Below are 72,089 nucleotides of genomic sequence, written 5' to 3'. Positions count from 1 at the left end.
CAAAATTCGCCAAGTTCACAAGGCTATATATAGCCTTGTAGATTTTTTCAAGCAAAATTCGACAAGATTTTTATTGAGCAAAATTCGACGAGTTCACAAGGCTATATAGCCTTGTAGATTTTTTTCGAGCAAAATTCGACAAGATTTTTATTGAGCAAAATTCGACAAGTTCACAAGGCTATAAGCCTTGTAGATTTTTTCAAGCAAAATTCGACAAGATTTTTATCGAGCAAAATTCGACAAGTTCACAAGGCTTCATAGCCTTGTAGATTTTTTCAAGCAAAATTCGACAAGATTTTTATTGAGCAAAATTCGACAAGTTCACAAGGCTATATAGCCTTGTAGATTTTTTCAAGCAAAATTCGACAAGTTCACAAGGCTATATATATAGCCTTGTAGATTTTTATCGAGCAAAATTCGACAAGTTCCATGTACATTTTGAAGCAAAATTCGACAAGATTTTTATTGAGCAAAATTCGACAAGTTCACAAGGCTATAAGCTTTGTAGATTATTTTCGAGCAAAATTCGACAAGTTCACAAGGTCTTGTAGATTTGTAGATTGTAGATTTTTTCGGTACCTTTGCATGAATCTTTTTAGTGTAGATTTTTTCAAGCAAAATTCGACAAGATTTTTATTGAGCAAAATTTGACAAGTTCACAAGGCTTATAGCCTTGTAGATTTTTTCGAGCAAAATTCGACAAGTTCACAAGGCTTCCTTGTAACTTTTTTGTCAAAATTTGAAAAGGTCACATGGCGCCTTGTAACTTTTTCGGCAAAATTTGAAAAGTTCACAAGGCTATATAGCCTTGTGACTTTTTCGGCAAAATTTGAAAAGTTCACATCACAAGGCTTGTGACTTTTTCGGCAAAATTTGTTAAGTTATAAGGCTGCCTTGTAACTTTTTTTGTCAAAATTTGAAAAGGTCACATGGCGCCTTGTACTTTTTTCAGCAAAATTTGAAAAGTTCACAAGACCTTGGGACTTTTTCGTCAAAATTTGAAAAGTTAACAAGGCTTATAGCCTGCGAGGGGGTAATTCAAGCATTTATTGATATATTTGTGATTTTTTTCATTTTGGAGCTCAAATTGGATAAAAAATACTGGACTTACCCCTTCTGATTATTTCATTTTGGAGTGCAATTTGGACCAAAATGCTGGACTTACCCCTTGTGATTTAACAAATTTTGAACCAAAGAACACAAAACAAGGGGTAAGTCCAGCTTTTCTAGAAACAAATTCGAGCTTAAGAATAAAAAAATAAAATAAAAAAACACAAGGGTATGTATGAGCATGCCAATTTGAGCCAACAAATTAAAAATTCGCAGCAGTTTTTATCCAACTTGAGTCAAAAAAATAAAAACAAAATCACAGGAGTTTTAAATCTTATATCAATTAATGCTGGACTGGAATGACCCCCATCGCAGGGTATAAAAAGAGGTATAAAATTAAAGCAAATTTTTGCAAAGAGTTAGTCAGAGTGACGACCAGGCGTTCAGGGGACTCAAAGTCTGATCAAAACCAGCGTGGTGATCACCCATTAGAACCCTTAAGGGACTTGCCAGTCCCGGTCCCTCCTTTACTCTCCCACACGGAATATCTTCATCCACACCTAATTTGGGGATAGACATGACGGACCCCAATCCACTACTGGTGCAAGCAGTAAAAGTCATGTCCCTCTTGGTACGGGCGGGATTCGAACCGGTGTCCCAGCTCTGGATAGCACGCAATTGAACTATCCAGTACACCATGTCGCCACAGTGCCCGCTGGTGATTGGAGATGATTTTTATACTACTTATATCATTCACTCACTGCGTCCAAGCAAAAAGAAAAGAGACGTATGCGGGAATTGAACCCGGGTCACGTAGATCCCATTCCAACACATAGTTCGTGTAGCTACGGTGCCACATATGCTTCTACATGATTTTTTTAATAGTTAATGACAATTTAAGCAAACAATTGTAAACACTATAAACGGAATATAGGGTTTTTGTTTATACTTTTATGAAGTATGAAAACAGTGTTTTGTAAAGGCAATTTGAATTTAAAAATCGAGCAAATATATCTTGAGAAAACGAATGATATACGAAACAGATTAGTAGGACTTTCTCTCTGCTCTTCAGCAATTTGGTTAGGTTAAGGGTTAGGGAACCTGGGTCAGCTACTCAAGGGCTCTGTGACCTACCCAGTTGAGCAAACGGATTGGAATTTGGGATTAGGGTTCAGTTGGAGTTAGGATTTGAGTTAGGGTTAAAGGGTTAGGGTTGAACTAGAATTAGGGTTTAGGGTTTGGGTAAGGGTTAGGGGTTAGGTTTAAGAAACCTGGGTCAGCTCTGTGACCTAACCAGTTGAGCAAACAGGTACCCTGCTTAAAGGCAGTGGACACTATTGGTAATTGTCAAAGACTAGCCTTTACAGTTGGTATATCTCAACATATGCATAAAATAACAAACCTGTGAAAATTTGAGCTCAATCGGTCACCAAAGTTGCGAGATAATAATGAAAGAAGAAAACACCATTAACACACGAAGTTGTGTGCGTTTAGATGGTTGATTTCGAGACCTCAAGTTCTAAAGCAAAATTAGACAAGTTCACAAGGCTATATATATAGCCTTGTAGATTTTTATCGAGCAAAATTCGACAAGTTCCACGTACATTTTTTCGAGCACAATTCAACAAGTTGTAGATTTTTTCGAACAAAATTCGACAAGTTCACAAGGCTAATAGCATTGTAGATTTTTTCAAGCAAAATTCGACAAGATTTTTATTGAGCAAAATTCGACAAGTTCCATGTACATTTTTTCGAGCAAAATTCGACAAGTTCACAAGGCTATATAGCCTTGTAGATTTTTTCGAACAAAATTCGACAAGTTCACAAGGCTATATATATAGCCTTGTAGATTTTTATCGAGCAAATTTCGACAAGTTCCATGTACATTTTTTCAAGGAAAATTCGACAAGATTTTTTCAAGCAAAATTCGACAAGATTTTTATCGAGCAAAATTCGACAAGTTCACAAGGCTTATAGCCTTGTAGATTTTCTCAAGCAAAATTCGACAAGATTGTTATTGAGCAAAATTCGACAAGTTCACAAGGCTTATAGCCTTGTAGATTTTTTCAAGCAAAATTCGACAAGTTCACAAGGCTATATAGCCTTGTAGATTTTTTCAAGCAAAATTCGACAAGATTTTTATCGAGCAAAATTCGACAAGTTCACAAGGCTATATAGCCTTGTAAATTTTTTCAAGCAAAATTCGACAAGATTTTTATCGAGCAAAATTCGACAAGTTCACAAGGCTATATAGCCTTGTAAATTTTTTCAAGCAAAATTCGACAAGATTTTTATCGAGCAAAATTCGACAAGTTCACAAGGCTTATAGCCTTGTAGATTTTTTCAAGCAAAATTCGACAAGACTTTTATTGAGCAAAATTCGACAAGTTCACAAGGCTATAAGCCTTGTAGATTTTTTCAAGCAAAATTCGACAAGATTTTTATTGAGCAAAATTCGACACTATAGCCTTGTAGATTTTTTCAAGGAAAATTCGACAAGATTTTTTCAAGCAAAATTCGACAAGTTCCCAAGGCTTATAGCCTTGTAGATTTTTTCAAGCAAAATTCGACAAGATTTTTATCGAGCAAAATTCGACAAGTTCACAAGGCTTATAGCCTTGTAGATTTTTTCAGACAAAATTCGACAAGTTCACAAGGCTTATAGCTTTGTAGATTTTTTCAAGCAAAATTCGACAGGATTTTTATTGAGCAAAATTCGCCAAGTTCCATGTACATTTTTTCAAGGAAAATTCGACAAGATTTTTTCAAGCAAAATTCGACAAGATTTTTATCGAGCAAAATTCGACAAGTTCACAAGGCTTATAGCCTTGTAGATTTTCTCAAGCAAAATTCGACAAGATTGTTATTGAGCAAAATTCGACAAGTTCACAAGGCTTATAGCCTTGTAGATTTTTTCAAGCAAAATTCGACAAGTTCACAAGGCTATAGCCTTGTAGATTTTTTCAAGCAAAATTCGACAAGATTTTTATCGAGCAAAATTCGACAAGTTCACAAGGCTATATAGCCTTGTAGATTTTTTCAAGCAAAATTCGACAAGATTTTTATCGAGCAAAATTCGACAAGTTCACAAGGCTTATAGCCTTGTAGATTTTTTCAAGCAAAATTCGACAAGACTTTTATTGAGCAAAATTCGACAAGTTCACAAGGCTATAAGCCTTGTAGATTTTTTCAAGCAAAATTCGACAAGATTTTTATTGAGCAAAATTCGACACTATAGCCTTGTAGATTTTTTCAAGGAAAATTCGACAAGATTTTTTCAAGCAAAATTCGACAAGTTCCCAAGGCTTATAGCCTTGTAGATTTTTTCAAGCAAAATTCGACAAGATTTTTATCGAGCAAAATTCGACAAGTTCCCAAGGCTTATAGCCTTGTACATTTTTTCAGACAAAATTCGACAAGTTCACAAGGCTTATAGCTTTGTAGATTTTTTCAAGCAAAATTCGACAGGATTTTTATTGAGCAAAATTCGACAAGTTCACAAGGCTATAAGCTTTGTAGATTTTTTTCGAGCAAAATTCGACAAGTTCACAAGGTCTTGTAGATTTGTAGATTGTAGATTTTTTCGGTACCTTTGCATGAATCTTTTTAGTGTAGATTTTTTCAAGCAAAATTCGACAAGATTTTTATTGAGCAAAATTTGACAAGTTCACAAGGCTATATACAGCCTTGTAGTTTTATTCGAGCAAAATTCGACAAGTTCACAAGGCTTCTTTGTAACTTTTTTGTCAAAATTTGAAAAGGTCACATGGCGCCTTGTAACTTTTTCGGCAAAATTTGAAAAGTTCACAAGGCCTTGGGACTTTTTCGTCAAAATTTGAAAAGTTAACAAGGCTTATAGCCTGCGAGGGGGTAATTCAAGTATTTATTGATATATTTGTGAATTTTTTCATTTTGGAGCTCAAATTGGATAAAGAATACTGGACTTACCCCTTCTGATTATTTCATTTTGGAGTGCAATTTGGAACAAAATGCTGGACTTACCCCTTGTGATTTAACAAATTTTGAACCAAAGAACACAAAACAAGGGGTAAGTCCAGCTTTTCTAGAAACAAATTCGAGCTTAAGAATAAAAAAACAAAATAAAAAAACACAAGGGTATGTATGAGCATGCCGATTTGAGCCAACAAATTAAAAATTCGCAGCAGTTTTTATCCAACTTGAGTCAAAAAACTAAAAACAAAATCACAGGGGTTTCAAATCTTATATCAATTAATGCTGGACTGGAATGACCCCCATCGCAGGGTATAAAAAGAGGTATAAAATTAAAGCAAATTGTTGCAAAGAGTTAGTCAGAGTGACGACCAGGCGTTCAGGGGACTCAAAGTCTGATCGAAACCAGCGTGGTGATCACCCATTAGAAACCCTTAAGGGACTTGCCAGTCCCGGTCCCTCCTTTACTCTCCCACACGGAATATCTTCATCCACACCTAATTTGGGGATAGACATGACGGACCCCAATCCACTACTGGTGCAAGCAGTAAAAGTCATGTCCCTCTTGGTACGGGCGGGATTCGAACCGGTGTCCCAGCTCTGGATAGCACGCAATTGAACTATCCAGTACACCATGTCGCCACAGTGCCCGCTGGTGATTGGAGATGATTTTTATACTACTTATATCATTCAATCACTGCGTCCAAGCAAAAAGAAAAGAGACGTATGCGGGAATTGAACCCGGGTCACGTAGATCCAAATCCAACACATAGTTCGTGTAGCTACGGTGCCACATATGCTTCTACATGAATTTTTTCATAGTTACTGACAATTTAAGCAAACAATTGTAAACACTATAAACGGAATATAGGTTTTTGTTTATACTTTTATGAAGTATGAAAACAGTGTTTTGTAAAGGCAATTTGAATTTAAAAATCGAGCAAATGTATCTTGAGAATACATGATATACGAAACAGATTAGTAGGACTTTCTCTCTGCACATTGTACATTTTTCGAGCAAAATTCGACAAGTTCACAGCCTTGTAGATTTTTTCAAGCAAAATTCGACAAGTTCACAAGGCCTTGTAGATTTTTTCCAGCAAAATTCGACAAGATTTTTATTGAGCAAAATTCTACAAGTTCACAAGATTTTTTCAAGCAAAACTCGACAAGATTTTTATTGAGCAAAATTCGACAAGTTCACAAGGCTATAGCCTTGTAGATTTTTTCAAGCAAAATTCGACAAGATTTTTATTGAGCAAAATTCGACACTATAGCCTTGTAGATTTTTTCAAGGAAAATTCGACAAGATTTTTTCAAGCAAAATTCGACAAGTTCACAAGGCTATAGCCTTGTAGATTTTTTCAAGCAAAATTCGACAAGATTTTTATCGAGCAAAATTCGACAAGTTCACAAGGCTTATAGCCTTGTAGATTTTTTCAAGCAAAATTCGACAAGATTTTTATTGAGCAAAATTCGACAAGTTCACAAGGCTATAAGCTTTGCAGATTTTTTTCGAGCAAAATTCGACAAGATTTTTATTGAGCAAAATTCGACACTATAGCCTTGTAGATTTTTTCAAGCAAAATTCGACAAGTTTTTTTATCGAGCAAAATTCGACAAGTTCACAAGGCTTATAGCCTTGTAGATTTTTTCAAGCAAAATTCGACAAGATTTTTATTGAGCAAAATTCGACAAGTTCACAAGGCTAATAGCCTTGTAGATTTTTTCAAGCAAAATTCGACAAGATTTTTATTGAGCAAAATTCGACAAGTTCACAAGGCTTATAGCCTTGTAGATTTTTTCAAGCAAAATTCGACAAGATTTTTATCGAGCAAAATTCGACAAGTTCACAAGGCTTATAGCCTTGTAGATTTTTTCAGACAAAATTCGACAAGTTCACAAGGCTTATAGCCTTGTACATTTTTTCAAGCAAAATTCGACAAGATTTTTATTGAGCAAAATTCTACAAGTTCACAAGATTTTTTCAAGCAAAACTCGACAAGATTTTTATTGAGCAAAATTCGACAAGTTCACAAGGCTATAGCCTTGTAGATTTTTTCAAGCAAAATTCGACAAGATTTTTATTGAGCAAAATTCGACAAGTTCACAAGGCTATAAGCTTTGCAGATTTTTTTCGAGCAAAATTCGACAAGATTTTTATTGAGCAAAATTCGACACTATAGCCTTGTAGATTTTTTCAAGGAAAATTCGACAAGATTTTTATTGAGCAAAATTCGACAAGTTCACAAGGCTATAAGCTTTGTAGATTTTTTTCGAGCAAAATTCGACAAGTTCACAAGGTCTTGTAGATTTGTAGATTGTAGATTTTTTCGGTACCTTTGCATGAATCTTTTTAGTGTAGATTTTTTCAAGCAAAATTCGACAAGATTTTTATTGAGCAAAATTTGACAAGTTCACAAGGCTATATACAGCCTTGTAGTTTTATTCGAGCAAAATTCGACAAGTTCACAAGGCTTCTTTGTAACTTTTTTGTCAAAATTTGAAAAGGTCACATGGCGCCTTGTAACTTTTTCGGCAAAATTTGAAAAGTTCACAAGGCCTTGGGACTTTTTCGTCAAAATTTGAAAAGTTAACAAGGCTTATAGCCTGCGAGGGGGTAATTCAAGTATTTATTGATATATTTGTGAATTTTTTCATTTTGGAGCTCAAATTGGATAAAGAATACTGGACTTACCCCTTCTGATTATTTCATTTTGGAGTGCAATTTGGAACAAAATGCTGGACTTACCCCTTGTGATTTAACAAATTTTGAACCAAAGAACCCAAAACAAGGGGTAAGTCCAGCTTTTCTAGAAACAAATTCGAGCTTAAGAATAAAAAAACAAAATAAAAAAACACAAGGGTATGTATGAGCATGCCGATTTGAGCCAACAAATTAAAAATTCGCAGCAGTTTTTATCCAACTTGAGTCAAAAAACTAAAAACAAAATCACAGGGGTTTCAAATCTTATATCAATTAATGCTGGACTGGAATGACCCCCATCGCAGGGTATAAAAAGAGGTATAAAATTAAAGCAAATTTTTGCAAAGAGTTAGTCAGAGTGACGACCAGGCGTTCAGGGGACTCAAAGTCTGATCGAAACCAGCGTGGTGATCACCCATTAGTAACCCTTAAGGGACTTGCCAGTCCCGGTCCCTCCTTTACTCTCCCACACGGAATATCTTCATCCACACCTAATTTGGGGATAGACATGACGGACCCCAATCCACTACTGGTGCAAGCAGTAAAAGTCATGTCCCTCTTGGTACGGGCGGGATTCGAACCGGTGTCCCAGCTCTGGATAGCACGCAATTGAACTATCCAGTACACCATGTCGCCACAGTGCCCGCTGGTGATTGGAGATGATTTTTATACTACTTATATCATTCACTCACTGCGTCCAAGCAAAAAGAAAAGAGACGTATGCGGGAATTGAACCCGGGTCACGTAGATCCCATTCCAACACATAGTTCGTGTAGCTACGGTGCCACATATGCTTCTACATGATTTTTTTAATAGTTAATGACAATTTAAGCAAACAATTGTAAACACTATAAACGGAATATAGGTTTTTGTTTATACTTTTATGAAGTATGAAAACAGTGTTTTGTAAAGGCAATTTGAATTTAAAAATCGAGCAAATATATCTTGAGAAAACGAATGATATACGAAACAGATTAGTAGGACTTTCTCTCTGCTCTTCAGCAATTTGGTTAGTTATCATTTTCAAATTTTGGCTCAAAAATGCTGGCTTTACCCCTTGTGATTTGTTCACTTGTTAGGGTTAGGAAATGTGGGTCAGCTATTTCACGGGCCTAACCATTAAATTGAGCAACCGAGTTAGGGGTTGGTGTTGACTTAGGATTAGGTGTGGGGGAGGGGGGGTGGGGGGTGGGGGTACGGGGGCGGTTATGGGTTAGGATGGGGGTTAGAGTTAGAATTTGGATTTGGGTTAGGGTTTGGGTTGGGGGTTAGGGTTGCGGGTTAGGGTTGGGATTCAGGTTGTGGTTATGTGTTATGGTTAGGGTTGGGGTTTTGGGCAAGGGTTGGGGTAAGGGTTAGGTTTAGGGTTAGGGAACCTGGGTCAGCTACTCAAGGGCTCTGTGACCTACCCAGTTGAGCAAACGGATTACAATTTGGGATTAGGGTTCAGTTGGAGTTAGGATTTCAGTTAGGGTTAAAGGGTTAGGGTTGAACTAGAATTAGGGTTTAGGGTTTGGGTAAGGGTTAGGGGTTAGGTTTAAGAAACCTGGGTCAGCTCTGTGACCTAACCAGTTGGGCAAACAGGTACCCTGCTTAAAGGCAGTGGACACTATTGGTAATTGTCAAAGACTATAGCCTTTACAGTTGGTATATCTCAACATATGCATAAAATAACCAACCTGTGAAAATTTGAGCTCAATCGGTCATCAAAGTTGCGAGATAATAATGAAAGAAGAAAACACCATTGTCACACGAAGTTGTGTGCGTTTAGATGGTTGATTTCGAGACCTCAAGTTCTAAAGCAAAATTAGACAAGTTCACAAGGCTATATATATAGTCTTGTAGATTTTTATCGAGCAAAATTTGACAAGTTCCATGTACATTTTTTCGAGCAAAATTCGACAAGTTCACAAGGCTTATAGCCTTGTAGATTTTTTCGAACAAAATTCGACAAGTTCACAAGGCTATATATATAGCCTTGTAGATTTGTATCGAGCAAAATTCGACAAGTTCACAGCCTTGTAGATTTTTTCAAGCAAAATTCGACAAGTTCACAAGGCCTTGTAGATTTTTTTGGAGCAAAATTCGACAAGTTCAAAAGGCTTTAGCTCCTTCGTGCAGTGGTAGGGCATGGTGGAGAAATGTGGACAAATGTTGTTGCCATTTTACCACTACATTCTCCTTGAAGGTGACTAGTAGTGCATGCTGGGAAGTATACAGCCCGTGCCTAACAACATCTGTATACTGTGTCTAGGGGTAATTATAATAGTAAGACTAATCGGGCTTCATGTAGTCATGGTTACCATATAGCAACAAAGAGCAAGTTCAAGCGAGGCACTCAAGTCGACCATTTGGGGATTTTGCCTGGTACCCTTGATGTATTACATGCATAGGTCACCATGGAACATTGACTAGTGATTGACAACTGGTCGCTGCTCGACCTTACCCCATGGGTACACTTGTGGACAAGTCGTTAAATCGGCCTCACGCGCTGAGATAGTGCCCCCCCCCCCCCGACAACACTGCTCTCGCGCGAACTCACTGCTCTCGCGCGAACTGATGGCTCCCCGATTTTGACTCCTCGTTAATGAGGAGTCAAAATCGGGGAGCCATCAGTTCGCGCGAGAGCAGTGTTGTCGGGGGCGCCATCTCTGCGCGTGGGGCCGATTTAACGACTTGTCCACAAGTCTAGCCCCATGGGTGATGTTTAAAATTGTAAAAGAGAATTGTCTCACTTGATGTATCCCAACAAATTCACAACTTTGTGAAAATTTGGACTCAATTGGTCATCAAAGTTGCAAGAGAATAAAGACAGAAAAAACACCCTTGTTGCACAAATTTGTTTGCTTTCACATGCCTAACAAAAGGCTTCAGGCCTGAAGTCTTTTAATATTTGAGTGAAAAATTACCTCTTTCTCAAAACCTGTGTTTACTGGTACTTCAGTCAGTGGGAGCTGTTTCTCACAATGTTTTATCCTATCAACAGCTCTCCAATGGTCGTTACCAAGTAAGTTTTGTTGCCAACAAGCAGCTCTATGGAATAGGGTTCTGGTTATGAGATATAAATATATTCAGATTTTCTCTTCCATTTTTCCCCGCCATGACACCCAAGGGAAGGCACATTCACCCCACAACTAGGGTAATTGCTTCTGATGAACATGTATACCCATCTTGATGCCTCACACATCCATTGCTCTCTGATCATTTATGAGGATTAGCACGCTAGGGGGGCGACAAGGAACATCCCCTACTTGACAAGCACTGAGTGCCACCATCGGCAGAGTAGATACTTAGACTAATGGCTAAAAATAACCCTACGAGGAGGTTGAAGGCGTTGGTAATGTGATATGAACAACTGGAGAAGTCCAGGTAAGAATGTTCACAGAAACTAAATGGCCGGTGGTTCATGTACCATGCAGTGTTTTTGTTGAAGATGTAAGCCATGGGTCGTGTTTAGTAATCTAAATGTTTTTTTTCTTTCCGAGTGGTGTTTTTGGAAGTGATGTCTGGTTGTCATAATGATAAATATCTCCTGGGGGAAGGTGTTGGGGGGGGGGGGGGGGGGGTGGTGGACGTGAAACCAAAGCCCCGTCTGAATTTAAACGAAGGCTTTGTTTCTTGCAAGGGTGACTGCTCTATATTCCATCCCTATATGTTCTGGAAATTTGGACAACATTGAATTTGGCCAACTAAGAACAAATAACCCTGACCATAGCCCTTGCCCTAACCCTCGCTGTAACCCTATCATAAACCCTAACCTTAACCCTCACCCTTACCTAAACCCTAAACCAAAATAATTTTTTTATCAAACTTGGGTCAAAATTTAACATATTAAAAAGTTAGTCAAAAATTTGAATAAATCATAAGGGGAAAGTCTGCATTTTTATCAAATTGGTCGTAAACTAACTTCCAAAAAAAAGTTTTGAATTTTGCAAGGGGTAAGCCTTGCATTTTTTATCAAAGTTTGGCGAAACAAATCATTATAAAAAATTAGTCAATAGTTGAAAAAAATCAAAAGCTGTAAACCATGCATTTTTAACAAATTTGGTCCAAAAATTCAAATATGACGATTTTGTCAAAAGTTGAGAATATGACAAGCCTTGCATTTGTTAAATACTAACAGTGTCTCACATAATGTTTTGATAGATTGGCTTTATGAAAGGGGGGGGTAAAAACTTGGCTACCATACTGCTTACAATTTGTTTGGTATTTATTTCTTTTGCTAAAAATATTCTAAAAAACAACAGCAAAACAAAAGACACAGAAGATAAGTTTTACCTTTTGTATTGTGCTTTTTATTGCACTTAATAAATCCATCATAATGGTTATACATACATCTAAGAGACATTGTATGCGTTGGGTACAAATACTGCTAGAGCTCAAAACCATCAACAAGATTTCTCTTTTTAAATTGCCTCATTTTACAAGCTTTTTAGTCTAGTTTTAGGATTACATAAATATTTGCACATACATAAGAGGTATTATTTTTGGAAAAAAAAAATTAAAAGGAGTTAGGGTCAGGTTAAAATATACACAAACTTAACTTTAGAATATTCGAAATGACATTCCTTGCATAAATTGAACAGGGATTTTAAAAGTACTTTTCATTGTTTGATAGATCTCCTTACAAAAATTTTCTTCTTCTTTACGCACAAAAAAGTTACAGGTTGTCTCACAATTATACGAAATATTCTTAACTTTCTGTTGAATTTTTGATTAATCTTCTTTCAAATAAACAGGCTTCCCTATTGATGGTCCAGTTTTATATTAACACATGAAAACAAGTACTTGTTATGCCTGCTTCATACTTCCTGCAAATGCGGTCTGAATTTTGATGTGACGTAACTATTCGCTTCATATTCGCATTTGCATAAAGTATGCCCAGGCTTTACTCGGGCCAAGTTCGCACAAGGACTTTCATTGACCATAGTTCCACTACGCTAGCCTGAACTATGGGTGCGTTCATTTAGCTTCCCTGGGTCGACCCCAGTCTGTCCCCGGTGCCTTCGAATAGCTTTGACGTCATTCCAGGGGCTCACCCAGGTCAGCCCCCATAGTGCCCTGCTTGTGGAGTGGGTCAGCCCCCAGTGCCCTGCTTATGGAGTGGGTCACTTGGGGGCTGACCCGAGGTGCATGACGTCACCACGAGAGGGCGTGTGATTGTTCGATTAGCTCTTGGCAGGTGAGCCCCGCGGGGTCGACCCAGGAAAGCTTATCGAATGCACCCTTTTATATGTCTACATGATGGTTGGACAACGCTACAGTCAACTATTTGTAAGCAGCCTACTGGGCTTGGATGCATCGCTGGTTATCAATTATGTTTTAGTAAATGAGCAGGATACCAATCACAAATGGTACATGTGACATGGTAGTTTGGCTGGTAACCTTATTCTGATAAGCATAATTTTGTTGTGTTAGCATCTTTTTTGTGTGCTGAAGCAGCGCTATGAAAATGGGTCCAGTTATCACAAAGTTATAATATTGCGTTGACATGACATGAGTCAAGTCGTTTGCACTTCAACTTCTGTGCGCATGCCCAATGTAGGTCACTAGACAACCACAAGTTAACCGTTGGTCCTTGCGCAAATTTGACCCTGAGTGTCATGAAGGAACACAATACCTGAGTTTCACATTAATCTGAAAAATGATAAAAATGGACCATGTAGTGGCGGACCCGCATTTCAATTCATTATTGAGAGTTGCGATGTTTTGTTACTTTGAGTTGTTTATCAGCATGGTTCTTGTTTATGTACAATTTACTGTAAGAAGCACGTCATTATAGTTTACGTTATTTGTGCTGCTTTTTTAAATACCTAGTAATATTAACAGACAATGTAATTCACAATTGTGCTCGCATTTCTAAGATGTTTATACAAATATTCTCTACAAAAACTATGAGTGTCAAGCCCGGTGAATGCGAAGCGAATTTCGGTACATGTACTGCAATAATAGATGGATTGCACATGACGTCATTGACCACCATCTTTGATGAAACGTGCATCGTGATAGGCTATCATTGGCTAAGTTGTGCGCAGCGCGTACACGCATGCACTTTTCCATTATTAATCATCAAATATGGTGGTCAAAGACACTATACGCAATCCATCCATTGGTACGCCTGATTTTTTCTCTCAAATTGTGACGCAAGATTCGCTTCGCGTTCAAAAGTGTGATGAATATTCATTAAGACAGACCATTAAGCCCTGCCCACTTCTGACATGAAGCAAGTGTTCTCCAACGACGGTCCTTCATGCTCAAGCTGCACACATTGGAGGTGAACCACGCATTATTTCAGACTTTTACTTGAGCAATCGATCTTGTGATTGGTCAGTACAACATGGGGGCGGGGCTCAATCGATTGATACTGTCTTTTATTCATTAAAAATTTAAAACCACAACGTTGAAACTTAAAAGCATATACTGGTTCCATAATATAAAGCCTTTCCGCAAAACCTGTCCACTGACGTATACATTCGACAGTAGATATACAGAAAGGAAATAATTTAAATTAAATAAACTTTTTCCAAACTTCTAAACTTTCACATAACTTTCAACACAAAATACCCAATTTTACAGTTAATAATATAAACATACATTAATAGTTACTACAATAGAGGAATGTCGTGATACAGTACTTTTTGAAAGTTCACACCGTGAAGCACCATACATTAACCGTACCATTCGTCACCACTCCAACATTATTATTAATATTTCATTAAATCTCTTTTAAACTAGAATTCATTACAAAGTTAAAAAGAAAAGCTATCCTTATGTTTCCTTGATCATTGACATGTCTGGTACCTTGTATACACAATGAGAATATCCAGTCTCAAACCATATATGTAAAGGAGCTTGGCTACTTTCCCCCTTCCAGCCTCGTTATAGTTTAACGCAACAACAAATAAATAAAATGAAATAAAAAATTCCAGAGAGATTTGGTACGACAAGAAAATTTGTTCCTGTTGATGAACCGCTATTCAATTAATATTAACCGACAAACAGCACTACACATGTAATTGCAATAAATAATCAATTTGAATATAAACAGTGGTTAATTTGAACTGATAAACAACTGGAGTTTATTAAAATCATGATTGAGTGCGAGTAATACGAGTGTTGTTTCAAAGTTTAAAAACCTGGCCAAAAAAATGCAGACTATTCGCACATGACTCTTGCCAAAATTGCATCTTTGTCCCCGACACATTTCTGCGACAAATACCCTTCAAATCTCACGAACATGCTCCCAAAAACACAAACAAATTCAAAAGTTGCGACCAATGGGAGACTTTCTGGGACGATAGAGGGCAGCAGACTTACCGGGTAAATCCATTGTTCTCAGAATTATGAGCATGTTCAGAACTACGTAAACAATGGAAATTTACCCGGTATGTCTGCTGCCACCTAGCGTTGGAAAGTCTCCCATTGCTTACATCATGCTCTGTTCACATACTTTTTGTTCTGCATTGGATGCATTCATCGACTGCTTTGGATATTTGTTTGCAGTAAATGAAAATCTTTGTTCGTTTAAAAAAAATATCTTTTATTCAGATTGATCACAGCAACTTAGCAAACACATTACATAAAAGAATAATTCCACCTTTTTTTTTAATCAATTGCCTTCTTCCAAACTAACTTCCTGTCAGTTTATCTTTTTGTAAACCGTTCCTTATTTTACAGTTTACAAAGACCAAGATTAGGAATGTGGACATTTATGAAAGGCAATGGTTACCATGACAACAATTCAAAGGTATTAGAAAAAACATATAACAGAGAAGTTTTCTTCCGTGTGTGGTTATTTACAAGAAAAGTACAAACACTGAACAGTTCACTTTTAATAATAATTCACTTCTTAAAAAGTGGATAATATCCAACATACCAACAGACAAAGAGTGAGTTCTTCTGGCACCATAAGACCCTGTTTAATTTAAGTTTTAATTAACGCTCATTAACGCTTTTGACTAATTACCTTTTGATAATCCAGTAAATGCTACGCATAATTAACGAATAACTGGAATCTCCTGTATATTTTCCGCCGTTACCTGTAAACATGTTTTTTTATCTTTGTTCATCAATGCCAGATTCATGTTAGATTCACGGAACTTTTTTTTACATTTCTGCATGACTATAAAATCAAAGAGCGTACATTTTTCATATTTAATCCAGTTCAGTAGCTATGTATTACAGATTTTATTTGAGCATTATAATATGTAAAATTCACATAAAATTATCTGCCAAACAGTTAACATTTGTCTGCAGATTACAAGCAAAATTTTTCTGGTTTTAACTTTCCTGAAACCCTTTTTAATGTTATCCTGATGATGTCATTCAGAAAAAAAATGCAATATATACAATTATGTGATTCAAATCCATGACATTCTTTATACTTATTAGAGTAGATACACAATGGAATGTTTAAGAGCTGCAAAGGTAGCTTAATTTCGAACGTTGGCTAAGCTACAGGGAAAACCTTTAAGCAGGTGTACTTAGTAATTAAGAGTTAATTAATTAGTGCAGCAACTTCCTGCTTTAATAGGCATTATTAATAATTGTGTTTGATTTTCAAGACTATACTACGAAACATACCAGTACTAACCGAACAAGTTGTTTTAGTTTTTTTTTGTAAAGTCCAGGCATGTCCTTTCATTTTTTACAAGGGCTGTACGGCCAGTTTTTAATGAGCAAAGGGCACTTCCATTTGAAAACTTAATCAAATTAAAGGAACACTTATCTGGGGGTAAGGCTTTCACACATCACTCCAAGCCCCCTCCCCGAGCTCTGTTAAATCCATACAACTATCTCTCACAACTGTTACATTTGTGAAAATAATATTTGATTGTCAAATAGCTTTGAAAAACATTTGTGACGTGTACAGTGAAATATGAAGCAAATGAGGAATAAAACAACAGACCACTTACAGATGACACGCCCTCTGATGTCAAGACCAAAGCAAAACATTAACTTTCTGCCTGCCAGTAGGTGCACACTTTGTGTTTTGCATAAATAGGGAATGGCGAGATGTCACAGCTCAAATTACCTTTGAATTATGGGATCCTTTGAAACCAATCCTTAACCAAATTTATGCGAAACACGATGTGGCGCCAGCAGGCAAAATTTCCATAGAAGGCGTAAACAAAGATCACATTACTCGACAAAAAAGTAGAATTTCAGTTTTCCACTCCTTGTAGTGTGAGTTTTATCTCATGGAGTGAACCGGACCATCTCAAAATGAAGCGACAGTTATTAGCACACTCCATGCACACTCCAAGATGTCTGCACTAATAAACAAATATTAAACACTGTACACAAATACCTTATATTGCAAATTAAAAGAAAGCACGCTCCCAATGTAAAACGACGAAAATGATCTTTAGAAATATAAATATGGCTGACCTGTAAACAATCTCAAACATACAAAGAAGAGCTGTAAACTAAAATCAAACAAATAAACATTTGTAAAAGACGTCTCAAAAAGGGGGAACATGATGGGCTGCACTTAAATATATATATATTTAAATTTTAAATTTGGTAATCCTTGTTTATATATATTAACTATTTATAGATTTATATTTTGAGTATATATACAATATGAGCTACAAAAATGTTTGTTCTTTCATATCTCCAATCAGCATATTGAAGATCTGGTATTTAAACACTAAGCAACCAGTAATTAAGGAAAATCACACTGTATCATGAATCAGCTAAGAGTCTGTCGACATCAACAATACTTTTTCGTTCTTTGTTTGTTGTGGTTATGTCAGTGACCGCTATATAAGACCATCTCCCTATGTTCTGATGCCCCTATGTTCTGACGCCCCCATGTTCTGACACCCCCATGTTCTGACGCCCCTATGTTCCGACACCCCCATGTTCTGATGCCACTATAGATGTTCCGACACCCCTATTTTTTTTACACCCCCATGTTCCGACACCTATGTTCCAATACCCCTATGTTCCGACACCCCTATGTTCCAACACCCCTATGATCCGACAACCATTTGTTCACCACCTCTATTTTCTGACACCCCTATGTTCTGGCACCCCTATGTTCCGACAACCCTTTGTTCCTACACCCATATGTTCCGACAACTCTATGTTCCGGCAACCCCATGCATGTTACGACACCCCTATGTTCCGACAACCTCATGTTACGACAACCCCATGATAATTTACAAGCTAGGGTTAGGGTTGGGGTTGGGGTTGGGGTTAGGGTTAGGGTTGGGGTTGGGGTTAGGGTTTGGGTTAGGGTTAGGGTTGGGGTTAGGGTTGGGTAAGGGTTGGGGTTAGGGTTGGGTAAGGGTTGGGGTTAGGGTTGGGGTTAGGGTTGGGGTTAGGGTTGGGGTTAGGGTTAGGGTTAGGGTTGGGGTTAGGGTTGGGGTTGGGAAGATAACCTAGGGGGTTGAAACATAGGGGTGTGACCATTATATCATTAATTGGACTTTATAAACCTTGTTTTGTATCAGATCCAAGCAGAGAGCACCTCAAATCAAAACAGTCTACTCTTATTTTTTACAATTGTTTGCCAATAGAATTTGTTTATCATTTGCAAATTTGAAATATCCCTACACAGTGTGATACGTCAATTACTGGTTGCCTAGTCACCAGGAGAAGGCACTACCTGTGTTATCAATCCACCCATCAAGATGTAGTTCCATCGCTTTGGAGTCACTCTAACTGTCACATGCCAACAGAACTAGCTTTTCAATAAAAACTCATTCATTGATCCCAACTCATTATGAATGAGGCGTTAATTTACTACATCATCACCCTGTGATTCAGCCATTAGTTTTGAAAATTATTGTGAGAAAGGTTTGAACTTAAAAAAAAAATCACCTCAATCTCATACAATTAAGAATGAAGTGATTAAAGGCAAGATATACCTTTGGTAATTATTCTCTAAACATTAATGACCATAAAATCGTTCATGGTAAAGAGCACTGGGGAGCTGTTGATATTATAAAACATAGTTAGAATCAACTCTATAGAAAGGTTTGCGGTAACACAATGTAATGACTATCTCTAATGAGTTGGGGTGGTTCTGTAAAGAACCGTTGGTTTCAACTCGACGTTTCGATCAGTATGCTCTGATCGTCTTCTGGAGAAATAGTCATTACATGGTGTTACCGCAAACCTTTCCATATCGTATTTCCACCACGCAAAGTTTCAGATCCTACTTAGAATCAAATCCCTTTGAAGTCATGAAGTTTTAGAGAAAGGAGTAATTTTTTATCAATCTGAGAATAGAAGAGATGTTAAATTTGCATCGGGGATAAAGAATATTAATTTTGGTTTTTACCCATACACCGATGTGTTTTAGAACTGTATACTCAGTACTTTCCCAAGTCCTGTGAAAAATTTTCACAGGCATGTTACTCGGGTGGGATTTGAACCCATGACCCTTGCAATTCTAGAGCAGTGTCTAATCTGAGAATAGCTTCAGACACAAGGCTCTTCTCAGGCATCGGAAACCCCACAGTTCTGTGCAACAAGGGAGGTGTTCTTTCAGTATTTTTGTGCATGATGACTTTCGATGACCAATTGAGCCCAACTTTTCACAGGTTTGCAATTTGTTGGGATTTGGTACCAACTGAGGATACTGGTCGTTGACAATTACTAAAAGTATACCTGCCTTCAAAGACACTGGACACTATTGGTAATTGTCAAACACCAGTCTTCTCACTTGGTGTATCTCAGCATATGCATAAAATAACAAACCTGTGAAAATTTGAGCTCAATCGTTCGTTGAAGATGGGAGATACTAATGACAGAAAAAACACCCTTGTCACACGAAGCTGTGTGCATTTAGATGGTTGATTTCGAGACCTCATGAGGTCTTGAAATCAAATTCTTGAAAATTACTTCTTTCTCACAAACTATGTCACTTCAGAGGGAGCCGTTTCTCACAATGTTTTTATACTATCAACCTCTCCACATTACTCGTTACCAAGTAAGGTTTTATGCTAATAATTATTTTGAGTAACTACCTTTAACCTGATACAACAACTGTGTCGTCATTGTCGACACAGCAAGGAATCCTTGATTGTTTCAACACCACCAATTGAGTTCAAACCTTTCTCATATCAACTTAAATCAATAATTATTACAACTTGAATCCCACATTGCACAATTTGTCCAATTAAAATCAAATCATTGTTTTCCATAGAGTCCTAAACTAGATAATCTGTAATCCTCACGAACACAATCATCTTATTAGACTTGTGGACAAGTCGTTAATGGTTTGTCGCCGTGATAGTCGAGTCGTGGTGGTGGCATAGAGACACTACACAGCGCGAGAGCAATAGTCTAACGGGGCCAGCCGTCGATTTCACCAAACTCTTCCTAACTTAGGAATTATCTCGGGACTTTGGATGAGTTAAGTTCCGTATCCAGAGACGTTAGAACGCATTGAACCCATCCCATCCCAAGTTAGGATGAGTTACCCGTCCTAACTTATATAGGATTAATTCTAGCGTTTCGTGAAATCGGCTGCAATAGTCTCCAGAGAATACCGCCAGTGGTGCTGGAATCGCGGAGAGAGTCGGAATGCTATCGCCGCGACAGACCTGTAACGACTTGTCCACAAGTCTATCATCTTGTAAGTTACACTATCAATTTGGTTTTGTCTTTATGGTTGACAACGATCCCTAGTCCCTTTTGAACGACCCCGTTTGAAAAATAGTACAAAACATACAGATCTTAGAAGCATTATTTAAAGTTGATGTTCTATAAAAGTGACAAAGGTGAGTAGTGCACGAAGGAAAGAAAATGGTTGATACTTGAAATGTACATTTACCATAGAAAAAGAACCCAGAGAACGCTGAGTGCGCCATTGTGCGTGCGATTTCAAACCTCTTTTATTGAACGCATACACCATTGTTTTTGCCATATAGTTTCCGTCATAAACAATGACCAACGTAGAAACGGTCCATGTGTGTAGCCATTTTGCTAAACGTGCGTGTCACGTGGTGATAATTTTGCCATACACGCATATCGTGTGGTATTGCCATACACGCGTATCGTGTGGTATCGATACATACATGTACGCCGCGTCCACAGAGGGCGGCCGAGCTCAGCATTCTCTGGGATATATTTCTATGACATTTACTAAACTCTGCAGGCAGCATGTCAGATATCGTTAACTTCTTCCTTTTCCAAAAGGGGTTTTTGCTGTTGGTTAAAACGTTACTTGCTGCTTATCCGGAAAACTCTGCCCAGTTTTGATTTTTACTGCTTACTAGAAAAACTCTCACTTACTTAGAGTTGACAAGGATGGTTGCTTAAGCGTGTTCTTGGGACACAGAACGACCCAGTTTCATGAAGCTGTTCAGCAGAAAATTCTTCTTAGCAAATTTCTTGCTTAGGCAAGAGATGGCCAAGGTACCAGTCTCAGCAATACTAATTGTATGGTGTTCTCTGGCTGGTAACCTAATTTCGCTCAGCAAATTTTTTCGATTTGTGCTAAGCAATTTTTTGTGTTTACAGGCTTTATGAAATTGGGTCCAGGTGTGGTTGCTTGAGAGTTACAATATTATAACCAGAGATGGTAAGTTCAAGAGGGGCTCCAAGGTTAAATTGAGTTGTGTGATGCAATATTTTCCAAATGATAGAGTCATCATGATAGAGAGGAAAAATTTCAAGATTCTTATCTCACGATTATGGTGTAAAATGCCAGTTTTTATTTGATATTCTTTTGTTGTGAAGTTTGAAATGTGACGTCATCGAACGTCAAACAAAGAATCTGTTCATTAAAGAGGATTTTCAGTGGCAGTTAAGTGGTGAAATTCAATGCAATGTTGACTGAATATCATCAAGGTTCAGGAATGAACTGAGAAATTCTCCAACAATAATGTCAATATCACTATATTTGAAATGTGTCGCAATGAAACGTTTTAAGATTTGGACAGAAATTGCACTTGAAGAATGTCAAACACAGTGACATTTTACACTGTTTTAAGGTAAAGTCAGACATATGTAAATACGTTTTCATCTTCATAAGAACAGTAGCGATTGATAAAAGAGTGGATCACAAAACTGAATATGATCTTGGAGCCCTCTTTAACAGCAACCAGTGAGAGAAAAACTACAATAATTTTTAAAGAAATTGTCCTCATGAAAGACTTCTTTGGCTCAAAATGACAGTAAACACTGCCACCAATCTCCCATGTGAGATCAAACTGAAGTAAAATGGGAAACAGATTATTGTATTTCAGATTTTTACAGATGTCTTCAAGAAATAGTGGTTTTTTTGTTGAGATGTTGAGTTGACCAAATAATCATCGGACTCCATATGAATCATTCAAGAAATTGCTGAAGACTCACTTGTTTCGTCGAGAGTGATTTGTATGATGGGCCATCTTTGTTTCTTGTTTTAATCTGTTGTGCAGATATCCATGCGTTTTGCATCCTCTGGAAAAGATGCTCTGTAAATGCAAGCTTATTACATATCATTTTGAGTTGACCAAGCCATTATGAAGTTTCCCTGGAAAGGGTGCTCAATAATGCAAATTTTTTATTATCATTATTATTTTGAGTTGACCATGCCTGTATGAAGTTTCCCATCCAAAGAAAGACTTAGATGTAAAAAAAAGAAAAAAAAAAAATCTTCACCAAGTAAATTTCAGAGTTTTCGTTCGCAGCAAGTGACGTCAGTAACCAACAACCTCATCCCCTTAAATTCTCTCTCTAAACACAGATAGTTACCTCCTCCTGAATCTTGCCAGTCAGAACAGCAGACACACCCCCGACTTCTTGTTCTTCTTAGACTTGCCCGATGTGGGCGTGGCATCTTGGTAGCTTTGGTGGCGCGCCTTGGCGGCCGTCACAATGGCCTTGGGACGGGAGGAGTCCGGGGCCGAGCTAGTTGACTTGCGAGTGATGGCGGGCATCTGCAGAGACGTTTGCTTGTGGACCAGCGGCGGTTTGGGTTTGATCGGGAGCACGGTGCTCGAGGACTCTGAAGAACAAAATTAAGGGGGGTGAAAGGGAAAAAAAGTTAAAGACAACCAGATATAAAATTTACCCAAATTCTAACTAAATTTGGGGTTGAACAAAGAAAAATGATGAAGGTGGGTTCTTAACATGTACCTAATTCTGTGTAGTGCCGGTGTTGCAGGGAATCTATCCCCCATATGGCGAACTGTGTACAAACTACTTCAAATAGCGCCCTCTTGTGAATTTTCCTCCTCAGCCCATGTTAATTTCCCATATGGGGTACCGAATCTCTGGGGGACCGGAATTCCCAGGACACCGGCACTCTACCAACTGAGCCCTTATAGCCCTTGTTGGCAGCCCTTGTTGGCAGTCTCAATATTTTGCCAAAGTCTTTGTGAGTTGAGCGCTAGTGTGGCAGAAGATTTTGTCCCCATATGACGAATTGTGTACAAAGTGCATTAGATGCTGTCTTTTGAATCAACTTTCTTTAGCCAATATTAATTTACTACATTTTAAATAGGGACACACTGGGGACAAAATCCCCTACGACATCGACATAACTAGTGGAGGTTGCAGGTTCAAATCCAACTTGAGTCAAATTTTCTTTGCTCATCCCAAAAGCATTTTAAATTTACCACTTAATTTCCGTTGTGGGTTATTACTGGAAACACTTTACAGTTTTAATCAATAAGTTGGCACAATAAAAGTATGTGGCCATAAAAACGTGGGTGAAATTTGTGATAGCAAACTGCACTAAACTTAGAAGTTTGTTAAGGCTTATTTGTTGAAGGGGACAGTAATCCGTCAACAAACATGACTGCAATAAGGAAATATGACACAAGTTATTCTAGAATGTAATAAATGAGGTACGCAAAATAAAATGTTAAGGGGTTTGGTTTAATGCAGGGGAATTAGCGGACACATGCTCAATGACAACATGCATGGCTTTCAAGTCATGGTGATGGAAATGAAGAAACAGAAAACAAAATAAAATCATAAAAGGAATGAATAATGATTAGATTCAGTTTTAAAAAGAAGAAGATGCAATTACAAATCTTAGTTGACCGAGATTTATTAAGTTATATAGTTTTCATCAGTACAAGCTTTAAAATATCAGTGTGCTAAATTTCTTGTGAAACATGTGCTGTGTGTGGAACATTTCTCTTTTTAGAGCCAACACTCCCACAAAAGAGATTGGTTGTACCTGCAAGTTTACTATTTATGTATACACCAATTCAGGCGCGCACCGGGCACGCAAGTGTTGAGCAACGCGGCCATTGCTGAGGTAACATGTGCCTAGTTTTGTGCACAGAGACATAAGGAAATCATGTTTCTTTTCTCTTTTTATGGAAAATTAATGTCTTTCTCGACAATCTGTGCGTCTTCTCTGACATGGCTGCATGATATGACAATTTACTACATTCTTGCTATTTTTATTTTTTAATTAAGCACAAAGGAAAATACTGAAATTCTGACAAAATCTCATTTTAGTGACTATTTTATTCAGTTTCCGCGCATTTCCCCCTAATTCACCTTAGACAAGCACCGTTTTCAAGATGATTCGGTTTCTATATAGTTGCAAATTTTGTAGTCAGTGATCTTCATTAGTATATCATGATGTCCTGTTAAGGAAAATGTGATAGTCGCTGAGGAAAACATTTCATGTCCATAAAGAGTGAAAAGAAACATGGTTTCCTCATGTCTTTGTGCACAAAACTAAGCACATGTACACCGCAGCAATGGCGCACGGTGTTTAACACTGCGCGCCTGAATTGGTGTATAGTTTCTTCCTACGACAAATTTTGTTTACAGTTTACTGCTGCACTCCAAAAAAATGTATGTGTTTTTGTCTTCCTGAAAGCCAAACTAGAACAGTCAACTATTGTGAATTATTTGCTGCGAATTTGTGATGTTAAAATTGTTAAAATTGTATCGCATTCGCATTCACAGGAAGTATGAACTGGTCTTTAAACAAAACCAAACAATTTGAACCGGTAGGATTTGAAACTTTGCATGGTGGGAGAATTATATGGTGAGGTTTGCACAGCACCAGGGCCCAATTACATAGAGCTGCTAAGCACAAAAATTTGCTTAGCATGAAATATCTTCCTTGATAAAAACAGGACTGCCAACCAAATTTCCATTTGTCGCATACTCTTATTGCTTGTTACTAGTATTCAGCTGTTGTTTGCTTATCCTGAAAATCACGTTGAAATTTGGTTGGTAATCCTGTTTTTATCCACGCCAAAATTCCATGCTAAGCAAATTGTTGTGCTTAGCAGCTCTGTTAAATTGGGCCCTGGTTTAAACCTCTCTTGGAGAAGGGTTGTTTCTGAAAAGAACCGTTCCCCACTGCAAACCATACATTTTAATTTGAAACCTGTGATCAGAAATTAGACTTGTATGCTATGTGAGTGTGTTTTTGACACGTTGGGCTACACACAGATGTATAGGATTTTGAGAATAACACCAGGGAATAGACAGGAAGTGACTGGCTACAAGTCTATTCATGCAACACTTATTTATATCAACACACCTTCCTCTTGGACACTAGTCCCCAAATCACGCTGACCTACAAAATCAAATCAAATCAAATCACAAATCAGCCATCGGAGGTTGGGCACTAAATGAGGTCAAAGGTTAAATAATAATACTCCCATGTGGTACATGTACCATGTAGACCAATGCAGGAAACCAATAACCTTTTAGGAAGGGTTGCATGATTAGAAGTCTAGATACCAGACTTAAAGGCAGTGGATACTATTGGTAATTACTAAAAATAATTATTAGCATAAAACCTTACTTGGTGACGAGTAATGGGGAGAGGTTGGTAGTATAAAACATTGTGAGAAACAGCTCCCTCTGAAGTGACTTAGTTTTTGAGAAAGAAGTAATTTTCCACAATTTTTATTTTGAGACCTTCGTTTTAGAATTTGAGGTCTTGAAATCAAGCATCTGAAAGCACACAACTTCCTGTGACCATGATGCGACAAGGGTGTTTTTTTCTTTTCATTATTATCTCGCAACTTCGACGACCGATTGAGCTCAAATTTTCACAGACTTGTTATTTTATGCACATGTTGAGATACACCAACTAGTCTTTGACAATTACCAATAGTGTCCAGTGGCTGGTTCATACATTCTGCGAATGCGATAGGAATTTTGACGTCACAAATTCGCAACGAACGGATGAACTGTGTTCATCTCCTGCGAAAAACATTCGCTGCACAAACAGCCATTACATGTGACAACAAAATTCCCTTGGCATTTGCAGGAAGTATGATTAACCAGGCTTGAAGCATTGTATGCAAAATAAAGTCTTATTTGCCTGTAAAGGAAATGAACAACTCAATATAGAAAATAATCTTTTTAAGCATTATTATTATGGAAAGCAAATTTTGATTTAAGCAGGGATATGTTATCAGCTGCAAAACCCAAAGATGATGGATGAAACCACATAATCTGGGGGGGGGGGGGAGAGGAAGGGTCGGGGAAGGGAAGGTTAAGTGCTTGGATGGCAAAATGTTATATACAGAGCAACCAGCCTGTTTTTGATGATAATAGTACTTCAAAGAAATCAAGCTCGCTGGAACGTTAGAGTCTTTTATACCGAGTTGATTTTAAGACCGCAGAACTTCACCCCCAGCATACTCCACACAACCCCCAATCTGACTTTAGAGTCCAATTTCATGAAGCTGCTGAAGCACAAGAAGTAACTCATTACAATAAGATTTTGCTTACCAGAATATGGTTACCGGCCAAACTACCATACTTCTCATGTACCTTCTATGACTGGTATCATGCTCGTTTCTGCCTATAGCAGAAAATTGTTAAGCAATTCTTTTTCTGTTTAAGCAGCTCGATGAAATCAGGACCAGGGAACAATGTCATTCTGCTGAAGCAGAAAACATTGCTTAAAACAGTTTCTGCTGAGCAGAATGAGCAGGATACCACTCACAAATCACACTTATGACATGGTAGTTTGGCTGGTAATCTTATTCTGGTAAGCGCAATCTTGTTATGCTCAGCGACGGATCTATATTTGAGGTGGAACAGAATCTCATCAAGCCCTTACCCTCTCGTATGTCAATATCAACTTGACTCTGTGATTTGATGTCTGTTGCTGGGCTGTTATGTAAACAAAGCAAAGGAGCGCATCCCCCTTCTAGAAGACGTACAACGATGTGACTGGCATCAAAGGACATCTGTAGCTCAGCTACGGCTACATTCATGTGGAACGCTGTGACTAGGAGACCGGTCTGCACGGCCCAGACGCAGACAGTGCCGTCATGAGAACCTGTAAGGTAGGTGGGAGAACGAAACAAAAGGTTACAAACAGTCATATTGGAAATTGTTGGCAAACCGGCCTTGTGGAGTTAAGCCCGGCTCATACTTCCTGCGAATGCGAGAGCGAAGCGAATTTTGGTGACGCAACAATTGGTACGCCTCCTTTTCCCTTTGTGACGCAATGAAATTCGCATCGCACAAAGCATTTGCAGGAAGTATGAACCGGGCTTCAGTAAATTTTCAATCCTCACTGAATGTATTTAAGCGTAAAGTCAAAGTCTACTATTATTTTTGTTTTGTATTAATATTTAGTTTTTTTTATCATTACTTATCGTTTTTAAGTTTATCTATTCATGTAAATTCTTGCAGTTATTTCTGATAGTGTGTTTTTGCCCTCTTGTCTGTCTGTCCGTCTGTCTGTCAATGTTTTTGTCTTTTGTGTCCATTTTTGTCTTGTCCTGTTTGGCATCCCCAAATCAAGCAAACGCTTACCGGGGATTGCAACCATTTCACTTACTCTGTCCTTTTCTTACTATTATTACTTAGTTTCATTAATAATTAGCTGTTTTAATGTTAATCTTTATTTTGTACGTGTATGATACTTGTCACATTCTTTGTGAAATGGATATGAATGTTGTTGAATTGAATCTCTAATGAAAACAAGAATGAAAAAGGTGGCAGGATAGAACAGGTAAACCTTTCTTCGGATTGAACAACAGGGGTGCGTTCCCCTCGCCCAAACGTATCGCAACTGTCTACCCAAGTTTTTTAATCATTGGACGATTGGTTGTGCATTTGAGATGACAATATGGTGGTGCTCTGTAATGAAGATAGGGACACCATACGCAATTCTTTTAAAAGTTGGGTTTTGCTGTATTGTAGGTTTATTTTAGTCATCTTGTGCTAATCAAGACATCAGCTACATGTAATTAAATTAATAATAATAATAATAATATTAACAATAATAACAATAAACAATGCTTATAAAGCGCCTTACATCCATGACTGGACCCCAAGGCGCTGTACAAATTAAAATAGCACCAAACAAGAGGCTGAAATAATCACAGAGCCTAAAATGATTTGTTATTTCACCTGACTCCGTTATCAACCACCGAAAACACACTATAACTATGTTTGTGGCAGGTAAATAAATATAGTCTGATTAATGTATTGTTTGCCAACGGTGGCGGCGCACAACTCGTTCCACTTAAAATTGTCGCAAGTGTGCGCAACGTTTGCGCAATAGGAGACTTTCTAACGCTAGGCGGCAGCAGACATACCGGGTAAATTTCCATTGTTTACGTAGTTCTGAACATGCGCATAATTCTGAGAACAATGGATTTACCCGGTAAGTCTGCTGCCCTCTATCGTCCCAGAAAGTCTCCCATTGGAACGAACCCCACAATTCAACTTCTGAAAATCCCTGGCATTTTTTACCTGAGACAACGATACTACCATCACTGGTCATCTTCACACTGGTAACTATGTCCGTGTGCCCAGTCAGTATCTTCTCAATCTCACCGGTACCCATGTTCCAGATGATCAACGTCTTGTCGTGCGAGCCGGAGATCACATGACGATTGTGATCGGCCGTAGCGACGCAGGACACCTTGTCATCGTGGCCAGCGAGGATCTGGAGAGAAGAGGTTTAAAGGTCAAGAGGATGGATAAGAAATCAGAATAAAAGCATAAAGAGACTGTGCAAGATTCGTGCGTATTGAAAAACAAATCAAACCAACGGAACGGAGAGTACATTTTTCTGTGAAAACAAATCTTCTTTTAAAATTTAAATTACTTCCTAAATTACAACAACCCAGAACAGACTAAACAACGGCATTAAAACCGACGTGATAAAATGATTTTCGCTCTTGCCCATTCTCTTACTATTGGTAATTGTTGGTGTATCTCAACATATGCATATAATAACAAACATGTGAACATTTTAGCTCATTTGGTCGTCGTTGCGAGACAATAATGAAATAAAAAAAACACCCTTGTCACACGAAGTTGTGTGCTTTCAGATGCTTGATTTCGAGACCTCAACTTCTAAATCTGAGGTCTCAAAATTGCAGGTGGAAAATCATGTGATTCTCGAAAACTAAATTACTTCAGAGGGAGCCGTTTTTTCACAATGTTGGGATTACCAATAGATAATTATTAAGTGTCCACTGCCTTCAAGGTCGCGACACGAGACATTTACGAAGCATGGTTTTCTACTTTTCCTAGTTCCTTGATAGAGCTAAGACATCTTACACCAGTCAAGTCAACCTACTTAAATATCCCTAGGAAGGAACAGCAGCATCTTACAGTCTCACACAAATTTAGAGTATCTTTGACCGCACCCTGCTTTTAACATTTAACTTCGGTTTATTTTGAATGGCGGTGCATTGTTTCTTGTAACAATAGACAAACACGCAATAATAATGTTATTAAAAAAACTAAAAAAATTTAAGTTTGTTGTTCCCTTGATGTAAATTTGGTTCAAACACGCCTTCATAGGATAAAAAATACTGCGGCTTTGCAACTTACTTGCGTCAACTTCCCCGTCTCAGTCTCCCAGATCTTCAGCGACATATCTTCCGATCCGGTGATGGTGAAATGGTTATCCTTGGTCACCACCAGGCAGGTGATGGTCTCGACGTGGTTGATCGTCTTGACGGACTCGCCGCTACCGACCGACCAGATCTTCATGAGTTCGTTCCGATCGCCGCTGATGGCAAAGTCGTTGTTGGGAGTCAGCGTCACCATGGAGGACGGGCCGCTGCAGGAGAGGAGTACCTGAGGAGGTTGAAGAGGAGAAAGATTCAGATACACATTTATTTCCATGCTTCTATGATAATAACGAAAAGCAGTACAGGTAAATAAGGGAATAAAAGTGTACAGACGAGTTCTTAAACATTCGTTTAAAACCAGCAACGAACCTGCAAGGTTTTAAATGGCCATTTAAAGGAACACGTTGCCTTGGATCGGTCGAGTTGGTCTTTGAAAGCATTTGTAACCGTTTGTTATGAAATGCATATGGGTGGAAAGATGTTGTAAAAGTAGAACACAATGATCCACACAACCATGCCTCGAAATTGCGCGGTTTTCCTTTCACCTCGTCGACTAACACGGTCGGCCATTTATGGGAGTCAAATTTTTGGCTCCCATAAATGGCCGACCATGTTAGTTCGCAAAGTAAAAGGAAAACCACGCAATTTCGAGGCAATTTTGTGTGGATCATTGTATTCTACTTTTAAAACATCTTTCCACCCATATGCATTTTATAACAAACATTTACAAATGCTTTTTATAGACCAACTCGTCCGATCCAAGGCAACGTGTTCCTTTAAGAACGAGTCAAGCTACTCTTTTATTCCCATTCATAAAATGCCTTTTTGGTTAAAAGCCGTAATTAAGTAAGATAACCCTGTAAAACCTATCCCTCTCCGACGTGCTTGCAAGCTCTGAACATGTATGTCCGTGTGTTGCATTGGTATGACTGAGACGACAGTTTCGGGATCCGTTCGTGCGCGTATAGTCTTGGTGCAAGACGCTCTCGTTTTCCCTTCACACACAGCGCGGCCAACTCACCGACAGCGCCCACATCGCCCGTAACAAGAAACGTCTTGCACCAAGACTAGCGCATAGGATTCAAAAACGTCCGGTTATAAAATCAGCTCCAGCTGTTTAAACACCCCAACGTGACGCGCTCTCCACCAAAAGGAATAGCGAAAGTGGCTGAGGTATTTATGAATAAGGATTAAAGGGGCAATTCAGAATTGTCAATGTTTAAAACTGAAATTGTGGGTGGGTGGGTCATAATTGCTCTTATAAATCAGCATTACATTGACAAATATAGCCCAACCTTTAATGAAGGACAATTGTGCATACTGATGTAGAAAAAAAACTAATGTAGATTCTTTAGTAAAACTTTCATTTAATTTTATTTGTTCTGGTTTTAAAGTCAAGGACTCTCACAAAAGCAACTTTAATCACTGTACTAGCCAATAACCGAAAGGAGAGATGACAATGAAGAAAGTGTCAGTTAAGTTTTAGATGTGGGAGGAAAACCCCAAAGAATTATTCCAGGGGAAAACCCAGGCAGTCGAGTAGGGACTGAAAACCCAATCCACATAGTGCCCCTGGTTTGATTCCAAACGGAGTCCTAGAGGTGGAAGGCGAGGAAATATACCATAACACCAACCCTACCACCCATCTTAGGGTGCACTTGATTAGCTTCCCTGGGTTGACCCTGCAGTGTTCACTCGGGAGAGCCAATGACAAGAGCTAATCCAACGATCACTCACCCTCTCGTGGTGACGTCATGCACCTAGGGCCAGCCCCAAGTGACCCACTCCACAAGCAGGGCACTTGGGGCTGTCCTGTGAGCCCCTGGAATGACGTCAAAGCTATTCAAACGTAACAGGGGCAGACCGAGGTCGACCCAGGGAAGCTAATCGAACACACCAACAGCAATGACTCAAAGATGAACCGCTTTGTACACTCAAGTCGTCTTCTGTTAAAATTCAGTTTCTTACCTCACCAGATTCAGCTTTCCATAGTTTCATGTAGTTACTGAAATCAGCCGATAGGATGCGCTTGTTGTCTGATGTGATCAGAACGTTGGAGATGACATCGGTGTGGTCGGTAAAGTGAACCACGACGACCCCTGACCCTGCACTCCATACACGTACAGACTTATCCTCCGATCCTGTAGGAAAAAGATCAATGTTAATTTGTCTGATGAGCAGCACAACCAATCACAATGATTGACTATGGAGATGAATATGAATACGCATGAATGTTCATGCTGTGTATCTCTTCCAGGGTACAAACTTTAAGCTGCTCAACAGAAAATGGTAAGCACAAATAAGCAGAACCACAGACGTCATTACATGGTAATTTTGGGCTGGTTAACTGCCTTTTTGTTCAGAAAGATTTTAATGTGAGCTACTAACCAACCAAAGAGGTATTTAAATGCAAAAACAAATATAAGCCGGTTCATACTTCCTGGGAATGAGAATGCGATACGATTTGTGACATCACAATTTTGCATGTTGGAATGTGTTCGACTCTTGCGAAACATTCGTTGCGAAAACAGCCATGTGGCGTCAAATGTCGTTTAGCATTCGCGTTCGCCGGAAGTATGAACCAGGCTTCAGACATTTTTGTGTGCTTTTTCTTATCTGCTGCATGGATTTGCCTCAGTTATGAATATTCAACAAGTGGGAGTGGCCAGACTTACCAGACACAGCAAAGCTGCCATCATCAGCCAGAGCGAGGCATGTGATTGGCTTGGTATGCTCGCATAATATATTCATCATTTGGCAGAGTTCTAGGTTCCAGAGTCTCAGAGTGCAGTCTGTGGATCCAGTGATTGCATAGATGCCTTCTTTACTCAGAGCTGTAGGGAGAGAGGGACAGAGGAAACGATGTCACGAAATGGCAACATTTTTCTCTATCTCATCAATCAATCGACAGGTAAGCTTGGGCGATATCGATTTATTTTATTCACGATATATCGCCGACAATATATCACGATATTCGATATAATCGCGATTAATTAAATTTGACATCGATTATCGCTATATATCGATTATCGCTATATATCGGGATGTATCGATATTTCAATTAAAACCAAATCCATCCGATATCGAAATCGTTTCCAAATTAATATCGCGATATTCGATAATATCGTGATATCGCCCAAGCTTATCGACAGGCGATTCACTTAAGTGGGATTCACACCCATGACCCTTGCACTGCTAGGGCAGATGTCTTACCACCAGACCACTGAGCTAGCCTGGTGGCTAAAGGCAGTTCGAGTCCTATTTTGGAGAAAAAAGACAGGGTTTTCGTTTACCAGGATAGAGTTGTGTGGTGTGTCAGACATAGAGCCCGACTCAAACATGCGGCAACGCAACAACTTGGTTCGATTGAGTGAGTGTGAGTGAGTGACTGGACACGCTTGGTAATTACTCTAAACAATTAGAAGCATAATAACTGACTTGGTATTGAGCAATGGAGAGTTGTTGATAGTATAAAACATAAGGAGAAACAGCTCCTTCTGAAGTAACTTCAGGCCTGGAGCCACTTTTTGGCATCTTAAAGCACAACAAAATTGTGCCACAAGCATGTTTTTTCTTTCATTATTCTCTTGCAACTTTGATGACCAATTCAGCCAAAATTTTACAGATTTGTTATTAAATGTTTATGTTCGGATACTGTGAGAATACTGGTCTTTGACAATTACTGAAGGTGTCCAAGGAGTATTGCCATCATAAACAAAATTGGCAATACGGGAGATTTGAACCATAAGATCATTCTTTTGCCATCTAGAGTGGTGTTTGGGGAAGTAAAACTCAGCGTCAATGAAATTCAAAACAAACGAATGCAAATGAAACCAATCTTTTGGTGAAACACTTTGTCATCTCTTCTCACCGATTCCTGAGTGCCTAAGATGCACTTAAGATTCAAGCATTTTCTGAAGATAAATTGACACAGAGGAGAGATGAAGGTCTCCAGGCGACGCACTCCGTCAAGAAAGGAATAAATCACCCTAGAGACACTAAGGTGCTAGCAGGAGTGATCGCTACGACCTGCTGCTGTGAGAGGACGCCCGACGGCTATCGGAATAACAACCGAGTTTGTGAAACTTTGCGAGGATACAGAGCTTTTGTTTGCCAGAACATGATAGCTTTAAAGGCACTGGACACTCTTGGTAATTGTCAAAGACCAGTTTTCTCACTTGGTGTATCTCAACAATGCACAAAATAACAAACCTGTGAAAATTTGAACTCAATTGGTCGTTGAAGTTGCAAGATAATAATGGAAGCACCCTTGTCACACAAAGTTTCAGATGCTTGATTTCGGGACATCAAAATCTATTCAGAGGTCTCAAAATCGAATTCAAATATTTTAGTGGAAAATTACTTCTTTCTCTAAAACTACGTTACTTCAGAAGAAGCCGTTTCTCACAATGTTTTTTACTATCAACAGCTCTCCATTGCTTGTTACCGAGTAAGTTGTTATGCTAACAATTAATTTGAGTACATGTAATTACCAATAGTGTCAAGTATTGTGCCTTTAAGCTGTGAAATTGTCAAGTGTTTTGAAGGAAACTGAACATTGGGTCAGCAGATGGTGTGGTACTTCTCACGATAGAGATAATTTGTCCCCCGATAAACACATTTCGTGACAATGAAGAGCTTGAGGATTGATTTTAAAGGTATTGCCATAGATTGATTTTTGTCAACGTAGTGCTGATTTAAAGGGAAGGTACACTATTGGTAAGTGTCAAAGACCAGTGTTCTCACTTGGTGTATCTCAACATATGCATAAAATAACAAACCTGTGAAAAATTGAGCTCATTTGGTCATCGCAGTTGAGAGAAAATGAAAAAGAAAAAACACCCTTGTTGGACGAATCTGTGTGCTTTCAGATAAGAATAAAAGACTTCTAGCTAGAAGTCTTTTATTATTTTAGTGAGAAATTACCTCTTTCTCAAAAACTACGTTACTTCAGAGGGAGTCGTTTCCCACAATGTGTTATACTATCAACAGCTCTCCAATGCTAGTTACCAAGTCAGTTTTTAAGTTAATATTTGTTTTGAGTAATTACCAAACGTGTACCTTCCCTTTAAGTAAATTCTAATCATTTGGACAAGCATTCCTACTTGAAATGCCCTATCTTTAAGAAGTTGACGACTCGATGCAGAATTGAAACAAGTTGCCTTTAGGCAACACTTTCAACTGAAGAGTAAAAGCCACAGACACTGATCATGTGATGTTTCGGATGATTTTTTTTTGCAGTTAATTAGTTTGATGTTTCTTGCATAAATGCTTGGTTATTGTTACTATACACAGACTTCAGTATCTTACTGAGAAGGACAAACTTATTTTCCGTATGAGTTCTCTCTAATGATAAAACCATTATGAACTTTGTTGCTTAGTAAATACTCTCTATATGCATGATATGGGATTTGTGAATTGCATGGTGAGATATCAACACATATTTGGTTTTTGGTAACACCATGTGTGTGTCTACTGTTCTTTTGAGAACTGTCTTGCTTATATTCTACTACTGCTGAGAAGATTTTCAGAATTTGGGAGACTTCTCAGTTCTTTCCTTCTTTTAACTACTACGTGGGCGGAGAGTAGATAATCGGCCTTGACTACTACTTTAATCCATTAACTTCACTGTGAAGTGACTTCTAAATTGGTCACAAGGTTTCGACTAGCTTACTCTAGTCATCGTCAGGAGACTGACGATGACTATTCTCTGCATTTAAAGAAAACCAAATAATTTTTCATATTTATATTCACGCTAAATTACCTTGTTGTTACCCTTCCCCATGGTATGGTATCTGTTTCGGGTTTTTTAAAACAAATATTAGAGCAATACCACACAATAATAAAATGTCAGCTTTTCTTAAACTAAAACTGCCCCTTTGAAGTGAGTAATACAAAACATGGTACAGCTGAGCTCGCAGTTTCAAACACAACAATACAGCATTAAGAAATTTGTTGCTACTTTAGCCAATCACTGCCGCATGGCGCGTCAGCACGCCAATTTTCCCCTGACTGGTTGCCGAGGAAGGACATTACTTTTGTATTTTTGTATCAAAGATGGATTACCGGAACAAATGCCACAAGTTGTGGACAGAGCACACACTCACCGTGCAGCGCTTCGTTTCATCCACACAAAGAGAACAGATGTTGGTAGAAACGAAGCGGAAAATACTGCATTTGTGCGGGCTTGGACTAAATTGGCTGTTTGTGTCACATGGTGCGTGAATATGGTATTTTATACTCAAAAGACAGAGACAAAATCCTGATGCTTCAAACAGAATCTTTCTTTTCTTTGGCCTTTGATAAAGGCACTGGACACTTTTGGTAGTTACTAAAAAAAAAAAGTTAGCATGAAGACTTACTTGGTAATGAGCAATACGAGCTGTTCATACATGTAGTATAAAACATTGTGAGAAACAGCTCCCTCTGAAGTAACGTAGTTTTTTAGAAAGGGGTAATTTCTCACTCAAATATTAAAAGACCTCAGGTCTGAAGCCTTTTATTAGGCACCTGACAGCACACAAATTTGTGCAACAAGGGTGTTTTATCTTTCATTGTTCTCTTGCAAATTCAATGACCACTAAATTGAGTCCAAATTTTCACAGATTTGTTATTTTATGCATAAGTTTGGATACACCAAGAGAGCATAATGGTCTTTGACAAATTACCAAAAGTGTCCAGTGGCTTTAAGTCACGGTTTCTTTGTGCCAGCGGTAATCGCAAAGAAAACTGATTCTGGCAATTTAGAGAAAATAGTTCTGTCAGGGTGGAAGTGACAAACAATGAAGATTCCTGAGGTTAGATAGATTTTGGGGAAACTGTGCCTGCTTAAGACTACCAAGCTAGCACAAGTTTAGATAAACAGATGATGTCAAGACTGTTTGATACACACAAATGATGATCTTTGTTTGTTTGAATCTCCAGATGCCCTGGGGGTCTTACCTATGCAGGAGACTTTTGCCTGATGGGAGAACGGTGAAACTTCAGAGTTGGATTTCTTGGGCATATTCCAGACTCTGATGTTGCCGTCCAAGCACGACGTCATCACAAAATGACCGTCGCGCGTCACCGCCACTGTGGAGATCGCCCCCTTGTGGCCACTCAGTGTCTCGATGATCTCCTGCGTCTTGATGTTGTAGATGTGCACTTTGTTTTTGATGGTTGCTATGGCGATGTTGCTGCCGTCTGCACAGATGCTCAGATCAACAATCTACGAGAAAAAAAATACAGCGGGAATTCAGTACTTATAAGAATTTTACGGTCTGAAATTGAGACCATTCAGAGTGTGATCGATTGAAAGCAAACTTGAAGATGCTTCACTGGTTTTCTTAGAACATTGCACTCGCAACATTAATTCAAGAACCCCTCAGAATAACATCACATTGTTTGAACATGTTTCTCTCCCCTTCAGATCTGTCGTTAAAACGAAGTTGAATACAAAGTTCCTTTTCTTTACAGTTTTATTTAAAGGGTTTTGATACCTTTTGTAGATTAAGTTTTTAGCAATGACATGAATCCCTACGCACTGTGAATAAAGATGTATGTAATATAATTTACCTGTAGAAGTTTCGGCTTCGTTAGTGGAAAAAGTGAAAATCACAAACAATGTTTTCAGGAGAGTCGCGAAAATACATGCACCTGAGCAAGTAATATTTTTAAGAGAAGCGTTCTACCATCATTATCTTCAAACCAAGTAAGTTTTCAAACCGTGTAAGTTTAATGTAAATCTTTTGACATTGTGTTTTGTGTCCTACAAAAAGCACCCAAACCCTTTAATACGTATATCCACTGAACAAAACCGGCGGGGAACTCTACCCTCCTCCAAGTCCAGCAAACCATGAAACAGATTCTCAATCTTGACAAACTTACGCTGTCGCTGTGTTTCTCCAGACAGTGTACTTCAGATCCTGTGGGTAGACAGAAGACTTGCAGCGTCTTGTCCTCGTAGGCTGTAGGGGTAATAAAATGGAGACATGAAGACTATCAGGGTCAAAGACAGCAATTGGTGCTCAAAATGAGGCATGATGTACCCCCCTATAGACCATTGCATGTGACGTCACACGCTCACAAAGCACCCTCACTGGGGTCAAAGGAGGCAAATGATTGGACGATAGCTGTTCTTTGTGAGCAAAACATGCCATGAACTCAGCCGCGTTATGCAAGGGTTCTAATGTGTCTGTCCGTGGTTCACTTTTTAACTCAGTATTTTTTAGGCCCACTATTTTTCTGTGGTAAGGTCTATCCCATTTTTAACGTTGTACCTTTTTACTGGTGACTGTATTTGTATGTGTGCAATAAGGCCAAAGGAATTTCCCATGCAGGGACAATAAATTTGTGTTGTATTGTATTGTATTGTATTGTATTGTGTATATGAAGTTTAAACACTAGTTTCATCTTCACTATACATGTAATGGCTGCCATCGATGATGAAATGTGCACCACGAAATGCGGTCATTGGCTGAGATTTGTGCGCAGCGCGCACACGCGTGCACCTTTTTATTGTTTATCATCAGAGATTGTGGTAAATGGGGTCATGTACAATCCATCTTTTCCTTGGGGAAAGTAAATTGGTAGAGGTATTGGGGGAAGGGGTTAGAGAGGCAAAGAGCTTTGACATACCATGTTTGAGTCACTGTCATCATTGTCCATGTTTGAGTTGCTGTCATTGTTGTCCAAATAATGGTTAACCCTTATAACATTTTCCTTTTTTTTTTGTGTAAATTTTTGATATCAATATTTTTTACTTTTCTTAATGATGTAAAAATAAAACTCAATCAGCCTCTTTAAAGGCAGTGGACACTATTGGTAATTGTCAAAGACTAGCCTTCACAGTTGAGCTCAATCGGTTATCGAAGTTGCGAGATAATAATGAAAGAAAAATAACCCTTGTCACACAAAGTTGTGTGCGTTTAGATGGTTGATTTCGAGACCTCAAGTTCTAAATCTGAGGTCTCGAAATCAAATTCGTGGGAAATTACTTCTTTCTCGAAAACTATGGCACTTCAGAGGGAGCCGTTTCTCACAAAGTTTTATACCAGAAACCTCTCCCCATTACTTGTCACCAAGAAAGGTTTTATGCCAATAATTATTTTGAGTAATTACCGATAGTGTCCACTGCCTTTAGGGCTGTGAATCTTTTATTTCTGAATCAATAATAAACAATAAATAAATAATAACATACCAGTGATAATGAACATATCATCTGATGATAATGTCATGTGTGTAATCAGACACTGGTTGCCCTCGATCACATCCAAGTCTTGAAACGTCTCCAGATTCCATGTCTGAAATCAAATCATATCAAATCAGATCAGATCATTATTAAATCCAAAGCCAAACATGAAACAGATTAAAAAAATGAAATACGGGTGAAGAAAGTGGGTTTAAAGGCCGGTTTATAGTCGGTCGCGCAATGGTCGCGCGATGGTCGCGCAATGGAAATCTTGCGCGCAATCCTGAGACTGAGGCCTAAAAACTGTGTCTTTTTATGATTGTGCGTCAAGATTTCCATCGCGCCATCGACTTTTACTCGGCATTTAGGACTATTTCTATCTAGTACAATGGCTTCTTCTTCTTCTTCATGGTGTCCCTCCAGTGGTCCACACACAGGATGGCAACGTCTTTTTCAGCGGAAAGGTCATTGGCTGTGACAGGTGAATTGAGTTGTTGACAACACAGGAGATGGCTCATGGTCCGACTAGGGCAAGGGCTGACATACATGTATACTTTAGGCTGTATAATAAACATTTCAAGCTATTTAATCCAAACACTTCTGATCTTTCCAAGGGCCAACAAATTTGAAATCAGACTGAAGTACATGGGATTTAAGGCATTGCATAGTGAGGTACATGTATCAGTGTACATTTGGTTTGCGGTAACACCATGTGTGTATCTACTTGCTGGGTAGACACTGTTCGTTTGAGAACTTGTCTTGCTTTATATTCTACTACCACGAAGTAGATTTTTTTGGAATTCGGGAGACTTCTCAGTTCTGAAAAGAGCTGTCCTGCTTATTAACAACTACCTGGGATGAAGGTAGCAAATTTGCCGGGACTCCTACTTTTGCTTTAGTGGATCGAGGGGACTTCAGGTTGTTAACTTTACTATCGAGGAGTGAGTTCTTACGTAGGAAGAATACAATGCCTAGTGATTAGAAGGACATTCCTACCCTAATTGTAGAGTCAGCCGAAGCCGAGACCAGCACATCGTCGTGGCTATTGACGGAGATCGCAATCACAGCATCCTTGTGTCCCTCAAGAGTCTTCTCCAACTCTCTGGTCTCACTAGAGAAGATTCTCAGCTTGAAGTCGGCCGAGCCGCTGATGATACGTTTGCCGTTATGACTCATCAGGACTGCTGTAATCACGCCTTTCTGTTCAGCGAGGGTTCCGACGCACTCCGCTTTGTCGGTGCACCAGACTTTGATGGTCTTGTCTGTTGAGCCGGTTAACAACCACCTGATCAATACGTTGATAGATTGATAAATTATTAATTGATATATTGATTGATGATTGAATGAACAACTGACTGATTGATTGACTAACTGGTTGATTGACTCATGGATAATCGATTCTTCTGCAGATTTGTATCAAAAGTCTGTTGAGCCAGTCAACAACTACCGGATAAATACATGGATAGATTGATAATTGACTTATTGATATATCAATTGATAATTGATTGACTGAATGATTGATTGGTAGATTGACTGACTATAGCTGATTGATTAATCAAAAGAATCGAAAAAGGATTCTTCTGCAGATTGATTATCAACGGACTGTTCATCAACAGACTGACAACTTCTTGTTTGTTTGACTGAATGATTGGTTGATTGATTGATTGATTGATTGATTGATTGACTGATAGATTGGTCAAAAGATTGATAATCGAGTCTTCCACAGATTGGTAAACAAATGACTGTTCCATAGAATGACAATTTCATGACTGGTTGATTAATCGATCAATTCATAAGTTGGTGATAGATTAATAGATTGATAAATTGGTTCTTCTAAAGCTTGATGATTGACCTGTTTGAAAAGTTGGGCTGGTAGTGCATTCTGCTCTACCAGTCAGACTCCTATTAGACTGTGAAGTGGGGAACCCTGTTTCAGCCCCAGGAGTATGTGCCAACGTGCCTCCGGTTGCAGTTGATTTGGGTTAACAGCTCAAATCAATTAAGTGTAGCCCTCACCTTAAAGTGTCCGTCCGGCCTTGTGATGTTTGGCAATTTCTCATAACAAAAATAAACAATATTGTCATGAGAGCAACATGTTAGACCTACCTGTTATCGTCTGACGTCTGTATACACGTCACTTCCATGTCATGAGCCTTGATCTCCCAGCCCTTCTCGTGAGAGGCGACCCGGAACGCTGCGATGTACATCTCCTTCAGGACGCAGTACACCCACTGGTTGTCCGTGGATACCGCCATCTTGTGTACAGCGCCCTCACAGGGGACCGTGGTGACGTACGCATCTCGGGCCGCCGGCAGCCAGGAGGCTAAGGGAACGATGAGGGGGCGAGTGAACTGCTCACACCATTCCATGGATTGATTGATCAGACTCTCTAAGCTGCCTGGGTAGTCCTCTGAGTAAGACAATTTTAAGGTAGGGTCAGAGATTAGTTTTTATTATTACCAGAATGCTGGTTTAAAGACAACATTGTCAAGAAAGATTCAATAAAAGTCACATGTGAAAGTTTTAGCTGAATACAGTGTCTACTAGTTGAGAAAACGGCAGTTAAAACAATCACTGTATTTTTTTGCTGCGCACATTGAATCCATCCACGAGGTGACAGTGGGTCCCAACCCTATCTTTGGCCGCGGTGTTCACAAACAGACAGCCTGAAAATTTGAAGCTTAAAAACTCACCGTACAGTTTGGAGGATTCAAAATTCTTCAATTGATTTCTAATCAATGGGGGCATTTCAACTTTGAAAAACAAAATGGAAAATTTTAGGTTGAAAGTGTCGAAAAAAAGTGGGCATTGAAAGAGTCAGGAGCATTCATTCTGTTCATTGATCTCAAAAATTTTTGTTATGCTTATTGTTCACATTTGCGGCTCATACAACAAAAAATATAAAAAATAACCAACAAACAAGAACAATATGTATATGCGCAAGCACACCTCTCAGCCAATGATAGGTAGGTCTTCCTTTGACCTCAGCAGGGCTATGACGTTACATGCAACAGGTACATACATGTATACCTTATCGAAAATACTCGGTACGTGCATGTAGGCATGGAATGAGGTGCATGCTGGTCTAGCTAGGGATCAAGTTTGATGCTTCCTAGACCAGCATGCATCTCATTCGACAGTTGCACAATGGGTATTTGCGAAAAGGTCTACTCACCTTTGACCGGTAACAAGCGGCCGATCAGCTCAGCAGCAAGTTGCAGCGGGTCAGCAGTCAGTGCGGGGGCGCTAAGCATCATCGCACTGCTTGTCAGGTCAATCTCGGAATCAATCACCATGCTACGAACGGTGTCGAAATCCTGAAGCAATTGGTAGACTGACATGGCGTGCGCCTTGGCAAGGAGGTACTCAAAGTTACACATGGTGAAGTGCTTCAGCCTCTTCAGATCACCTGGAAAGACAGAGTCGGAAAGTCAGTCCAGATTCTGGTCTATAGACCCTATGCACACTGTGCAGCACACATACAAGTGCATTCTCACTCAAATTATAAAAGACTTCAGGCCTGAAGCCCTTTTTAGGCACCTGAAAGTACACAAATTTGTGCAACAAGGGTGTTGTTTTTTTTCCATTAATCTTTTGCAAATTTGATGACCAATGAGTCAAAATTTCACAGATTTGTTATTTTATGCATATGTTGGTATACACCAAGTGAGAATACTGGTCTTTGACAATCACCAAAGGTGTCAAGTGCCGTTAAAGCACAACTAAATCAAGTGCGTACAATGTGCATGTGTACATTCCTCTTTCCTCCAGAGTCCGGGGCAAGCCCCTATGAGCCAAAATTGTACAAACACCGCTTCAGAAAATGTTACCCCATGTTTAATCAGTAGGTTTTGAGAGAGTGGATTCGAACCTGGGTTCACAATGTAAAACACAAATAAACAATCTCTTCAACTTACCAGCATGTGCCAGATGGAACCATAGCTCGCTCAGCCGTCGGATGTTATACCTCGTCTCTCCATAAAGCAGTGGCTGCGGTGCGACCTTACGACCCGACTCGACCCCTTCCAGGTCACGACCCTCGAGAGACCATCGCTTCTCTTTGACCCACGTCTGGAGGAACAGCTCGGCAATGTGTTTGTGACACTTGATTCGTAAGGAGCTGTTGGTGAAGTAACGCTGCGAGGCGATCTGCTGGATGACGGAGCTGCTCCATGTTACCAACGTCTTGCTGTCGATGAAATGTTCCTCCAACAAAGAGCCTTTAAGCAATAAATATCAAGAATCAAATTTCAATCAATGTGGTAAACAAGTATAAAAAAAAAATAACTATAAATAATAGTTAACTACTTTTTACTCCTGAAGACGAGCAGAGTATACTGTTCGAACAAAACTGGCTCTTTTCAGAGCTAGAGGCAACACTCCCTCAAAATAGAATGACTACATGGTCATACCCGCAAAGTTCCCTATTTATTTATTGAGTGTCATGGCCGAGTAGTTAAGAGCATCGAATTCAAGTTCTGGTGCTAAGTCACCAGAGTGTGGGTTCGAATCCCGGTCATGACACTTGTGTCCTTGAGCAAGATACTTTACTATAATTGCTTCTCTTCACCCGGGGGTATAAACGGGTACCAGCAAGGGTAGAGGTTGATATTCTGAATGAAAAGCCTTTGGAGCGATATAAACTGTTGCCCAGGCTGTATACTCCCAAGGGGAGCTGCGAAACATTAAAAGGGATGTTATAATATTGGCCCTATGACCAGGGCACTAAGGTACAACATGTAAAGCGCATTGATACGGTTATTGTGAAATGCGCTATATAAGAATGTTATTGTATTATTATTTATAGTTTATTCTTATTCTTCACATCATTACGTTGTAAATGTTTATGCTGATGTCGCCTTTACTTTTATAGATTAAATTTCCATTATACACTTTCGGTACAGGAAAAAAAAAAAGTTCACAGATTTACAAATAATTTACAGGGTTTACAGAAGGTAATGGTGAAAGACTTCTCTTGAAATATTGATCCATGAAATGCTTTACTTTTTGAGAAAACATTAAAACAATATCAATTCTCGATAGCGAGAATTACGGATTTATTTTAAACACATGTCATGTCACGGCGAAACGCGTGGAAACAAGAGTGGGATTTCCCGTTATTTTCTCCCGACTCCGATGACCGATTGAGTCTAAATTTTCACAGGTTTGTTATTTTATATATAAGTTGTAGTACACCAAGTGTGGGACTTGGACAATACTGTTTACCGAAATTGTATAATGGCTTTAAGTACATGGTGGAAACTTTAAATTATCCCACTAGTGTTGTGGCCGAGCTGATAAAAGCACCGAACTCAAGCTATGGTGTTTCTAATCAGCAGAGTGTGAGTTTGAGTCCCGGTGTGGCGGTTACAGTCTTCCGCCGTGTTCAGTTTTCCGGGTGACGTAGTCGGACATATCAGCACGTTGTACGAACGGTTTTAGCTTTCAGGCGTGTTCAGTTTTCCGGGTGACCTGTCAGATACCGCCGCGAGTACCCTGGGGACACGAGTACTGTAGTTCTCTCAGCAGTGACCCCAAATTGTTTATTACGATTCTTTTCTGTGTAGTCACATAATCTCTTGCCCCATCTTTACATGTATTCATGGGTACAACTTTAGGCAGGTCACACTCTGCTTGCATAAAAAACAACCCATACGATGTTGGCCGCTAGTTGTACTCGACTCATGAACGCCGCCATGACAGCTACCGGAGGGTAACGGATGACTTAATACGGCACTAAAAATGGACTACTTTCGCTTGCTGTGCTCAGGCATTGCATGACGTAATGCTACCGTATTTGGTCGTTCGAATAGTGTCCACTGTATTTAAACTTTTGAGCACTCAAAGGACCCAAGCAGGAGTCCAAATTGATAGGGGAGGGTGGTTGGATAATTGTTGACTTACCGAGGTCGTACTTGATAGCAGCCCAGAGATGATACGGGAATCGCAACAATTGAGGTAAGGATTCTGGGTAAATGGTCCCTAGGAGATCGTCGTCACATGACAACAAATCTAACAGCTCAGCCTCCGTTAAACCATGATGAGCGGCCGTCAGGTATCTGAAAACAAACAAGGAGGGAGTGGACATATTTAATACATTCTTCAAAACCAGCATAATTAACTGATGTTTTTCTTCAACTTTTATACAAGGGGAATCATTTATTGTTATCAAAGATGTGTACCCTGCTTTTTTTCCAGAATTCTAAATTGGTACTGTCTGAAAAGGCAATAATTACCAGGTAAAAGGATTCTATTATCCAAGGGATAATACTTTCTATCTAAGAATAAACTAAACAAGCAAAAAATAGTTAATGGCCTGACGTTTGGACTCTAGCAGAAGGCTAAATGACAACACAACAAACATGAACAGGTAACTAAGTGAAACATAAGCAGTGAAGTGGAAATACATGAATGGGGTTAGAAAGCATACATAAAAAAGCAGGGGGTAAACAATGAATAGGGGGACAAAAAGGGGGGGGGGTGAAGGGAAGGGACTGGCTTGACCACAAGCAAGAATATGGAAACACAAAGGACAACATCAAGGGTGGTGAGGTTGGGTAAAAAGTAATTTATTAGTGAATGAGGCTCAGGCTAAAAGGCTATGGGAAAAAAGGAGACGGCAAAACAAAAGGTTTATTAGTCGTTTCCTTCTTGGATGTTCAGACCATGGGGTTGAATGGTCTGGAGGCGTCTAATCCAGAGTTTCTCCCTACTCAAACGCACAGTCTCTCTGTGGTTGCCTAGTGCCTCTATGCCCTGTAAGATCATGTCAGAAATGGAGTGATTAGGAAGATTGAAGTGATGACCTACAGGTGTATCTAGCTTTTGGGTCTTGACTGTAGATCTGTGGCCGTAGAAACGCCTCTTGAGTGTAGTTCTTGTTTCACCTATATATTGAACACCACAGACTCTGCAAGATATGAGATAAATGAGATTAGTGGTGGTGCAGGTGACATGACCCCTTGTCTTATGGGTGGTACCGCCGGTGTTACTGGTGAAGGAGTCCGATTCCCTGATGTGTTATCTACAGACGATGCATTTGGAGATGTTGGAACACCTAAAAGTTCCCTGTGGTAGAGGGGGATTAACATCATCATTAATGGGAGGGACTTCTGCTCGGACAATGAGATCCCTGAGACTTGGTGGGCGTCTGTAGGCAACTATGGGTTCTTCCTGCACAGCACGTTGAAGTCGATCTGATGTGTGAAGAATATGATGGTTAGAACTGGTTATTTTACAAATGGGAGGAAGTGAGGGGTGGAAAGTGACAACAAAAGGAACTTTCCCAGTAGGACTCTGTTGTTTCTTGGGTCCTTTGGAAAGTACTGACTTCCTAGAACGAGCCTTGACTTTCTGGATAGCTCGCTGGACTGCTACAGAATAAACTACAAATAATAGTAAGCTTTGCAGGTACAACCATGTTATAATCCATCCTCTATTGAGGGAGTGATGGATCTGAAAAGAGACAGCATTTTTCCTTTTTTTTTTCTTTGTCCTTTTTTCCCTTTTCTCCCCTGAGACAAGCCGAGTATACTAATCGAAACATCAAGTCGAAACTGGCTGTTTTCAGGGCCACACTCCCTCAAAAGGGAATTATTAAATATTGTACACACAAGCTTAATATTAAGTATAGTTAATTCTTATCCTTAACATCATGCAAAGCTTCAAACATCACTTACTATCTTTAAATCTAGAGATGGATGCTTTTTAAAACTATATAAGAATGGACAGGCTGCCACCCCAAATCAACATTAAATTCGGCTCAATGTCGGGTGAGTTTAAAGATTCTATGATTCCAGGATAACACAAGCCTGGAATTTTGAATTCTTTGAACATGTTGAAAGGGCAAGGCCATTTTTATTTTGCAAACTTGCACTTCCATTAGAAAATCTTAAAATCAATGGATATTTTTTTAAGGGCACCAAGGCTAACCAGAGGCAACGGAGACCATGGCCTCATCAGTGGCCTGCGTGTAATCGTGTAATTGACCGATCCACGTACGAACAAGAGCACGTGAGCCTCTCCAATGCCTTTCTGCACATTTGCACGCGCCAAGCATACGCGCACGCATGTCAGACTTTATTTGTCAGACCTTTGTTGCATCGTGATTGGTCGGAGTTAATGGATTGGTCTACTCCAGGCCTGATACCACGACCGTGACACACTGCTGAGGTTTTGCGAATCACGATGAGTGCCTATACTCATTTTTCTCACACGACAAAAAATCAAATCCGGAGGCTAACCATGAAAACCTATGCTGTCTTTCCCTCACATGACAACATCAAATCCGCAGGCTAACCATGAAAACCTATGCTGTCTTTCCCTCACACGACAACATCAAATCCGGAGGCTAACCATAAAAACCTATGCTGTCTTTCCCTCACACGACAACATCAAATCCGGAAGCTAACCATGAAAACCTATGCTGTCTTTCCCTCACACGACAACATCAAATCCGGAAGCTAACCATGAAAACCAATGCTGTCTTTCCCTCACACGACAACATCAAATCCGGAGGCTAACCATGAAAACCTATGCTGTCTTTCCTTCACACGACAACATCAAATCCAATAAGAACTTTTGTTGTCTTTCCTTTGTCAAGTCAGGGTATCATTGTGGCAACAATATTTTCAAAAGGAAACAATTACTCAAGAAGCTCCAAAAACTGGAAAAACTAAACTGCAGGTTGGCACAGGATTGTCGAAAAAAAAAACATGAAGTGGTTAATGTATTTATCATCACAATGTTCCACAGCAGGGATAATCCAATTTGTTTAGTAGAGCGACTATGGTTGTGGGCTTTCCCAGGTATTATTATGATTCCTGTTCTTCAATCTTTCCTGTTAAAAACATTGCGAGGTGCAGACCCTGCAACGTCAAACACTCCTCCAAAGTACAGCTCTTACCCAAAAATCGCCACACAATGTAGCTCCACATTTACATCACAAGCAAGCCACCATTAAGTTACAACCATGAAAGCGTTCTCATCTAATAGAGCGATCTATCTTTAGAATAATTCGGTCTTGTCACATGGGAAAAGGTCTGACATTTTTGAAAACGTTCTCAATTGAAGAAAACAAATCAATGAGAAAAAAAAATTGTTCCCCTTGCTTTACATGTACTTTCAGGGAAGACAGCGTCTATTTTTGGCGGATAAATTCAATTCGCAAGGAGTCAATGACAAGTGAATGCGTTCATTCATTCGCTTGCAAAAAAAACAATCTTGATATTTTCTTGTACGTGACATCATGTAAAAGTGCGATCTATCTTTAGAATAACTCTGTCTTGTCCCATGGGAAAGATCAGACATATTGTGAGAATTGTTTTTATGTCACTATTGGAGAAATGAGATCTACATGTATAAAACGGCTTCAAGGTATGACATCACGTTGTCATGGTAGCCATTGACTCCGAAAGATCATTGTATTCCGACTTATTATTTCATACTAGAAGTGTTTTGTTACACAAGGACCCCCCGTGGTTACCATGGTGATATCATTGATTGCATCCTTCATTCCCATCGAGACATAGTGGTTTTCAAAGTTTATTTTTTTTTTTTATTTTTTTTTTTTTTACCTACAAAAATAAGCCATTTGGGAGTTAGATTTGAATAATATCTGGTACAACTGACTTGCTTAGTCACAATACACCTTTTTACATTTGAATTCCTTAGACTATAGAGACAGTTGCTATGTCATATTGTTCGGGGCAAGCCTTTGTATAGCAACCTCAAGGTGAGGAAACCCTAGTACCATTGTGTCATACACATCCATTCAGAATCGTGTATGGGTGTTCACCGTCTCTTACATGTCTTACATAACTACAAAGAGCTTGCCCCTAATCATGTGACATAGCAACCATCTCGATAGTCTTAGGAAGTCAAATTTAAGTGGTTGGCTAGAGACGAGTATGGAATAAAGATAGTGGACAGACGACGAGAAAGAATTTACAGACATGAGAGAGAAAAAACCAATAAAAGAAAATATGAAGAGATCTGTAACCAACAATGGCATCCCAAAGACATCTTTAAGTTTGGAATTCCCTGCTTCCGCAAGCATCGATTCTGTGCTTACAGAAAGCATGTATTGTTTTGTTATTGTCTCTGCATCTTGAACATTTCTTAGATTGATTTGGCGCATTACAAATGTGCATTATTATTAATATTATTACTATTATCCTTTATTATTTTAATTACCTGAGGATGTGGTTGGTAACTACGATTCCATGTCTCTCCTCCACGTGTTGTAAGAGTAGATTGGCTGCCTCCGTCAAAGCAGCTACAGGATCCCTCCCATTACCCGAAGGATTCACAAACTGAGCTTCATGACACATTAACTTAGCAAACATTGGCAACGGGTGTCTGGCCACAGCGCGGGTCACTACCTTGACCTGGTCCGAGGTCAAAGGCCGTGAGTTTTCTGTGAGAAAGAGTTTGACCATCTCTGAGAGTTCGCGGTCATTCAGCGACGTGACGCGGATGAAGTGAGTCTGGTTGGGAATCTTTTCGTGGAGGACCTTGAGGGCGGGAGAGTCGGATAACGAGAGCACGATGTTCGTGGAGGCGGGGATCTCACACGGGAGCCAATCCAGGAGCTCCTTGCTGAGATTCTGCGAGATTTCTTCGGGGATGTCGACGATGATGAGGAGGGGTTTCACTGGGCTAGGCACGGTGGTCACCAGCTTTAAGAACAAGGCGGTGAGTTTGTCCCGGTCTTTCGGGAGCTCGCCGAGTCCCTTAGGCTTGTAGACTTCGAGGATCTGGTGGCAAGAGCTCTCCAGCAGGTCTCGCATCGTCTTGCAGTTTGTTGTACGCCCCATGAACCTCGCAACAAGGGTTGAGCCGTCGCCGAGCCATGAGGGCGCCAGATGAACCAACTGTGCGACGACCGTCGTTTTCCCACTTCCAGCCTCTCCATGTAAGATGATGGGATGATTCTCCTTTTTAGCCTCGACCTTCGCCGGATTGATCAGCCGCTCCACCTGGCTGACAATAGAGTCCCGATTGATAAAGTTTGTTTTCTTTGAAGCGGCAACGTGCCCGTGTGCAATGACCTCCGACATGACGCTCTTCGAGTTATCCACATTGCGAGTGTTCTCTTTCTCCTTGGCAATCTCCTCGTTGATGAGCTCCTTGATCCTGAAGACAATCTGAGATGTCATCTCCTTGACATACTGAACGTGTTCCTCGACATTCTGAGGATCTAGACCATTTGTTGACCAAGGCGTCGAGTAGGTGAATACGTTCTCCTCGATCGCGAGAGACGGGATCTTCGTTTCCTTCAAAAACTTTATTCTCTCCTGGGCCTTCTTGTAAATCTTTGGTCTGCTTGGCTTACGGATGTCGACGTAATTATGCATTTCTTGGTTCTCAACGTTCTGGGGAAAGTCTTCGAGTGTACGGAAAACAAAGAGACATTTTCCGCTTGCTTCATTAGAGAGTTGACTGGCGTGAACAAGCTCGTTCTCAATCGCTGTAGAGCAGGGGAAAAAGAAAAGAGCAAGAAGTTCATTACAGATTTCGAGGGCCATGAAGGAATTGTTTGCAAAACATACTTTGGTTTACAGTCTTCGGAAATCCCACTTTAATAACTACAAACAAGAGGAGAAAATCAAATAAGTGCTCCACCACTTGGGAAAGTGGCAGTCTGTTTTATGACTGAAATCGGAGAGTTTTTAATATCGTCAAGCATCTTGCTTGACTATAGACTTGACGATGGTCCCTGGAAGGAGGAGTAAATCTGCGTACCTGACATGTGATATTTATGCAGCTGTTCCTCGTTGAGCAATCCTTCATCATGGACATATTCTGAGCATTGCTGTAAGATCTCAAGAAGGGAGTCGTGCGTCTTCTTCCACTTGGCAACATCCTTCTCGTGGGATTCTTTGTTCTCTTCAGTCCTACAGGATGAGGTCATTTGCATAGTTAATGTTGATTCATAAGAAAAACTTAATGTTTATTCATAAGACATACTCAATGTTTATTCATAACATACTTAGGGATTTTGCAACATCTTTACCCTGGGCTTCTTTGTTCTCTTCAGTCCTATAGGACGAGGTCATTTGCATATACTTAGCAACATTTATCAACATTTGCAAAAGCACACAAACTGTACGCTGGGAGGGGGTTAATGCCTTCACTTCTGGACAAATTTCGAACCAGCTTCATGGCCATTTTCGCACTGTTAGATAAGACAGTGTTTTTTGTGTGTTTATTTTGCCTTTTGAAAATCATATAAGCTGCGCCTTCTGCATACAAAATTACGGCAGTACGTGTAGGTTCTTTATGTGTTTCTTATTTCTGTGCTGGTAATAAACAGTGTTTGTAGAATAGTGTGGGGGAAAGAAAAACATATTTCTTGGACACTTTTTTGCTGGGGGGGGGGGGGAGGGGAGGGGTATCGACAAAGGGTATGCTTGTGCAAAATGTAGAAAAATTATGAACAACCCCTTTTGTTATTTTTGTTAAACATACAGATGAAGAAGAAATCAGAACTTTTTGTTCTCTTCACGGCTAGAGGATGAGGTCATTTGCTTTTTACTGATGTTTGTTCATAAGACATGCCTAATGTTAATTCATAAAATAATAGATGAAGATGAAATAGGCACCTTGAAACATCTTTCTAATGGGCTTCTTAATTCTCTCCACTCTGAGTTGATAAGGGTCGTTTGCATACTTAATGTTTATTCGTTAGACACACTTAATGTTCATTCATATCATATAGATGAAGAACTAGCAAAAGCAGTTTACTCTGCAAACACGAAAACAAACTTAGTTTTTTGCAAAAAACTAAGTTTGTCTTCTTTCTTTGAAGCCCCTCTGGCAAACTTTTTGTGTGTGAAATAATTAGTTTTTTTTGTAAACTGTAAAAAAATAATTTCTGCATTTGCAGATTGGTGAAGGTTTTTATTAAGTTACTTACAGGTCATAGTAGCTCTTTAGCTTAGCAGATATTGGCGAGAGTGAATAGACTTGCTCCAGTCCATCCGCCTCTTGGATGTACCACTCATCTAAGATGTTGATATCTGTTTGTACAATAAAAAACACAGAAAATGTACAAGAACTATCTTTAACTCTAAAAGAAGTCTGCTGTCATTGGGGCCAGTTAAATGACAATATATTTGGCGCCGATTTTCATTTAGTGCGCACGCCCATATGCACAGCGGTTGAAGTCGCATGCATTTTGACGCTTCGTGAAATAGAGCATGATCTGAAAATTTACAACAAGATTTGGATAGATTTTCAACAAAAAGGGCATTTATGAATGGGGAAAAAAGAGTCAGGGCAACTTGGTTTTGAAACGTTCAAGTTTAATACCTTGCAGGGTCGTGGCCATGCTGCCACGATCCTTGCCACGTTCCTGCAAGGTTTTAAACCAAGGTTGAAGACCTCGTACCACTCTTTTTTTTCATTCCTTTAATAAAAATACAGAAGAGACTTGACTCACCTTTACCAGCCTCAAAAGCGCAGTCTCGGATATGACTGAATTCTGTGGAGTCGATTCGCATCGGTAACACATAGTCTCCATACTTATTACCTAGAATCGACTAAAGAAGGAAGATATAAAAAAAAAAATCATCAAAATTGTGTACGACTATTGTTTTTGCAAATTTAAAAAAAATAAATGTACATGTACGATTCTGGCCAAAGATCTATGACCAAGTGGCAATATACAACCCCCCCCCCCCTCCCTACTGGCTCTCAGCTGGATGCGAAGACCACACAATACAAATTTCTGAATTTCGAAGAAAAATCAAATCTTTTCTCCAAAGTAGACCCAAAAATAGACCGTATTGAATAACCTCTTTTTTTTTGGCTATGAAAGTCGCAATCTTGTAGGTCAAACCGTCTACGAGATATGACCAGGATGCTGGCTCCCTATTGGTCAAATAATGTTGACTTCCTTACATGATGCACAGCGATGCGCCTATCCTGTCCTTCATTTTTTGTGTCAAAATGTAAACTAAGGAATTGACTGCCAAAATGGAGAGAATGGTGGACGAGCATTTTTTTCTGGAGGTGCCATCCAAGAGGAGTGCACTAGCATGGCGTAGGCCTATACTTCAATATTATATTATTTTAACACCCCTTAACAATTGGTCATCGAAGTTGCGAGATAACGATGAAAGAAAGAACACCCTTGTTGGACGAATTTGTGTGCTTTTAGATAAGAATAAAATACTTATAGCTAGAAGTCTTTTATTATTTAAGTGAGAAATTACCTCTTTCTCAAAAACCATGTTACTTCAGAGGGAATGTTTTATACTATCAACAGCTCTCCAATGCTCGTTACCAAGTCAGCGTTTAAGTTACTATTTGTTTTTGAGTAATTACCAAACGTGTACCTTCCCTTTAAAAAAAAAAAATAACACCATCAAACAAGTTTTTGTGAGCACACAATGTTTGTACCCATGCTGTTTTTACAGACATCTTGCAGAAAACTCACACTGGCTGTTAATTGTAAAAACACAAAATTGAAACTCTCCTTTGTCAGACGATTTCTCTTTGACTGACACAAAATCAAAATCATTCTGACACACCTGAAACTACTCTAAAAAAGCAATCTCCCAGCCAAGCTATTTTTGGGATTACAATAACAAGAAACTATTAATATTACAAAAACATTTCAACTACCAAATAGTTATTAAAAATTGTGCAATGCCTAATCCTCAAGTCCTGCTCAATGAATTGACAAAATGTCAATTATCCAACGTTTTACCCGCAATTTAACCACAATCAACGCAAGGTCAGCATACTGTCACAACCATTCAAATTTCCGCCTGGACACTCAAAGGAGCATTATAGAATTAGTAAAAAAAAAAATTTCACTGTTTACATAAAACTCACACGATCTAACGATGATGATAAAAGAAAATATCCCGTGAAATATTTCTGAATGTTATATTTGCATAATATTTTTTTTGGAATCAATGTCATGCAAAATGTGTAATCGGTATTTCACTTTTTTTCTCCAGTCTACCCAGATGGCCGATCGATCTTAAACTTCTACTCACATCCAAGTTGTGTTTGTGTGCTCTTCAGATGCCTGAATTCGAGACATCAGCCGAGGTCTCAAATTCAATTCAAATATTTGAGGGAGAAATTACTTTTGTCTCAAATTCAATTTAAATATTTGAGTGAGAAATTACTTCTGTCTCAAAAACTACGTCACTTCAGAGGGAGCCGTTTCTCACTATCATCAGCTCTCCACTGCTCGTTACTAAGTACGCTGTTATGCTAATAATTATTTTGAGTAATTACCAATAGTGTCCACTACCTGGTGATGTGAAGATGAGTCAGTGAATGTACACATATGTAAATAAGTTGACCTATGACCTCCCCCCCCCCCCGATCACCCCTGCTTTTTGAACATGCAAAGAATCAACAACTCTGTGTGCATTGTTCCCCTTTTAGACTAATGGACGACCTGACTGGGTTGCAAAATCTATACAAGATCTTGACAGAAAGCTATTATGAACAGCTCTCCAATTTCTCCTACGTGTGCGAACGTTTTGCCTTTGGGGAATAACGTGCAATTTCAACCAACTCCTTTTTCTATTTTTCTCTTCCGTTACGACGGACAACGACAGACCCTATTTGGAGAGAAGAGAATTGCTGACACGTCTAGACAATGGTAGCTCAAAGCATATCAATTTTTAAAAATGATATTGTATTGCGTTACAAAATGAAACTCAAATTTTTACATGTATCATTTCCAAATCTCCCTTATTTGTGTGGTACATGTACTGGCGTAAACTAAAGTAAAATTGAAAGCAATCTTTCTCAAAACAAAACCAAACATCTGGTAATCGCTCATGTTTAACATTTTCTCTCACAAATGAAGTTAAAGAAATAAATTTTCATGAATGCAAAGTCATGTAGCCTTTCCATGTATGTTTTTTAATCTTATAACAGAATGTACATGTACCAACATTTATTTCAACATTTAGTTTTGGAATCGATAAAAGACACTGGACACAATTGGTAATTACTCGAAACAATTTTTTGCACAAACACCTACTTGGTCACAAATTGATGCAACAATGGTGCTTTTTCTTTCATTATTCTCTTGCAACTTCAATGACAAATTGTTAATTGATGCAAATGCTGGGATACACTAAAGTGAGAATACCGGTCTTTGACAATTACCAAATGTTCTTGAGGAAGACTCTACTTAAGGAACCTAACTATTTGGCAACCCCGGGAGTTATAGATTCCAAGGAGCTTTTGGAAACAGTATCCTCAGCACTAGAGAAGTATAGATCATAGAGCAGGACTAATTTAATTTGAAGAAAAGTACACCATTTTTTTTATAATCAGGTAGACTTTAAAAACTACGAATTCAGATTGAAAGTCGGAACAAAATCTCATCCCTAAAAAAAAAAGGATAAAAAAAAACAGAAAAAAATTCAAAATGTTGTCACATAGCGATGGCACAACCCTGCGAGGCCAGGGCATAGATTCATGGCTCTGCTCTTATGATCGCCCAATTTCTGCGCTAGCCGTGTAAGCAAAGAATACCTAGTAACATGCATTACGCATGCGTACAAGCCAAAATTTCCCGCCAACCCGTGAAACACGCTTGATGTAAGTGCGGAGAACTCCCTGCAAGCGCCAATTCTTTGCTTTTAACGGTAAGCAGAGCCATGAAATTTGGCCCACAGTTCTCCGGCTACAGAAGCTGTGCCCGTCCTTCCTACTCCCATGTGATACGATTCACCAGATCAGTATAATATTACCCAGTGAGGAGACAGCGAGCAAGCCAAAGATGACTCAGCTACCTTTGCTTCTTTTTTTACTTTGCCTCCTTCTAAGGTATCCAGGAGGCCATCGCTCTCTGGTCATTTCATTTTAAAGGCGCTCAAGACATTTGGTTATTTCTCAAAATATCACAAAAACTTACTAAGTAGCGAGCGATAGAGAGTTATTGATAGTATAAACCATTGCGAGAAACAACTCCCTCTGAAGTAACGTAGTTTTTGAGTAAGAGGTAAATTTCTAAAATATTAAAATCTGAGACTTCAGGCCTGAAGCCTTTCTCATGTCATCTGAAAGCACACAAGTTTGTGCAACAAGGGTGCTTCTTCTTTCATTATTTTCTCGCAACTTCCATGACCAATTGAGCCCAAATATTCACAGATTTGTTATTTTTAAAAGCATATGTTGGGATACACCATTTGAGAATACTGGTCTTTGACAATTACCAAAGGTGTCCAGTGCCTTTAAGACGTTGATTAAGAGACTCGCAATCTCCTCAAGAAGCATTCTCAGCTGCTTAGGCACACTGTCTTGGAGTTCTCATCAATGGTTTGAGAAAACAAACTGTCTTAGAGGGTTCTCATCAATGGTTTGAGAAAACGTATTGTCATTCATAAAACTAGTCTTTGACAACAAAAATCAAACCAGTAGCTTTAAGAAACTCCTGCTTTTATTGCGAGTGCACTTTTGTCATAAGATACAGGCGTAGAGATCTATACTAAGAATAGCCAGCCTGCTGGGACTCGACTCTGTAAACAGTCAAATTTTTTCTCCAGGCTATCGTAAATAATTAGCAAACATTAATGCGAGTAAGGGCTTATGATTTTTAGCACAAATGTTGGCAATCTTAAATCTAGAAGGGATGGTATATATTGGTAATATACGTTAGTAACACCAGTGCGTTGGAATGCTGAAGAAGAAATTTGTTTCAATAAATGCAAAAATTAACAGCTCGCGATTTTCAGCAATGTCTGAAAAAAAAATGCCAGCACCTTTTTGAAATGAAATTGACACAGATTACTTTAAATGTACATGTCAATAGGACAATCAAACGTTTCCCCAAAACAAACTGATGTGTCTGTGTCAAAGCAAAAATGTTGTAGCTCCCTAAATAGCACCTTCTTTATGCACCGTATCTTGCTTAAAATTGCCGGGATGTACACACTAAACATGTACAGGCACGCTTAACTGTTAGTTACTTTGTTTGTACGATGCAGTCAACCAAATTTACCTGGTTTGTTACCATGGTATTTTGTGATGTATAATGAAAGCAGAATAAATGTAGACAGCTGTTTCGAAACTGTGTAAACTTTTCATTTTGAAAACATTATTTGTTAAATATGTCAATGAGGAAATATTTCACTGTCAATATAGACGATGTGACCTCTGACGTCACTCGAAAACCATAACACGATTTGCGCGCATACCGCCGGGCAAAACCTTTGTGTTTTGGCAGCCAGCTAGAAAGTGTATGCAATCTTACCCTGACTACGTGTATTTTTGCCCGTCAAAACATGACGTATACAGTGTTTGGTCAACAGAGGGCGGTTTGAATGTAAACATAGGTCATACTGTCTATAATGCAGCAAGTTTTTTAATTTATAGACTTAAATTTATTGCAAAAAATAGTTAATGGCCTGACGTTTCGACCCAAGCAGAGTCTTTCTCGAAGGCTAAGTGACAACTCAACAAGTACGAACATGTAACTGTATCGCAGTGAAGTGAAAATACATGAATGGAGTTGGAAAGCAGGCAGAAAAAAGTAAAAGGTGGGCCTAAAAAATTAATACGGAGATGTAAAAGGGGGGGGGGGGGGCGTGAATTTTTCCAAACTGACGTTCACATGTTATCATTACACCTGTTACAGTAGTTTGAATTTGTTTCAATGTTAATTTTATTTAGTAATATACTATTTATATTTTTTATTTAAGTTACGTTTATGAAGAATAGAATACTGGTGGTGTTTTGAATTCTTTAAAGATAAAATTTAAAAAGATTTGATTTCATAGAATTTTTTTGTTTTTGGTACGAGTTATTTTCTTAATTTTGGTACATGCGAGATGTGCATTCTATAATCAGTTCAAATTGGCACTAGGTAAAACAACACTTAAACTCAACCCGCAACTGAACTTCACCTTGCAAAATGTCAGGTTTGATGGAGAAAATGCACTCAAATGTTTCACGAATTTGAAAGAAAATTGTTGCAAAAAGGACTAACGACTTAATCAGTGTCAGATAAATTTTTCAAAGCAGAAATTGATTGCTCACAAAGTAACGCCAGAAATTGTCCAATTATCTTCAATCTACTTAAATCCGTTCATGCCTAATGCGATGGTTTCAAAACGGCATTTCAATCTATAAATTAAACAATTAATGCACCGCCCGTTGGCCACAAGCTTTAAAATTGCTCCTAAGTGATTTTGAAGAGGGTGTGTTTTGATCAATAATGCATGTGCACTTTGTGGTGTATTGACTGCACCAGGGAGATCAAAATGGATGACATTATGTAAACGTCTAGACGCACGTTTTATACGGACCAATTAGACAAAACCTTTCCATACACTGACGACGATGTGTTTCATGCAAAATAGGTCAAAAATCAACAGTACATAATTTAATAAGGAGTGTATCCATGGAAACGGAGGTTATTTCTCTATGATGTAACAATAATAATAACGACACGCATTAATATAGTGCTTAATACAGGGTTTCTAAGCGCTGAAACATAAAAGTAATTGTATAATGACCATAACAAAATATATACGATAACCAAAAATTACATAATTTTTAAGTTGAAGAACTCGTCGCTACCCTTTTGTTCCCTTATTGTCAAGCCCTGATTTCAACCACTTCCGATACTCTGGAATGACCTATTAAACAAGATTATAAAGATCTAGTCCAAACAACCCATGAGCCACCCAGTGCTAATCACACCTAATAGCAACAATCTGGTATTGTTCTAATCCTACACACTATCTCTGTCTGATTCCCCAGACACAACTGTCTGATCCTTAACACCGATCATCTCTACATAAACGGAGGCCCGTCTATTTCCCTTGCATAGACCCGATCTTGTCTTGTGTTTTGGAGTAAGATGCCCGATAACCCAACCCTTAAAGACAAGGTATACCTTTGGTTTTTGGAACCATTCAATAGACCGATCCATTAAGCTCCGCCCCATTGCGTATTGACCAATCACAATGCAACGAAGGTCGACACTAAGGTCCGACATGCGTATGCTTTGCGCACGCGGCAGACTTGTCCAAAAAGGCATTGGAGAGCCCCACGTGTTCTTGCTCACACGTGCGTCGTGGGCGGAGCCTACTGGATCGGTCTATTGTTTTAATCCTCTCAGTATGTAGTTGTAAAAACAAAGAAACCTGTGAAAATTTAATTTCAAAAGGTGGTCGGGTTGTTTGAGACGTCGCCAAAATTCCAGAGCGAAAATGTTGTTGCAGGATGAATAATCCCTATAGGAATACACAATCTGCGAAACATAACCACAGTAACCTTTCCTTTTTTGGGGGGGGGGACACCACAAAATGATATATTTGTCCATACCTGTAGTATTTCGAAGCGTAAAGTTTCTCAGAATGCATTTTACTATCCAAAGCTGCTGTGCTTCTTCACACGTAAGTTTTTATTGCCATTAATTTTCAGAGTCATTACCAAACGCATACAGACCCTTTCAGTGTGACATCCCACACGAAGAGACACGTGTATCTTTGAATAAGTACTACAGGCCGTTTGCCGATACATTGAAAGAAAATTAGTTAGTCAATGGAGAGGTTAATCTCATACAGAATTGAATGAGATGAGCAGAGTACACTGTTAGAAATGTCAAGATCAAACCGGCTCTTCTCAGAGCCAACACGTACACAAAAAGAGATTTACACATGGTTGTACCCGCAAATCTACTACATGTATTTATTTATAGTTTTCTTCTTAAAGGAACATTACAGAATTGGTTTTTGCTAACAAAACAGTTGCTGGCAGTGTAAGCACTTTATGTAATCCCCAATATACATAAACTGACAAACCTGTAGAAGTTTGAGATCGATCGGCCATCTGGGTCACGAGAGAAAAACCGATTATAAATTTTGCATTGCATCGATGCCAAAACAAAAATGAATAAAACGCTCACTAAGCGATAAACTCCAAATGCGAAATTAGATAATTTATTTCTCATCAAATATGAAATTGTTGACAGAAATATTACAAGGGATGCTTTCTACCATCATCATCATTAGACCGTGTAAGTTTCGTGTACATCTGTGATCTTCACGATTTTTGTTTCTTACCAATTCTTATGAGGGATCTTTAACTGCAAACCATGGCTTTAATAATATTTCAGATTTCGGCAGTTTTAAGCCAAGCAAAGACTACAATGAAAATCTCAACCAATTGTTAGACATGAGTGGCTCTTTGTGAAAACAGTGACAATATCTTCAGCCTTTGCTCTTTTCCTTCATTGCTCATTTCCAGCTTTCCCGGGGACCTCGCACCATGACACGCTATGGCGATCGTGCTTTTTCCGTCATACATGTAGCTCCAACATGCTGAAACAAGCTACCCACCCACATTCAAGCAGCTCCTTCATTGGACCTTTTTAAAACATTACTTAAAACCCATCTATTTTGTCAATCTGGTTATAGCGCTTAGAAACTTTCGCATACAGCGCTCTATAAATGTTGTAATTACATGTATTATGTATTTATTATTATTAAAATGCTAAAAGATGTTGTTTAACCTAGGCACCATCTTGAAGGAACCAATGGCTTATGTGGGGTGGAGGGGGGGGGTGGACACGGACATGGCACATCATGTTTGGACATCCAATAATATCCCTAGGCCATCTTCATCTTTTATTCCATACACATTAGTCAGATCTTCAGCAAGGGCCCTTTCACTCTACAACTCCGCACTTGACCATATCCGCTGTCTACAATGCCCATGGTATTAATGAATGCCTCCGAGAATTCCATGTCAGAGAGAAAAAGCTGACAAATAACAATCTTAATCCCCATCTTGGGCTATTTTTACACAAATACTCTGCACTCGATAACCTAACATGAATAAAGTTTTAGTGTAATCTTCTTCAGATTTGAAAAAAATGTGTTAACAATAATACAAAAATAATATTGTATAGTCCTGCGCAAGTATCTTGTATACCTTTAAATGCATTGGGCATGTTTGGCAATTACTATAAATACATATTAGCATACAAATTTACTTGGTACCGAGCAACAGAGAGATGTTGATATTATAAAACATTGTGAGAACCAACTCCCTCTGAAAGACAATGAAAGCGTTGGAAAGCACACAAATTTGTGTAACAATGGAGGTTTTTTTCCCATTTTTTTTTTCAATCTTCGTGCAACTTCGATGACCAATTTCCAAAGGTTTGTTAGTGTATGCATAAGTTGGAACAAGCCAAGTAAGAATACTGGTACAGCCATGTACACTGTAGGTCTACATGTATGCTTTGTTATTGAAAGGGCAAGGGCACCAAGGCATTTCTCCTTGGTAGAGGGCACACTATGAGGAAATTAATTTCTACTGGAGCATTTTAAGGGCACCAAAGCTATGACCAGGGGGCATGAAGGCAATCTTACCTTTATTATTATTTATTATGATTATTATTAAAATTATTATTAAGTATCATTTATACAGGGTAGCCCCATCAGTGTAAATGTAAAAACACTGTTCTCCCTGGGAGGGAAAAGCACAACACAGAACAAGAGATAATCAAATACTATATACCACAGCACTCTATACCACCAGGAACAAAAACAGAGAAAAACAAGGCAAAAATTGCAGTGAAGTATCTATCCCGCTGGTTTTTGGCAGTGACCAAACATGTCCAGTGCCTTTAATTGAAAGTGTGTGGCCAACTTGAATTTCATTATGGGGGTTAAAAAGAAGTTAACTCAAACGTTCTCTGCAGGATAAAAATGCTAGGGTGGGGGAGCGCAGCTACAGGTTATTGTTTAAGGGGATCAATAGAAAGGTAACTCCAACCTCCCTGTAAAAAAATATCCAAAGGCCTTTGAAAGAAGTCTGACTTGTTCGCCCACGTTCCTCCGGAGAGAGAGAGATGGATCGAGGTGTTTTGACTCTACAGTCACCACCTGTATAAAAGTAGTACAAGTCACTTCAAGGAGGCAATTTTTATATGCAAATAAATATATATATATACATGTACATATAGATTATAAAAGCCCACTAATGGCACATGTAATTCATTTCTAAAAATAGTGACTGTAAATTGCGATGAGTGCGAACAAGTAAGCTCAACGCTTAAGGTTGTAAGATTCATGGTCTTGTGGTCATGAGCTTTTGTAAGTACATGTGTACGAGGTCGGACACTTGAATAATTTAATGTATTTGGTGAGAATGTGCAGGCTATAAGTATATACAATATCTAAAAATATGTATTCTTTCTGAATACTGGGACACTTTTAGAATTAGGTGGCAAAAATAGAAGATTAACTGCAGACTCCAAGTATAAATTTCTATTTTAAAAAGCAGTGGACACTCTTGGTAATATTCAAAATATGTTTTAGCATAACACCTTACTTGGTAACGAGTAATGGGGAGAGGTTGGTAGTATGAAACATTGTGAGAAACGGCTCCCTCTGAAGTAACGTATTTTTGGAGAAAGAAGTAATTTTCCACGGATTTGATTGCGAGACCTCAGATTTAGAATTTGAGGTCTCGAAATTAAACATCTGAAAGCACACTACTTTGTGTGACAAGGGTATTTTTTCTTTCATTATTATCTCGCAACTTCAACGACCAAATGAACTCAAATTTTCACAGGTTCGTGATTTTATGCATATGTTGAGATACACCAAGTGAGAAGACTGGTCTTTGACAATTACCAATAGTGTCCAGTGACTTTAAGATGTGCCTTACATGTCCATTTTCGTTTTCTGGTTAATCTGTAACTATTTTAAAACATTGTTGCAATGTAGGCCCTGGGTTACAAATGCGTTGTAAACAAAAAAAACATAGTTGATCACGCAAAACATGAACACTGTCTGCGACTCTTTTGTCAGCTCTACCAATCCAGTAAGTACCTTTAAAAAATGAACAATTAAAAATACCCTTGTTTCCAAACAGGACAACTTTTATTTTATTAAAACAACCTTTCCAATTAACTCCCTTTTGATTGATAACTCGCTCCCATTTTATGGCCTTAACCTTTAGAGGTCTTTCTAATTGACTATAAAAACACTATAAATGATTAAAGTTCAAGGGAAGGTATATGTTTGGTAATTACTCTTACAATTAATGGCAATACAACGTACTGGTTAAAAGCCTACCAGCAAGTTCCGATAGTATTAAAGCATTTCAACTTCAAAGTAAAGTGGTTATGTGAAAAGTTATCATAATTTTAAATTTGTCACATGTTGGTTGTATTGTACACATCTACATAAACAACACAATTGAGCGGTTCAAGAAACCAAAGGTATAATTGCCTTTAAATAAAAAAAAAATTGTATTTACCTTTATTCTTCTATCACAGCCAAACAACCCTTGCGTGGAAATAACATCCATTTTATTTTCTTAGCAAAGATATTCTTGCAAACAGCAAATCAACCTTTTAACGTTTGCAAAAAGCTTGTTAAATTTCTGACACTCTTAAAAAAAATTCCCAGCCCAAACAACTCGCTGAAAAAACGTCTATTTTATTTTCTTAGTCAAGATATCCTCGCAAACAGTAAAAGCAACCCTTCAACCCTTACATAAAGCTTGTTCCCGTATCTTACTCAATCTTACAAATTTATTCCCAGCCAAAACAACTTGCTGAAAATACCGTCTATTTTATTTTCTTAGTCAAGATATTCCTCGCAAAACAGTAAAAGCAACCTTTCGAGATAGTGATGAGAGAAGCTCAGACTTAGCTCAAGGAGTAGAGCTCAAATTACACCTTGAATAAAAAAAAACACCTAGATAAATCACCGGTCCCCTTGAATTTTGTGTGGGTGTATCTTGTAGCCTCACTGCGTGGAGACAGTTTTGACGTACGTTAGCGATCATTGACACAACTTGTTGAGACGTCACCTACTTCTTGACAACCTAATACAGACTTCCTAAAGGGACAGCCACGCCCCCACTGATGGTGCAACTGATGTCTTTTCTTGTTTTGTAAGAGAGTATTATGCAACCGAATTATACTAGGTTCCTATATAGCGCTTTATCACATACTTATGGGCGTATCAAATTATAAGTATGAGACCTACCATCGATTTCACCAAACTCATCCTAACTTTGTAGGATTAATCTTAGGACTTAGGACGAGTTAAGTTCTCTATCTGAAGACGTAGGACGCATTGAACCCATCTTAAGTTAGGATGGGTTACTCGTCCTTACTCGAGCTAGGATTAATCCTAGCGTTTCGTGAAACCGCCCGCTATTCCTTTAAAGCACCATATAATGGTTTACAGGGTGCTGTGGCAAATATGCTGCCAATCAAACCAGGAACATCGGGGCGAACCCCTTCGCAATCCAAAATGCTACATATCTCAATTAGAGACGGGATTTAAATACACAGAAATAAAAAAGAAAACTAGAGTAAGAGACATCATCAGGACAATAAAACAAGCTAAACGGAGATGGGCTGGACACACTACCCGAAGAAATGACAACAGATGGACAACAAGAATAATGGATTGGCAACCACCAGGACAGGGAAAAGGAAAAGAGGTAGACAGAGAAGAAGATGAAGAGACGACATCGGGGTGTATGCAGGAACAACATGGACCAGAACTGCACGAAATAGAAATGAATGGCATTGTACATGAGGACTACATCTTACATTGGATGAACACAGCCTAAATAATGATGATGTTGATACTGTGTTGTTGTGGCAGTAAGTTTATTGCAGTAAATAAGAGGTGGGTGGGGGATGGAGGAGCAATTGGACTCAGATCTTCTTTGGACTCAGAATCCTTGCGCAACGATCATATGCGTTCGGCCATGCATATGGGTTAATCACAAAATAAAAATAAATTCTATATGTTTTTTTTTTTTGTTTTTTTTTTTCACATTTTTTTTTTTTTCACATCAGGAGGCATGACTAAATATGCCTGTGGATGTTTTCATATAAATCTTGAAAGTAGCAGTACTTATACATGTACACAGAAATAGGTAAGGGTAAAAAATTCTTTATCCCCGATGCCGAATTTAACATCTGATTGTCCCATTTAGGTAAAAAACAATAAGACAGAAAGCTATGTGCGTGACATTTAGAATGAACTATAAACAGTTTATTTGCACCGTGTGATGTGATCTCCCCTGCTACTCTTTCTAGGCCTGTCTCATTGTTTGTCAAGAGATAATAATTCCTTCCCTGTGCACACAAACCTGTTGATGCCGTCGTCCCCCTTTCCCCTTGTCCATCTCTGTAAATTTACCCGCAGGTAAAAGACGTTAAGTGAGACAGCAAGCAAACGCTTGTTGCTAAGTGACAATGGGCGACTGCATCCCATGATCTAGTCTTGGTGCAAGACGTTTCTTGTTGAGTTTGTAAAATATCTAATGGTACAATGTAACACCATTGGCTTTATGTTAAGTTCACACGCACGCAAGTGTGTATACGGCTGCAACCAGGGACCTCCTATTGCCCCAATTTTGTTTATACTTCTTTTGCAACAGCTCCCATTCAGAGTGTAATGATCTAGAAAATTTTAACAGTGGTACAGCAACGATTTTTAATAAGACAGTACATGTAAATAAATTTGCATCAGGAATAATTACTGTTAAACTGGCCATGCAATAAGGGAATCAATGTGTAGTGAGAAGGTTTTCAACTAAGTGTTTTAAACCCGCCGAGGCCTGGTTCTTGGTAACTTTACCTAGAACCAGGCCTCGGCGGGTTTAAACCACTAGTTAAAAACGGATTCATTACACTTTGATTCCCATTCATAAATACCTTTTTGGTCAAAAAACATCAACACTTTTGGGTCAAAAAGTAGAATAAATGCAAAAATTATAATTGTTCAATGATTTCTTTCAACACAACACCCCTCCAGCTATGAAATGGTAAGGCCTTCGGGTAAACAACTCCTAATACGGAGATTGCTGTGCGCGTCGTGCGTACCACGTGATGTGGCACAACTGTTTCAGCCGTTGCTCTCGACCAATACGCCTCTCTTAATACTTATACATGACATCATAATTCTTACCCAAAATGAGGCTATGGGCGCACGTTCCCCATCACTTGCAGTGGCTGCACCCATGGCCTTGTTTTGGGTTAGCATTGTGACACACCTCATGCATAAGTATTAAGAGAGGCCTATAGGAATGAAAAAATTGTCTTATAAGCACAGGTGCAAGCTCGCGTGTCACGCCCATGTTTGAACACTTTTTACTGGTCATCATCAAAGGTTTAAACACCCCCACGTGATGCGCTCTCCACCAATAGGAATAGCGAAACTGTCTTAGGTATTTATGAATTATTGTTAAACTGGCCATACAATGATGCATGAAAAACACTATGTGTAGTACAAAAACTCTGTCACATAAAACCATCAGCACTGTAAAAACTCATCAATATTGTAGAAGATCACTACTTCACATTAAAAATGTATGAAATGTCGACACACAGGCATCTGCACAAACTGTAAGATGTATTGGCATGTCATGCCAGAGTGGTTAAAGGGATGCTGCAGTGAATTCAAACAACACAGTTAATTTTGCTGTCATTTATTTCTGATATATGTATTGAACATCAATAAAATGTGTTTTGTTTATTCCCAACATATCTGACTTGCGTAATTAGCGAATAAGCCCCCCCCCCACTCTTTTGTGGATTGTTACCGCCCCCTACCATCGTCACGTCGGGAATTCAAACATATCGTCGGCAAAAAGAGACTGGTCCCTAACTACACGCGCCTGGGTACCAGCCACACAGTGCACACGTCTCTATATGCACACAGCCAGGGGGCCCGACGGCTCGGGTTACCGACATGACGTCACACATATGCAAATGAAGGCTCCCTTTTAGGGGCGGGGTGGAAAATCTCTTGAAAACCATTTTTAAAATACTTGCGCATTTAATAAAACATATAAAAAAATATTTCAGGTTTAAAAAGTCATGTTTAATCGTTTAAATGAATAAAAAAAAAACACTGCAGCCACCCTTTAAGAACACCAGACTCAAGCTCTGGTGTTTCTTTAAGAACACCAGACTCAAGCTCTGGTGTTTCTTTAAGAACACCAGACTCAAGCTCTGGTGTTTCTTTAAGAACACCAGACTCAAGCTCTGGTGTTTCTGATCAGCAGAGTGTAGGTTCAAGTCCCAGTCGTGACACCTATGTCATTAAGCAAGACACTTAACCATAATTAACACTCAGCGTTGACACGCAAACGCAACGCAAGATGCGTGCGTCGTGCGTCTTGCAAATGCACGGCAGACTGTGAGAATACGATCAAAACAGGAATTTCTTAACGTTGGGAGCTGCATTATTTCACGAAAATGACGGAGTTGTTAGGGATATATGACGACCAAAACCCACCGCAGAAAAATGTACAGTATACTGCCATGGAATGTGAATCTTTTGAAATATAGTGGCTTCTTGCAGGTAAGATTTGAGTTATGAAGCTTTCAAAATATTCCGCCCCAGAAATGGACCCCGATATCCAGGACGTCACGACAGTGTAAGGCCGCCAGGGGTAGCGTCAAACCAACCATAACAACTATGTGTAAAGTCTCATGTGGGAGGAGCATCAGGCTCTGTTAAGACTTTGCTCGTCTTCAGGAGAACGCTATTTACCACTAAGCCTGTACCGGTTACACGGTTTACTGACCGTTTATCCTTTTACGCCTTTACTATTTTTTTGATTCATTTAATCGTAAACCAAAGTCAATCAAAAAGGCTCTGGGTTGAAGCTCTCTTCCTGTAATGTTCCTTTCAAAATAGAACTATTTCGTAGAACAACCTTTTTTGTAATCAACATTTTTTGGAGAGAGACGAGGTCCGTTACATGTGCTACTGTTTCAGACATTACACGTTCACAACTGCCATGTGAGTAACATTTTTAATTTAATATATATTTGATGTGCGGTAACACCATGTGTGTAGCTATCAACGTACTTGCCAGGTAGTTTATGTTAAACCCTTGTGGCACAGCAGAGAACCAACGCACAACTCAACTCTGGCCTTGGTTGGATATCGAACCAGGGTCACCTTGGTAAGAGGCGAGCGCTTTACGGGCAAGCCAACCTTGCCCCCATATGGTGGTAAGGTTCCACTAGGCTCTTTTGGAGAGACCAATACTGCTCATCGTTGATGAAACAAATAGCCTTCATGAACCAGGGCCTAATTTCATAGCACTGATGAACAACAAAATTCCATGCTTACTGTTGCAAAAATATTTGCTAAGGTGTAAGGAAGCGTATTTCACTGGTTAGCAAGAAAATGAGGCGCCCATCTTGCACGTTCACTGTAGATTTGCATCGTGGCGTCATTCATTTTCGTGCAGTAAGCACCGGAAGGTAAGCATGTCTGTTTCTCTTTGAGTTGTGTTTTGTTTTTTGTTTTGTTTTTGGTTTTACTGCGCCTTGAACACCCAGCAGGGTGGATATGTGCGCATTACAAGTCTTATTATTATTAGTATTATTATTATTATGCCTTTTTCCTGTGCTTACGGTTCGCAGCGTTATGAAATAGAAAATTGTGCAGTAAGCACAAAATCGGCTGTTAAGCAGCTCTATATTTCTTGCTAACCTGTGGACTATACAAAAACTGCTACAGTAAGCAGCGCTATGAAACTGGCCCATGGATAAAGGGCACATGAGGTTATACAAGCTGAGCAATATGCTCAACTAAATTCTGGGCAAAGCAAGTCTATGATATGTGGGTTGGATACTTGAACCCTTCAGGGCGGCAGAAAATGTGATTTAGAGGCGCGACGCACCTCTTGCGGACTAGGACGGGAAGTGTTTTCCATTATAGTGCGGGACCTCAAAAGAAAACATGCAGGACTAAGTTTCATGGGTGTTACTCGATCTGTAATTATCTAAAATCTGTCTGTTTTTTTTGTTTTTTTTTTTTGTTTTTTTTTTTTGGGGGGGGGATGATGTGATGAGACAGAGAGACCTACCGGCCCAGTTATAGATGCCTACATGTACAATTCGAGGCAGAGGCTGCCCTAAGCTGCGCTGGATAGACAATGTGACAAAGTGGAGAGGTAAAAGCGTAGGAGAGCTGAGAAGAGCAGCGATTGAAAGAAAACAGGTGATGGCGGCTTCTCCAGGAGTGCGCCCCCGTTACAATTTGAGGATGAGGCGGCCACGGATGCAAGTCTTTGCCGAATGACGATGGTGATAGGTGCACAAGACGTTTTAAGACGGGTCGGCAAAGTACAGTTGAATGTTAATTTACCTTTCAGGGGTGACTATGAATTAATTTGGGTGTAATGTGATCATGCGATCTGCTGGTGTATCGTACATTTTAGTGAAGTTTACGACGGAGAAAATAACGCTGAACTGCTTCAGGTGTTTAAAAGTCCATTATGCTTTGACATTTGTAAAATTGATTACCAATCTTGGACTTAATTAATTTTAATGATCAAGAAAACGATGCTTCCCCTGGGATGTCAAAAGATCATAGAAAAAGTGTTTTTGTTATCGACGAGTGTAAAACGGCAGCGCTTAGAAGGTCAGCAAGGAATATTCATCTTGAATTGAATAAAGAAAAATTTACTAAATCAGGATTTGAACCTATGACCTCTGGATTTTTGTGTCGGTGTAGCAGGAAACTCTGTCGCCCCTGAGAGAAGAGGTTCTGTCGCCTCATATGGCAAACTGTGTACAAACTTTCCTGATAGCGCCCTCTTTTGAATCATCCTCCTACAGCCTACGTGAATTTTCCATATGGGCGACAGAACATCCGAGGGACAGATTTCCCCATTACAGCGGCACTTTACCGACTGAGCTATCTAGTTGGCAGTCTCCCCTATCTTGTCAATATCTTTGTCTGGGGGTCGGGATCCTGTCAAAGAAGCCATGGATCACATCCAAGTTTACAATACAACATAGGAAGCTGCAGCAAGGGGATGCAACGAAGTTTGGGGTTGAACAAAGCAAAATTGACTGGAATTTCTTTTATAAAGTGAAAATGTTTTGCCTCTTACCAGAAAGAATGGTCCTTGTGAGATCCGATGTGCGTCTGTGATTTCTCGGATGCGTAACGCCCCCATCTCATGGTCGTTGGTTGCTATGTCGCCAGGACCATAGTTCATATCAACAAGCTAAAAAAAACAAAAACAAAAACATCCCAAGTTACTCATCGAGGGGGAGGGGGAGAGATTGTTGAAGTTTTTCAGGAATCTACACTTCAAGTAAAGGTTGATTATGAATCCTATAAATTGCCACTTTAAACATCTCATTGTTTAAGTGAAACGAACAGGTTCTTTAACCCTTTCGAAATCAGCACAGAACACCTAGACATCACTTTTATTGTTCATTTCTTTAATCCATTTTTTTTTTTCAGTAAAAAATAGTTTATTTTTTCAGCCAATAGCGGAAAACATGAAACAAAAAGTTTGTTTAGATTTTAGAAATTGAGGCGCTAGCTCCAGTGTATGCCTACATAGCAAACATTGGGAAATTATATCCGAACATGACCTTTACTTTGACCTCTTCATGTGAATAAAAGTAGGTCAAACTTCTTGTCACTATGGGCATTTTGGTAAAAGCTGCTTGGTGGTCGCTATGGTTTCTGAAGGGTGAAACATCTTTAACACAGTCATGGTTAAGAGTGGGTCTTTTAAATTGAGATGAACAGTTCCTTTAAGCCCATAATGTAGAAGCTTCAGCTAGGCATGCAGACTATTACTTGCCTTACCATCAAACCTCGGCAATAAACTACTGGGATTCGGTTCGAGTGTCACTTTAAGTCTGGACTTAAATTGAGATGAACAGTTCCTTTAAGCAAGCAGAAGCTTCAGCTAAGCTTGCAGACTATCACTCGCTTTACCATCAAACTACTGGGATCGTCTCGTGTGTCACTTTAAGTCTAGACTTAAATTGAGATGAACAGTTCCTTTAAGCAAGTAGAAGTTTCAGCTAGGCTTGCAGACTATCACTCGCTTTACCATCAAACTACTGGGATCGTCTCGTGTGTCACTTTAAGTCTAGACTTAAATTGAGATGAACAGTACCTTTAAGCAAGTAGAAGTTTCAGCTAAGCTTGCAGACTATCACTCCCTTAACCATCTAACCTTGGCAATAAAGGACTGTCATTCAGTTTCGAGTATCACTTTAAATCTAGACCACTGATAGGATACAGAATGTGCTAAAAATTCTCCTTTGAAATTTGACCAATTTCAGCAACAGATTGGGTAGGAGTGTAACTCGAACTCCCACTAGGCCGAGAGAGAGCTGGAGAGCCTCTTTAACTCACACAGGACGAACAGATTGAGCGTGGGTTGTTGGGAGTTAGTGACTTACCTGAAAATCCAGTCCATATTCCTGACAGTGTCGCTGCAACTCGGGCACCGCGTCTCTCAAAAGGGCATGTCTCTCATGCTCTGTGTCTGTTTGGAGAGAAAACAAAAGTCACTGCTTAAAATTTTTTCACTTTTTTTTCCCCTTTAACAAATTATTTTTTAAAAACAATTAATACTTTACGTAGCAAGTGTCACCAGGATTCGAACCCACACTCTGCTGATCGAACACCAGAGCTTGAATCCGGTGCTCTTACCGCTAGGCCATGACATGTAAATAGAGTACAGCCTGGCATAGGAATGGAATTTAATGATTTCTATGGTAAAAAGGTTTTTGTAGTTTTACAAAGCTTTTCAGTCATTGATAGTAATTTAAGCTTTGGGAAAATTGGAGAATGCAAAAAAAAACATATATTTTTTTAAAGCAAAGGCCCAAGTAGCCAGTGAAATCACCGGCAGCCAGTGCTTCTCGACAGCACTGGATGGTTTTGTGAGGGACCTACATGTATTTCAAACTACTATAAACTCAATAAAAAAAAATCAGATCTAAAGAAGAATTGTTATTTGCAAAATAAATGAGTAAATCATTTATGTGTCCATACATAATATGATAAATTTATCACCCGAATAAATGGTGCATAAAAAATTTAAATGAATGGTGCATAACAGGGTTAATAACTATAAGGTATAAGTTATTGAATGCTCTTTACACATTGAACCACAGCGTTTACAAAAAAGGAAAACAAATTACAAGTTTGGAAAGTGCTATTTTTCAATTCAATTTAATTGTTTTATTGTCACACACATACATATACATATACAGTGAAATTCACTTCGGCTTGCGAGTATGAAAATATTAAAAATTACAAAAAATACAGAAAACCCTTTAACCACATAGACATACAAGAAATTATTAGTCAAAGTAAAACAGTTTAGCAATGCTTCCTAGTCAGAAGCCGACAGACCTACAAGGTGTCACCGAAAACAAAATAAAAGAACAAAATTTACGACATGGACATTTTGGGAAGATGTTATTTTCCACAGTAATGTGGCGCCCAGCAAATCAATTGTATTTCATGAGGGAAGACGGGAGACTTCTTGTAAGATTTCATTATTCACAGGTTACCCTCGATTTATTCAATTGTCATGCAACTGTCTGCAACGCCTTCACAAATCAAGCCCCTTGTCACTCAAGTTCTTGCATTCAGTTAAATTTCAAAGATTCGGG

At 39.0% G+C, this 72,089-nt stretch overlaps 1 protein-coding gene across 2 annotated transcripts; it reads right to left on the bottom strand.

The window, feature by feature from the left end:
* Positions 1-20,126: 20,126 nt before the first annotated feature.
* On the bottom strand, positions 20,127-70,951 carry LOC117303679 (NACHT domain- and WD repeat-containing protein 1-like). 2 transcript variants are annotated; one of them, XM_033787938.1, is made up of 21 exons: positions 70,866-70,951; positions 69,548-69,664; positions 52,092-52,191; positions 51,567-51,669; positions 50,393-50,544; positions 48,842-50,117; positions 44,552-44,706; positions 42,565-42,867; positions 41,823-42,056; positions 40,754-41,057; positions 39,644-39,932; positions 38,657-38,759; positions 37,345-37,424; positions 36,418-36,685; positions 32,151-32,309; positions 31,444-31,616; positions 29,453-29,701; positions 28,361-28,556; positions 26,712-26,933; positions 25,173-25,208; positions 20,127-22,658 (listed from the first exon to the last, which is right to left on the bottom strand). In XM_033787938.1, the coding sequence occupies exons 2-21, from the start codon at positions 69,653-69,655 to the stop codon at positions 22,426-22,428; spliced, it is 4,743 nt and encodes a 1,580-aa protein (XP_033643829.1). In that variant the 5' UTR covers positions 69,656-69,664; positions 70,866-70,951; the 3' UTR covers positions 20,127-22,425. The 2 variants fall into 2 exon arrangements, with proteins under 2 accessions (XP_033643829.1, XP_033643830.1); XM_033787939.1 differs by lacking the exon at positions 25,173-25,208.
* Between the last annotated feature and the right edge of the window lie 1,138 nt (positions 70,952-72,089).

Source organism: Asterias rubens, chromosome 20 (genome assembly GCF_902459465.1).
Source record: "Asterias rubens chromosome 20, eAstRub1.3, whole genome shotgun sequence".
Taxonomy (NCBI): domain Eukaryota; kingdom Metazoa; phylum Echinodermata; class Asteroidea; order Forcipulatida; family Asteriidae; genus Asterias; species Asterias rubens.
This window is presented reverse-complemented; position numbering and strand designations above follow the sequence as displayed.

What these genes read in the sequence shown, in the direction of transcription:
- LOC117303679 (XM_033787938.1), bottom strand. Translation starts at nt 69,655, where the DNA reads ATGAACTATGGTCCTGGCGACATAGCAACCAACGACCATGAGATGGGG. An exon ending in GGAAAGCTGAATCTGGTGAG is followed by an intron (nt 29,702 to 31,443) that starts GTAAGAAACTGA and finishes CAACCTCCTCAG; the next exon opens with GTACTCCTCTCCTGCAGCGG. An exon ending in GACTAGTGTCCAAGAGGAAG is followed by an intron (nt 22,659 to 25,172) that starts GTGTGTTGATAT and finishes TTTGTTCTTCAG; the next exon opens with AGTCCTCGAGCACCGTGCTC.